The following is a 60,948-nucleotide window of genomic DNA, read 5'->3' as shown; positions in this document are numbered from 1 at the left end:
AACTGTACTACAGCATCGGCCTTCACTAATTTACATACCTCTACAATATTACTCAGTAATCTCTGACTGACGAAGGCGTATATCGTTAGCTCCTATGTGGAAAACTACCTTAGAGTACCGATTCATGCCTAAGACCCTAAGATAACCTGCTATGTCTGGCACCCTAGCTCCCGGAATACACCTAACCAGTGCTGTTGGAGCCCCTAAAGGCCTAGCTAATTTCACATGATTTAAGATGGAGTCTCCTATAACCAGAGCTCTTTCAGGTTTCTCAGAGGGTGCTTTGACAGAGTCGTCACCCATTCGACCAGCTGTGAGGGCTCTAATGGCGGAGTTGGAGGGTTACTAACACTGCCTAAAGCATCCAGATTTTCCCCTACCCAAACTATACTACTATTGCTAACGCTAATCCTCTCTAGTGTCTGGAAGCTTACCTCTAAAGCTGAAATCTTCTCCATCAGAGAGTAGTAAAAATTAATGCTAATTAGAAAAATTCTCACCTTTTTCTCAGTAAATAATCAAAGCAGGAATTATTTTGTACATTTGTACCTTCCAAGAACTCCTTCAGAAATCGTTCAGACATTCTTAAATTAATCCCGGGAATTCTATTCATAATATCTGTTCATACTGAGTCATGAACGCTGAACTTAAATGAGGCAAGTGAGGCCTGCAGTTCTTTGGATGTTGTTGTTGGGTCTTTTGTGACATCTTGGATAAGTCTTCCCTGCGCTCTTGGAGTAATTTTGGTCAGCCAGCGACTCCTGGGAAGGTTTACCACTGTTCCATGTTTTCGCTCTCAATTACTTTCTTTCTCATTTGTTCCTGAATTTCTTTGGATCTCGGCATGATGTGTAGCATTTGAGGATCTTTTGGTCTACTTCACTTTGTCAGTCAGGTCTTATTTAAGTGATTTCTTGATTGCTAACAGGTGCGGCAGTAATCAGGCCTTGGTGTGGCTAGAGAAATTGAACTCAGGTGTGATAAAACACAGTTATGTTTTAACAGGGGGGGCAAACACTTTTTCACACACGGCCATGTGGGTTTGGATTTTGTTTTCCCTTCATGATAAAAACCTTCATTTTAAAACTGCATGTTGTGTTTACTTGTGTTATCTTTGACTAATATTTAAATTTGTTTGATGATCTGAAACATTTGTGTGACAAACGTGCAAAAAAATTTAAATCAGGAAGGGGCCAACACTTTTTCACACCACTGTAGCAGAAATTTTAGGAATGGCTGAAATAACAATTTAGTACGTTAAAAACATTAGAAAGCACTTTCACAACATCTAGTCAAGTTAAGAACACTTCCAAGGGGGTAGAAGGTGTCAGTGTCGAAGTCTAGAGACAAGAGATGCCTACATGAATGTAAATACAGCTCTTATAAATTGGGGGAAAAATGTAAACCTCAGTAGCTCATGTTTGTGTTGCTTGAAAAAGTGCACACACTCAGGTTTAACATCACAGATAAATGCTGACTGCTGAGGCCTGCTGAGACACACACACACACACACACACACACACACACACACACACACACACACACACACACACACACACATCTGCATATGGTTTCTGTGTGTGTTGCACGTGGCAGGACATGAATTGTTTCCCAAACTGCACAATACTGTACTGCAGAATATGCACCATAGAGGGGGATTTGAGCCACATGTGGTTTTAAAACTGGTGCCTATATCAACCCAAATATAGTATAGTATAATATAGTATAGTATAGTATAGTATAGTATAGTATAGTATAGTATAGTATAATAATATAGTATTCTCTGTCTCTGTCTCTTTGCGTATGTGTGTTTATGTGTGTATGTGTGTGTTTATGTGTGTGTGTGTATGTATGTGTTTGATCTCCCTACAACAGACTTTGTGCAGCATAAATCATCAGTAGTGATAGTTACAATCCTGTTAAGATGGATGTGTTCTGCACTTTTTAACACATCCGGAATGTTGGAGCGTTTTTATAACGTCGCCTTCAAACATCTGGAATTGACACAACGCTTCATTTTGTGCGTGTGTGTGTGTGTGTGTGTGTGTGTGTGTGTGTGTGTGTGTGTGTGTGTGTGTGTGTATGTGTGTGTGTGTGTGTGTGTCAGTGCTGTGTTCAGTTTTACAGGGATGAACAGACACACTAATCACTAAGCTGAAAATATAAAATATGGCACCGGCCACCAATTTTCAAATTTTTTTTTTTGTTGGTACATGCAGTAGCCGTGTGTGTGTTTGTGTGTGTGTGTGTGTGTGTGTGTGTGTGTGTGTGTGTGTGTGTGTGTGTGTGTGTGTGTGTGTGTGTGTGTGTGTGTGTACCCTGCGGCTAGCCAGTTTTACTACAGTTTTACACAAAGTGCTGATCGCAGGTTTTCCTGCACACTTTTATTAGAGCTCCACAGGGAGGAGAAAATGGGCGGAGCTGTGTTTGGGGTGGGGCAGCAGTGGGCGGGGCTTGTTTAGAACAAACAAGCCAATCATTCATCTGTCCCGCATGATTGACAGGAGATGCTGTATTTAACTCACCTGAGCATGAGGTTGAGCAGGAAAAGCGGACGCACGCGCAAGGTGAGTTTACACTACATGTCCACATGAGAGAAAATTATTAACGGTATAAAATGACGAAAATAATTAGTAATGTGTCGTAAATAAAAGTTTTTAGTTTGCTCACTATGCTGGAAGGTTTTTATTTTATTTTTAATGCTCTCATACAAAATATTAAGGTATACTAAAACATTCCCTTGCTACAATAAACAGAAAGAGGGTTCCTTCTGGAAAGCCATCAGTGACAATGGAATCTTAAATTGCATTTAAAACTTAGTAAAGTTAATTTGAGGAGACCTTGAAGCCATGCCATGCTCTAACGATCCTTTCAGTACCATTTCTCCATCCTCTGTAATCTGTTTCTCCTTTCTCGCCCCTTTCCTCTCTTTCTCTCCTCATTTCTTCTTCACTTTCACATTTTAATAAATACATTTTGTAAGAGCTTTTCTTCATCATATTGGAGTTTTCTTTGTATTATAATTTTTTTCTCAGAACTTTGGAGTCTTTTAAAATAATAATGTATTAATTATTATTCTTATTAATAATGTTTTTATTGTTGATATTGGTAGTAATAGTAATAGCCACTTTTTCTAAAGAAAGTTTCTTTTCACCGCCTGTGTTTATGAATCTACTTTTCAGAAAAATACCGAATAATGACAGCAAAATCTGAAACATGTAAATTAAATGTAAATTACAATTATATATATATAAAATTGTACATTGTTCATAGCAACTGACACCAGTTTATTCAAGGTCTAACGTGTGTACAATTTTTATGTCATAAATTGGAAACATCAGACGAAAAAATAAATAAAAATAATAATACTAAGCCACTGGAAGTCTGTATTGATTTATTTTTTGTTGCCCCTTTTGTTGAATTTACAGATTAATTTTTCCTGCCCTCCTGCGATAGTCATAGCTTTTTAAACGCACTCGCACTGAAGGTACTTATTGCTTCTGTTCTGATGTGAATCAAAGGAGCAGCTAAAAGAACGTTTCTGTTTTCTTCTTGGGCTCATTAAAGAATCTAAAACATGCTAATGCTTTTGGCAATAGGTTAGTCTAAAAGGGTTAGTCTAGTGCTTCTTGAATGTAATTTCTGGTACATTATATTATAAGCTTGTGGTTTGCTTGTGCCATATAGCTGCACAGGTCCTCAGAATGACTATAATTAAGATGTTCGTGTGTGTATGTGTCCACACAGCCATCATGGTCCTGAGGCTCCTTTGTGTGTTGTGTTGCATCGTGCTGCTGCCACGTGAGTATTAATCACACTGATTTTTGAGTTCCTAAGCTTTTTGGGTTTAACCCATTCTATTAATAGAACTAATAATACATAAAATAAAATCAATTTGTGATTCATGCAATTGAACAAAATAATGTTAATGTTTCAGCTTAACTAGTCAGAACCCTGAATGTTCCCAGACTCTACTTTGTGGAGGTCTTGACATCATTACAATCAGTAATACAAAGCTTGCAACCTTTATTCACAGCCGACATGGGTGCATAAAAAGTGCATTTTCTTTTTACCTTCTTGTTGCTTTTAAAGATTTATCCCAAACAGTTTACTTACAGTTGTCTTGAACAATTTGTGTTACTGAAAGAATCTGGTTCTCCTTCCCATTTTAATCAAGTGAGTAGTAGATTTCCATTTAATTTATTAGCTCAGCTTCGAAAAAGAAAGTTGAACTTAAGTAAAAAAAACAACTTTATTTAATTAATACATTTTGTTACTTATATTAAAACATTTATTCATTTACTTCAGTGAGTTAAACCAACCTGACACCCTGCAGTCAAATCCTAACTTGTTATAATACGTAAGTTGCCTTATAAGGAGAAGGGCAGAGCTTAGTAGCCTTGTTTTTTTGGCTGGATTCACAGCCAATTTCTTGTTTCAGAAACATTGCTAATATTAACCTGAAATGAAGAAATGAGCAATACAGCAATGTTGTAAATTCTTATACACAGGGGATTAACTCAGATTTAGAAACACTTCAATCTAATCCTTAGGTTACTGTATTTGTGTCTGTTCTGTAACTTGCGTTACATTAAGGTGATTGTTGTGGTCCTCTAACCTGATGTTAGTGTCACATGATTTCTATGTTACTGTAACTGGATGTGTTACTGTAATATTATTGGTGTTACTGTAACATGTGTTACTATTACATGATTTTTACTGTAACCTAATGCATATTATTGTAATGTAACTTGCATGTTACTGTAATCTAATTGCTATGCAGGATGGTCGGACGCGAAGTCGCTGCACGACAACATCAAACCAGAAGGTAAACACCTTCTTATCAGACCTCTGCATCAAAACACTACAGTGTATTTATACAGTCTTCAGTAACTGAGGTGACGTCCATCCATGCTCATACATCCCTATGTTTATCTCTCCTTCAGTGGGTATAGATGCGGATCAGGCTAATGGTTTTCTCTCACGCACTCGGCGGAACGCGGACCCACGCTGGCACAGGCAGTATCCTGACTTCCAGTCTTACTATCGCTACTATAGCAGCATCGGTCACACAGAGGGGGTAAGCAGGGAACACTTCTAAGAAAAAAAAACTCCTACGAACTCACTGCATAGCAATTTCTGTTCTATAGCTAGCTAGCACAGCCAAGTGGTACTTTGATATCCCGTATTCTTGCAACAGACAGGACGTACAGGGAGAAATTTGCCGGTATCCCATCAGCTCCAAAGTTCAGCTCTTAATGTGAATCCACACACAAACAGTGGTAGTTTACTTTGACTGTGGAGACCAAGCAGCTACGCAGTGTTATAATTACTGTATCACTTAAACCACCTATTAAACATCATTTATGAGGCACTAAAACTGGCTAGCATGTTCTAGCTAATAAACATGGTTAAGTTATTGGAGTAGCTAAGCACAAACATATAGCTAAGTAATAGTAGCACTAAAATAACAGCTAGCTGGTTAGCCTTACAGCAAGAGGTTCCACCGAAGATAGCAAGATTTATTACTTTAAAAAAGTACATAAATTCAGGTGTTGAATAAATTGGTAAAAGAGCGAAAAAGGCTGTCTCTGAATTAGCTGTGTCCCTGCCTAGCTGTATGAGATCGACCGGATCCGAATGCTGTATCAGCAGATGAGACACCTGGAGCAAGTGCATGGTCCTGATGCTGCCACCTTCCAGAGCAAGCTGGGTGTGCCGATGCTGCCCAGATGTGACCCGTCCAAAGACAAACACTGCAAGCTGCCCCCTCCTCCTTCCTCTGTAAAAGGCCCTGCTCCTCCTCCTGTCATTAAGCAAACCCCTGCCCCACCCCCTGCTGTTGTAAAAGGCCCCGCCCCCTTGGTCCCCTCCCAGGCTGATGTTATTCACCTGTGTAACGCCAAAGATCCTCTGTGTAAGCCTCACATTGTGTACCTGCCAACAGGGGCAATACCTGTGCTCTGTGACCCCCGGTACCATCCCAGCTGTAAGCTACAAGGCCCACCACCTCCTCCACCTATGTCAGTTAAAGGCCCTGCCCCTGCACCACCTCCCGCACCTGTAGTCCATAAAGGAATGGAGTACGATTGTGACCCCTACTGGGACCCCGACTGTCTTATCGACAAACCTCCCCGCCCTATGAAGGGTAAATTTCTGCCCCCTCCACCTGTGCCTGAACCTGAAGAGGAGGAAGAAGAGGAGGAGGAGGAGGTGGAGACGCCGGCTCCACCCGCTCCCATCGTTAAGAAACCCGTCTACCCATTCTACGGTTCTCTGTATCCATATGACGTCCACTCCGAGCTGTACAACGCAGCTCGCTTTTCTTACCCTTCCCCCAACACCAAATAAATAAACAAGTGATCAGGATGTAGTTGTCCTGAGGTTATAATGCTTTTAGCTGAGGACGATGCATGTGTTCAGTCAGCGCATCGTCCAAATTTTTAAACATCATCAAAAATAAACGTGAAGCAATATTGTTAACTTGACGTGTGACTGTGTGGAAGTTACGCAAGCTGGTCTGTCCACTAGGGCGCCCCCTATTGGTCAAAGCAAAATATGAGCTCTAGTGTCAATCCAACACAAAGTGATGTACCGTCTTCACCTTTCCTCTGCCATCTTCTCTGTTTACACATTACGTGCTTATGTTTTGGCTTTGGCCAGCCCAGCGTGGGGAACTGCCACATAGTCACACCTCAAACATATCCCCAGCCTTAGGCTTTCACAATACAATCATCTACACATCTACAGAGTTTTCCATCGATTTTCACTCATTCTGACTCTACGTGTTTGTTTAATGTGCATGTTACACATCCATTGGAAAATAAAACCCAATTAAAACACACTCGCTGTTTGTTTCTCTTGTATTCTTTTAACAGCGTGTGTGTAGGAGACGTGGCGGTGTCCTGCAGGGTGTGTAGCGCTGCAGGTTGTCCTGCTCGTTAGTGTCCATATGTCAAGGCTGGGTTTGTAAAGGTAGTTTCCTGCAGTGGGTTTATTAGTGCAAAAAAAGCAGCTGCTTCCTTTTAGTGGAAGTTTTCCACTGATCCTGCATCTCTACAAACACACACACACACACACACAGCAGGACACGCAGGGTATAAACTTAGAAGTCATTGCCACGTAGCTCTTGCTCTCTCACACAAACACTCACACCTGGTGCAGAGACACTAATGAACACCATACCTACTGTGACAGACAACCCCCCCCAGGTCAGTGCTCTTCTTTATCGCCATCTGTCTCTCACTAAATAAACATATGTAAACAAAATCAGAACAGACAACATTCAAAAATCAGAATGACATTTATTAACAGAACACACACTACAGAGCAGAATACATCAGTGTGTGTGAGTCGGTGGTGGTGATGTCTGTTGTATCTTTATATAACTGAACAGAAGAAACTTTACACAATCCCCTATATGAAACCTGTGTGTGTTTGTGTGTGTGTGTTAGAAGAACAATCCCCTCATGCGCCGGCCGATCCCCTGTCTGTCGTACAGCACGTTGAACTTGTTGATGAACTGGTTCATGCTGTTGCAGGTTTTTGTGATGGTGCCGAGATACGCCATCAGACCCACATCGTTGCATTGCTGCATGAACACACAAAAAAAGGGGACAGACACACAAACAGATAAAAAAAAGAGACAAAAAAGGGCACCAACAGACATACAAACACACAGACACAAAAACAGAGACAGACACGCACACAAAAAGACAGACACGCACAGACATACAGACACACACAGCCAGACAGACCCACACACAGAGACATAAACGACAGAGACAGCACACACACACACACAGAGACACACAGACACATTATACAGTGAACAAAGAATATAATTGTGTTATTGAATCTACTTGTTTACTGTTAGCGACCAATCAGATTATCAGTTGATCAAAGAGAACTGTATAATCCAAGACGGATTAAAAACATGTTTATTTAAGGAGACATTTATCTAACGTTTATGTAAGTGTATGAAAGCAAACAGCATGTGGATGGTAAACAGTAAGATCAAGTCCTGTTGTGTTGTTGATTGCTTTCCTAGAGCATCAGGACAGTACAGAGTGGATTGGTATTGTCCCATACAACAAGGAGTATGGACACACACACACACCCTCTATGTCAGCACGAATATACACTTATGTCAGTAGGTGTGCTTCTGGATGACAGATGTGTGTGTGTGTGTGTGTGTGTGTCAGAGAGAGAGAGACTCACATCATAGAAGTCGGTCTTGAACTTAAGTGTGCTCAGTACAGGTAGCCGATGACACAGAGCGTTCGCCTCACGCAGGATCTCGTGGTTAAACGGAACTTCACCTACACAAACACACATCTGTAATTATGAAATGCACTAACCATACTGTATAGGAGTGTGTGGTGTACCGTCGTCTCACCGGCCTCCACTGCTTTCACGTACTCCAGTATCAGTTTCACTCGACTGTGCAGCATCTTTATGGCACTGTGCTGAGCTATGAGATGTTCAGCAACTGAGAGAGAGAGAGAGAGAGAGCTTTAGTACTAATACTACTAATAAAAAGGTATTCAATTGGGAAAAATATACTTTACATGTACAGTGGGGCTTGAAAGTTTGGACACCCCAGGTAGAAATTTGTATTACTGTGCATAAAGAAGCCAAGAAAAGATGGAAAAATCTCCAAAAAGGCATCAAATTACAGATTAGACATTCTTATAATAATGTCAAAAAGTGTTAGATTTTATTTCCATCATTTACACACAAAAAAAAGTGTCTGCAAAAGTTTGGGCACCCTGCAGAGTTAATACCTCTCACTGCCCCCTTTGGCAAGTATCACAGCTTGTAAACGCTTTTTGAAGCCAGCCAAGAGTCTTTCGATTCTTGTTTGAGGGATCTTCGCCCATTCTTCCTCACAAAAGTCTTCCAGTTCTTTGAGATTTCTGGGCTGTCTGTCACGCACGGCTCTTTTAAAGGTCTATCCATAGATTTTCAATTATGTTGAGGTCAGGAGATTGTGAAAGCCATGGCAAAACCTTCAGTTTACGCCTCTTGACGTAATCCACCGTGGATTTTGAGGTGTGTTTAGGATCATTATCCATTTGTAGAAGCCATCTTCTCTTTAACTTCAGCTTCTTCACTGATGGCATCAAGTTAGTGTCCAAAATTTGCTGGAATTTTATTGATTCCATTCAAAAGTTCTATTTTCACCTCATCGGTCCACAGACATCGTGGACGTTGGTTCCGGCATCAGGCTCGTCTGTATGTTCATTTGCGAGCTTCAAATGCTGATTTTTGAGGTGAGGACGTAGAAGAGGTTTTCTTCTGATGACTCTTCCATGAAGACCATATTTGTACAAGTATCTCTTTAGAGTTGAACGGTGTAGCACAACTCCAGTGTCTGGCAGCTCTTTCTGATGGGAACGTGCAGTCAGACGTGGGTTTTGACTTGCTTTTCTCACAATCCTGCGAGCTGTTTGGTCTGACATTTTTCTTGGTCTTCAAGATCTTGCTTTAACTTCCGCTGTTCCTGATGACTGCCATTTCTTAATCACATTCCGAACAGAGGACATTGGCGTCTGAAAACGCTTTGCTATCTTCTTATAGCCTTCTCCTGCTTTGTGAGTGTCAACTATTTTCAGTTTCCTAGACAATCAGCTTAGAGGAACCCATGGTGCTGATTGTTGGGGCAAGGTCAGATGAGTCTCGGCATTTAAAACCTTTGAGATTGACATCACCTGGTCTTTCTAGACGGTGATTGAGAACAATCCATGACACTGTCAGGTCTCAGCTTTCCAAAGGGGGCGGTGCATGCTATAACCTCTGCAGGGTGCCCAAACTTTTGCAGACGCCTTTTTTTTGTTTTCGGTTATTTTGAAAGTGTAAACGATGGAAACAAAATCTAACTTTTTTCGACATATTATAAGAATGTCTAATCTGTAATTTGATGCCTTTTGGAGATTTTCTTGGCTTCTTTATGCACATTAATACAAATTTTTACCTGGGGTGCCCAAACTTTCGAGCCCCACTGTATTTATAGGACACCATTCACAATATCAGATCCCTTTTTATTTAACAACTGGTTGAGCCACCTTTAGCAGCAACGACGGTTTCCTGTAACCAGTGATTGAAGTCAAACAGGCCCTAAGGCAACAAAGCAGCTACACATCCTGATGCACCCACCATCATGCTTCACAGGATGTGCTGATGATGTTTGTGTGCAGTGTCTTTCTTCCTCTAAACCACCACTAGACTGTTACCTGTGGAATTCTCTCCTGTTCCTGTCGACGTCATGCGTGCTACGTGATCCACTCCGATTCGCTCAGCCTCCTCTGTCGCCAAAGTGTACGGTAGCTCTGCGAACAACATGGTTGCCTAGCAACAAAACACCACCACAATTAGAATCAACATAAATAAAAAAAACAAAACATCAACAACTTCATGACATTCGTCCTCACCTCCCCGTTAATGATGTCAATCACTGACTCATACACACTCACGGGCAACTGGAGAGAAGGAGAGAGTAAATTTGGTTGTGTGGGTTTATTAGATAGTGTACAGTAACACACTGTATTTAGTGAGTGTATGTCTTACGTCCGTGTGTTTAGTCATTGGGTTGAGCTTCAGGAAGAGCGGACTTTCGATGATCTCACACACCTGCAACACACAAACAGGCACAGATGATCCCTTTTGCACTGGACCACGACGGGTGTTTTACATATCATAACAGTATATATACATACACACACATATTTACATATTCATAAGAGCACACTCCTCAGCTCCGCCCACCTGTTTATGAATGTGAATATCTGATTGATCAGGAAGACCACCAGTCGTGTACCAGCCGAGGAACTCCATGTCCTTAAACACCTGCTTGACTAAAACACACACAAACACTCAGTGTCCATATAGGAATCCCAAGGTTCTCTGAATTCCTCCAACCTACTGTGTATGTACTCACACTGCTCCTCCTTCGTGTAGTAATACTCCTTGTCAATGTGAATTCTGTCCTCCACTGTGTGAAACAGCAGCTCAAAGGAGTTCATCACTTCGATGTTACGGCCTTCCTGTTTCCCAATCAAAGCGCCGATCACTGGAAAAACACATACGCACATTATACAGGTTCCAAAGCATGATCTCAGCTCAGTTTCAAATCTTTCTCTCACTCTGTCTAACCTTGTATTACACGTCCCTCTTGTGATCGTAGTCTGATCCAGTGGTCTGAGATGTTCAGGATCACGAGAGGATGAAGTGCCACAGACACACTGCCAGTGACACCAGACGCCATCACGCCGGGGCTCGCTGTGGAACCGACACACACACACACACACACACACACACACACACACACACACACACACACACAGATTATATGACAGATCATGTATAAATGGCATAAAGTGTAAAAACAACTGAAATGTAGTGAACCTGTAAAGGAGATCAGCTGTGCTCGATGGAAGTGTTAGTTTATTATTTATTTATTAAATGACATTGAATTTCTGCTGTCAGGTGAAGTAAAACGTTAATAAGACCCATGTCTAGCTTCTAAACACTGGCTTTATTACTTTTATATGCAGTAAGCTGTATTATATCTAAACATTTCTCTGGTCATTTCTCCTCGTTCTGCTTTCAAAATACAGTAAGAAACACATTGACGTCTAAACAAAAACGACTTTATTTGGCTTTTGAGTAAGTGTCAAGCATAAAAAAACTTTACAAATTATTACCACTGTTATTGTTTTTGTTAACATTTCGTCTTAGCTGTGGACAAAAACACAAAATTTATTTTAGACGCTACGGACCAATCACCACATAGATTTTTACACAGAGGCGGGACAACAGCGACAACCATCCAATCAGAAACAAGCCAAAGTCTGCGTTAGCCAATCACCTCTAACAAGGCGTGTCTCCAGAGGCTAAATCTCCTCAGTCAGTCATTTTAATGTGCAGACAGCTCTGGTTTTAACACCTGGCTGTGTTTCTTACCTACACACATGTCACACAAACAAAGCACTACGAGTTGTGGTGCCGTGATGTTGTAAAACGACCGTGCAAACAACTTGGAGACAGAAACACTCACCGGCCGCGTCCACTTCCATCCCTCCACCATTACTCGCCGCCATCTTCGCTGGGTGCCGCACCACGCATGCGCGGTATTTAGTGTACTATTACAGGGTAGTAATAATGCGCATGCGTACCGTGTGTAGCTTATTGTGTGTAGGGCTTGTGGGAATTGTCTGCAATTCTCTGCTTATAAACATAAACACAGTTAAATCAGTAATGTTTAATACAAATATATATTTTATTAGTATACAAGTAATTATATTATCATTTATAATGGAGTATAATGGAATGGATGTGCAAAAACTACTGTAAGCTTTTTTAAGATAGATAGATACACATACACACACATAGATAGATAGATAGATAGATAGATAGATAGATAGATAGATAGATAGATACACACACATAGATAAATATATACACACACAGATAGATAGATAGATAGATAGATACACACACATAGATAAATATATACACACACAGATAGATAGATAGATAGATAGATAGATAGATAGATAGATAGATAGATAGATAGATAGATAGATAGATAAAAATACACACACACACACACACACATATAGATGGATGGATGGTTGGATACAACTTTATTATCACTGCATAAATCGGCATTAGAATATATAAATAATATAAAGCAAAAATACGCTTTAATATGTCAATCATATCAGCTTAGAAGTTTTACAAATGTCAAACATTCTTTGCATTAACATTAAAAGTATTGGATCTGATCAGCATTATGCAATTACTGTCTGTAATGAAAGCTTATTTCTTAGCCTTTTGTAAGCCAAATCAGTCACATCTGCTGACATAATAAAGATTTCAGTTAATCTTTTCTGTGTTGGGGAAAAAGCGCATACCTTTACCTCATACCTTTACCTCATGCCTTTACCTCATACCTTTACCTCATACCTTTACCTCATGCCTTTGACTCCTTTCAAAGCTACATAAACATCTCACAGTTTAATCATTTGATTGGTGATCATTTAAAGTGTCAGTTTTTATTGTTTCTAAAACCTACAGGTAATTTTGTATGAATGTGTGTGTGTGTGTGTGTGTGTGTGTGTGTGTGTGTGTGTGTGTGTGTGTGTGTGTGATTTAAGAGACAGTAACAAGTGTTTTTGTTTTGTTTTTAAAAAAACCTTTAATAAAAATTTACTGCAGAGTGTCTCGTTGGGCCTTATTGTTCATCAGTCTGCTAAGAGAGAATGACAAGAAGTCTGTTAGAAATTGAAGCAATAGCAAAAAAAAAAAAAAGTGAGATGGTCTGAGATTAAGCAAGAAATGAATGAGTGTGTGTGTGTGATATAGGGAAAAGAATAGATTACCTGCAGAGGGCAGTGTGGAATACTGAAGGTTCTCTCTGTACTTTAGTGGCTCTAAACTCTGCTCTGTACCTATACATATATACAAAGTAAAAAAAAAACACCCTTAAAGAACAAATACCACACAGCTTGGTGTGTGTGTGTGTGTGTGTGTGTGTGGGTCTGACCTGCATGTCTGTTTGTTTGTGTGTTTGTCACAGGAAATCTTGTTAGAGCTGCCAGTCGAAACAGAAAACTCTCCTCTTCTTTCTAAGCACACAGAATCTTTTTACATTAGTATAAAACACCCATTTATGCAGATGTTCATTTTAGATGTTGAACATACTGATGATGTGATAAAGCTTTCTCATGTCAGTATGCTGTGTGTGCTGCTATTATACATAGCATGCTGTATGTGTGTGTGTGTGTGTGTGTGTGTGTGTGTGTACTCACCTGAAGCTCCTGACTAATCGTTCGTATTTGGTGTTGCAGGTCCACCCTGTCACACACACACTCCGCCTCACAAACAGAGAGAAAATGCTGCTTCTGCTGCTCAACTCTGAACACACACAGATACACCATAGAGTTAGATTTAGAGGGGTATTAAGAGTGCACATTTGATTTAAAATAAGTGTTTTGACTGCTTTTAATTTTGTGTGTGTTTTTATTTGCGCACGCCTGTGTGTGTACCTTCTGTAGAACTCGGCTGAGTGTGGTTTTCTAGCCCAGTGGTTGAGTTCCCGTTGTAGAGATTTCACACACTCTGCTGTCTTCTGCCATCTCTCTCTCAAATCTGTGTTCACACACACACACACACACACACACACACACACACACACACACACACACACACACACACACACACACTTCATAAAAAACCTTCTCAAACACTTAGGATTTTTAGAGATTCTATATGATGCATATGAGCAATGCCTACGTGAATGTTGTTGTGGTGGGCGGAGCTGCGTTGCCGTGACGACTGTTTGAAGGTGAGAGCAGTAATTCATTATGATAGTGGAAAGAGTGTCACTTGATACACACACACTGTCACGTAGTGCCTTCATCAGCTGCTCCTGTAAAGACAGAAACACTGGAATATTTGCAGAAAGGCAGAAATACATATTCAGAAATAGGCAGATGAGGGAAAAAGTTGCCACCATTTATTGTATTGCTGCCTCACCTTCTGTCCGTCATTTACTGCTGTCTTGTCAGACGGTACTGAAATGAGCGATCGCAGTTGAACATTACACGTGAGGGCGTGGCCAATCAGAAACTCTGCATGGCTTTGGAGGAGCTCAGAGGATCTTTCGAGGTCTGACAGGAGTTCCTGCTGGAGGCTCTGGCCGATCACAGGGCAGAACAGGTAAGTATATAAAACTTGTGCATTTGTGTATCTGTGTAAGTGTGTGTATGTACCTGGGTGTCTGTGTGTGAGAACTGTATAGTCATCATCTCTCTCAGTGTTGTGTTATAGAAGTGTTGAGCAGTTAAGTGGTGCTGGAGATCTGACAGTAGGAGGCGTTGTTTTCCCTCAATCACCGCAACACTGATGGAACAAACAGCAAGGGCAATGATGCAAAATAAAGATGTTAATGACCAAAGCTAAAAAGATGGACAGACTATAAAAGAAGGCCATAACTAAATGCCAATATGGGATAAGAGGTGGGGCTAAAGGAGGGGTGGAGTTAATGTCAGGGACAGATGACAGGCAGGGGTGGGGTTACAGGAACACATGACCTCTCACCTGTCCCTTAGTTCCTTCTGCCTGGTAATCACTGCTACAGTAATCTTCATGTTCAGGTAGCCTAGATGATTGATGGCTGCAGTAGCTAATGCTTCCTGTTCAGCCCAAATCTGTAAAGAGAAAGAAATATATCCATCATCAATATCCAGGTATACTCCTCACACACACACACACACACACACACACACACACACACACACACACACACACACACACACACACACACATGCACGCACACACACCTGTTTGCGATGCTCCAGCTGCTCTCTGAGCATCTGCAGCTGATGGTGGGCGTGGCTATCCTTCTGCTGCATCTGATTGGTCCAATTAAGCTCCACGTTGTTAAGAAATGTGCAGCTGTGTTCCTCAGAATGGGCGGAGCTTGTAGTGAGCATGTTCACAACACATTCTCGCCACAACATCCTGACACTTTCTGAACAACTACAAAACAATTTCTGCAACACACACACACTTTACATTTTATTTAGACCCTTTAAGGGTAGAGGATTAAGTCAGACAAACCAGCACCCACCTTCCACAGGTCACACACAGCATCAGCCACTTTTCTGTCTTGCTGTAGTTCAAATTCGTGTCTCTGCATCCAGTGTTTTAAGTTCAGCTCTGCCATCGCCTGAGGGTCAGATAGTGACATCATCACTCAGACAGGTTTATTATCTTCACAGAGATTAATTACGTCATACGTAGAAAGTGCTAGTCATGGCCGATTACAGATACGATCATAATGTAGCGCTTGTACGCAGGTGCGTTACCATGGCAACCTGCTGGGCGTCTTGATGATCGTGAGATTGGATCGTGCGACTCTCTTTGTTTTGAGCCTTTACCATCTTCCTCAACCTCACGTCGATCTTCTTACATTGATCACTGACCAGCTGCAGAGTGTGATCTGTGACCTCTGAACACACACACACACACACACACACACACACACACACACACACACACACACGACACACACACACACACCTTGAGTTCATAAAGTAGATTTATTACGCAGTGTGTCACAATTTGACAAGTGTGTTGAACGCAGTGGTTGTTACAGTCCGATGCGTACGTTCAGTGCAGCGCTGGAGCTCATTACTCATCAGACTCTGCAGCTCACTGATCAGCTTCTCCATGTGATCAAACTCCAGCTGTCCATCAGCTGTCAGCTCCTCCACTGCATGGCTAGTGAGCTGAATTATAAGCTCCGCCTCCTGCCTCATTAAAGCAGTCCTGATTCGTAGCCACCCAGATAACTCCTCCCACCACTGCTGCCTATCTGTTAATGCCTGGTGGGAGAAAAGAGAGAGAACCAGTTAATGATCAAGTCTAGTCTCAGTGTTGTCTGTATATATGGCCATGTGTCTGTATATTTAGAATGTCTGTGCCCTGATCGGTTGCTTTCTGTCTGGCTAACATTTCTAAGCGCCTCACTGTGACAGCTCTGTGTGTCTATCAGTCTACTAGATGCTTAAATTTACACAGATCTAGAATATCTGCCTTGTTATTTATGCAACCTATTACAAACACATGCACATCTGTGTAGATAATAGTGTAATTAAAGTGTGTGTGTGTGTGTGTGTGTGTGTCATTCTCCAAACCTGAATGATATTGGAACGAATGACTTTCAGCTGCTTTTCCACCAGCAGCAGGCAGTTGATGAGCGTCCGTGCCACTTCCTGTGTGAGATCACTTGGCTTGCTTCTATGGGAATGTTGACAAAGCCGCTCCAACTGTTTAGCAAAACGCAAAGCCTAGACACACACACACACACACACACACACAGTGTAACACACTGTTATTTGTCAACAAATGTGATAGTTTTCACAGTCACATTTCAATCAGTTCCCTGTAGACTTTGGGGTTTGTGTCCAGTTACCGTGTGTAGTGTGTGTTCCAGTTTCTCTCTTCCTGCCATTTTTACTTCTTCTATGGAACAGATTGGCTCTGCCCCCATCTTGGACCTCAGTAGTCCAGAAGACAATTCCTTTTTCAGCTTCTCTAATTCCTGCCGAAAGTTAACATGGGTAAACTTGGGTAGATTTTCTCTTTGTTTTTTTATACATGCATACACAAAGCAACAACAACAACAAAAAACACAGTATACTTTGTGTGTACATTTTGAGAAGAATGACAAATTGTTAAATGGTTGCAGTTTTCTCACACACACACACACACACACACACACACACACACACACACACACACACACACACACACACACACACACACAATATGAACCACGTTATGCCTAAAGTCCTCACACACACAAACAGATACACACCCTCTGCTGTTGTAGGTGATCATCTGTGCTGAATAGAGATTGTACAATCTGGAGAAAAATCTGGAATAATAATAGTAATAATAATAGATGAGTTTATAGTAAAGGGGTATAACTTGTGAAAGTAATATACTTTGTGTGTGTGTGTGTGTGTGTGTGTGTGTGTGTGTGTGTAACCTACTCCCCACTGTTCTTTCTGTAACTGAGCCATTTGTTGATGGAGGTTCTGGAGCGTCACATACAGCAGACCGAGTCTCCTTTCATCACTAACACACACACACACACACACACACACACACACACACACACACACACACACACACACACACACACACACACACACAAACTGTTTGCTGATAGTTTACAAAATGTGTTTCTTTTTATTTGTTATATTAAAATAATATAATTTAATTTAATTTAAAAAATGTTACAAAAAATGTTACAAATAAATGTTTTTACAAAATAAAATCATTTTAGTCAGAAAAAACTAATTAGGTAATAAAATTCTCACAGTATCTCTGAAAATCAGTTATATATATATATATATATATATATATATATATATATATATATATATATATATATATATATATAGTTATATAAGTGTAATACATATACAAACATACAAGTGTTATAATTTGTCAGAATGATCATTAAATGTTAATTTATTATTCAAAATAAAATTTTCAAATGTGTCCACTTGTTAAATTGTACTCACTCTGGGTAGGAGAGTGTGTGTGCATAGTGTTGTGCTCTCCTGAATGTGAGGTTCGCATGTGTATTGTGGACAGGACCAAATAGAACACTCTCATCCTCATCGCCGCTCTCATCCGGCCAATCAGAAGACGAGGAGGCGGAGTCGTGGGGTGAGGGATCTGAGGCTCCATCTGCCAGTGGCTAAGAATCAGATAATCCAAATGAGGCACTAGCAGTCTCTCTCTCTCTGTCTGTCTCTCTCTCTCTCTCTCTCTCTCACACACACACACACACACAGACAAACATCACAAAATTAGTTTAATTAGTTCATTTTACCAATTAACAGGAGGAAAAAAAAATCTAACACAATCATTATAGTTAGCCTAGTAGTTAAGGTGTTGGACTACTGACCGGAAGGTCATGAATTTAAACCCCAGGTCCATCAAGCTGCCACTGCTGAGCCCAAAATTAGATTTGTTATTATTCTTGTTACTGAAATAAGTTGTTTTAATAAATTAAACAGGAAAAGAACATGTCTCTGTAAGATTTTTTTCCGGTGAAAATGACCTACAACCTAAAATTATGCTTTTGGAAATGTTTCCATAGCAAAAGTTCTCTGAACTCAAAACTTTAGTATAAGTGAATTGAGCTGTTTTAGATAACCTGTGCATTCACCTAGCATTTTGATCTAAATTATCTAGATTATTTTTAAATATTTTTTTTATTTAATGCTGCTCATGTTTATCTTTATTTTGACCCAATAAATCATGTATACAGTTTTATATATATAATACTGGTTCTTGCATAAAACTGCCGATCAAGCAACAAACTGAACCAGCGCCAGAGAGTTAACACATAAAATCACTTTCACTGATCTTACTCTGTATCTCTGGTTAATGGGATAAACCACCCGAGCCTTGAGCGCAAACGCACTGACGTCATTGTTTATAGGACTGACCGTGCGGCTCACCTGAGACACAAACAGAGAGAGAGAGAGAGAAAGAAACGGTTAATGAAATAACAAAATGCAATTATTTTCTATTTATTCAGAAACTTCTGTCTGGTCTGTGTGTGTGTACACAAACTCTTTCAGCAGGCTCTGTGTTTCTTCCCATGGCGTCCTGCTCGGTTTCATGGTCTCCCTCACCCACATCTATAAGGCTCCACGGGTCACCTTTAGACTGCACACAACGCTAAGTTTACCTCACGGAAACTTTAAAACACACCTTTGTCAACTGTAATGTGGTAGAATATTGATGTGTTACTGTTATAGTTTAAATACGACGTACTTCCTGCTGTACTATATACGAATATAACGCTATTAAACTGCGTTCTGTTGTTTTATTCACCATGCAGAGATAAATCGAGAAATTATGGGGTGTCCTGGTGTGATGCGTTTCTGGAAGGAAAGTACTACGTAAACACGGATAATATTAATATAATATTAAAACACATTTACACTGTTAATTTGTAATTTACAAGATAACATAAAACACATGAGCTTCATGTAAAAATGCAAGCTCGGCTCTCCTTCTTTGAACAGAAGAATGGAAAAATGATGGATTATTATTCAGTGATCATCATTTCTATTGTTTTAATGTCAATTTCTGTAAAGTTTGATCTAAGTTTGACATTAATACACATATTTCAATTTGTTTCTGTGCACACTACAGCACTACAGTATAGCAGAACTAACGCTTTTGGTGCCTTTTGTTAAACACATCACGACACCAGACCATCCTTTCACCATGAATTAGTCCTAGCTCTGAAATGATGGTTAATTATAATCAAAGCTCTTAAATTGAGAGGGAGAGAGAAAGAGAGAGAGAGAGACCTTTGCAGACAAACAGTAGGGTTTAAAAAGGATTGTGTGTATAAATACGGCAGCGATCATTCCCAGCAGCAGTCCTGAACACACACTTCCCAATAGCAGACCCGAGTGTAGAGACACACACCCCGCTTGCTGAAGCAACACATCACCTGAACACTCCATCCTACACACACACACACACACACACACACACACACACACACACACACACACACACACACACACACACACACACACACACACACTTCACTCCAACACTGATTCCACGTTTATATAGCAGAGCATCAGATGATGAGACCAAATAATATAGTATCATTTAAATCATTTTAATAACTGCTTCCTGAAACAAACAGACAATAAGACTAATGATCTATAGCGTTGGTCATTAAACAGTGAACTGTGGTATGGATGCAGAACCAGATTGAATAAAAAAAAAAAGGAGCACAGATCATCAGCGACACCGGATTTCCATTGCCGTGGAAGCCAGTGACGTCACAAGTGTCTGTTACGTCACAAAACCGACGTTTCCAAAGGAAAGTTTTCTTTTACACCACCAACTAAAATATTAGCACCTGAATTATTAAGGCTACAAAAAAACTAACAACCTGTAATGTGTTTTCCTTTGAAAAAGAATAAAAAAAACTCTTAATAAGCGAGGAAAACATGCTTCATCATGCGCGCGCACAGGAAACATTAAAACAAAAGTGACTCTTTTGACACGCGCCATACAAAGTTTTCGTTTCTATGGTAACTTAGTAACGAGCTTTCGCGGATAAAAATACTTTGATGGTTAAAATGGCGCTCCGCACATGCGCAGAAGGTTTGTTCTGGTACGTACACTTTTACTGGATGTTTTTAAGAATTAAAAATCCATCTAAACAGCACAACCGAACAAGTAAACACGTGTTATCTTCATTACGCATATCTTCACACCTCTAATGCGTCGGTTTGTAGTCCGACATCATTAAAGCAACCCGCACACAGACGTTAGGAATCTCTCCACTTTCTTCAGCGCACAGAAACACAAGTTAATGTTGACCAATAGCAACTGCGCTCTTTCTCACAGAATAGCCAATCAGATCCAGGTGGGCGGAGCCACAAGTCAGAATTCCTAAAGTTTGGAGTTTTGGGAAACTTCAAAATGTCCGGACTCCGCCTATTTTCCCCAAAACTAAACAACATGGAGCAGAAAAAGCGGAAGTGCGTTTAAACGCCTGATTTTTACGTCCAGAGTGTTTTTTATTTCTTAAATCCCCGCACGTTTTTTTCCATCTAACGGAATATGAGCGAATTGCTTGTGACGTGAAGGTTTATGGCGCTTTATGACTTTTAGTCCTGGATGTTAAATGCGTTTTTTTCACGCAGCTTTCTCTTTCTGCGTCTCTTACATCTTACTTTGTTCGGCGCGTGCCCGCTACCGTCATGCGCGCGTGCTTGCTCTGAAACCGGAGGATAACGGCACGGTCCTCGTGCGGAACACGAGCGGTCAGGTAGCGCGTGCATCTTGGGACTTAATTACAAATGCATACATGTTCACTTTGATATGATGGTGTTGAGGTGTTTACATGTTAATGACTCATCATATCAGTGCAGATATCTATCTGTCTGAGTGTCTGGGGTTAAAGGGAAAGTCCACCCTGAAACACATCGGATAGGTTTGTACAGAATTATGCGCGATGTGAGTAGTGATCACGGTGCACGTTCTGTTTGGTGCTGTGTTTTTGTTATTCCTGTAGGAAGTTAGGGGATGTGTGTCGCTATGACGTCACAGAGGGTATTGCTGGTGCAGCTCCAGTGCCAATCAACAGAAGGGGGAAAAAAATCTAACACAATCATTATAGTTAGCCTAGTGGTTAAGGTGTTGGACTACTGACCGGAAGGTCATGAGTTTAAACCCCAAGTCCATCAAGCTGCCATCTCTGAGCCCCTGAGCACGGCCCCAATTGCTCAGTTGTATAGACTGAAATACATAAGTCACTCTGGATAAGGGTGTCTGCTATAAATGCTTGAAATGTAAATGTATTTGGAAGCATTGATATGGAGACAAGGAGGTGAGAGTGAAACACTGGACAGGCTAAAGGATTAAAGCGCTGCTGCATCACCCTCTTTAGGTACAGATGAATTTGCATCGCTATCAGAGGGTAGTCGATTGACGTAGTAAACTTGGCCAAAGAGAAAATGACCAGCAGGGTTTATTAAAAAAACTAAATAAAATCTCTTGTAGAATTGAGTCTTTCATTTCAATTATAAAAAGGATTTTACATTTCTTTTTTGTGCAGTGCGTTGTTGGACTTGATCAGACGAATCAGGTCGAGTATTTGGACCTTAATGCAGGTAAAACACACTGTTAAACATTCAAAATGAATTTTCTTTTTACTCCGAGACATGCTGCAATGGCCGATCTGCATTAATGGAAGATTTATTTTGCTTTGTCCTGCAAAACAGGAAGCACTTCTTTTGTAAGTCAGTGGAATGAGGAAGCCATTCTCTGCTCTGCGGCCCCTGAGGGCCCCTGGGGACACAGCCTGTACTCGCTGATTGACCAACTGAGAGAGACGGTGCTTAGGCGAAACTACCGGAGGGAGCCACGACACACACTGCCTCAGGTGAGACCTGTTTACCTGTCACCAGTCTCACTAAAGCACATCAGAGTCATGTGACATGTATCTCAGTGTGATTGATATCTGCTTCCTGGTGCAGATGGGGTCTGCTGTAAAGTCGTCAGAATTTGGTGTCCATTTCCAGAAATGTGCTCAGGTACCACCATCTGTTCCCACTTTTGGAATATCTCCCATAGTGTCATTTTTTTTTTTTTGCACTGGTGCTATTTCTTTCTTTCAGTTCTCCGTCTCTTTCTCCACGTCTCCTCTCTTGCTCATGCTAATGTTCTCTCTCATGTGTTGGTCTTTCTTTCTTAGATGTCTAACTGTTGTTTATGAGACCTTGTTAAAAAGTTGCAGTATCTATGTCCATGTTTAACTGACCGACTACATCATGATAACATATAAAGCTGTGTGTTTGTGTGTCAGGTGGTAACAGGAAGTGAGTTTCCACAGGTTAGTGTTTACCTGGTGGTTAAAAACCTCGAGGGTGAAAGAGACCTATCACAACTCAGTATACGTGACACCATCTCTGACATCATCAGTCTGCAGAGCAATGGGAAAGTGCTGGACAGAGAGTACCAAAGCTTCAACACAGACACACTGCCTGGTACACACACACACACACACACACACACACACACACACACACACACACACACACACACACACTGCCTGGTATACAAACACACACATACACACACTCTGCCTGGTATACACACACACACACACACACACACACACACTGCCAGGTACACACACGCATGCACACACAAACCTTAAGCATGGACAAACTGCTCGGTACACACACATTACCAAATCTTCAACACATCAGCATGGTCACACTGTCCAGTTCTTTGCACACACTTAGCAGAGATCTATTTATTATTTCTATTCATTTTTAAAGGTTTCATTTTATTGTGTGTGTGTGTGTGTGTGTGTGTGTGTGTGTGTGTGTGTGTGTGTGTGTGTGTGTTCAGCTGGCTCCAGTTATGCTGTATCATACACAATGAGTGTAAAAGGTAGCACACATGAAGATCTGTTTTTGCCAGCATTCCTCACCTTCTCCAGCACATCTCAGGTACACACACACACACACACACACACACACACACACACACACACACACACACACACACACACACACACACACACACACACACACATACACACAGGGATCCCTGCTGAAGTCACTATATATATTAAACTCTCTACCAGTTTTCAACATGTTGATTAAGAATGTCAATGTCTCTCTGTCTCTCTCACTTTCTCTCTCTCTCTCTCTCTCTCTCTCTCTCTCTCTCTCTCTCTCTCTCTCTCTCTCTCTCTCTCTCTCTCTCTCTCTCTCTCTCTCTCTCTCTCTACCTAACCTATATATTCACTCCCATTGACTCACAGATAATTTGTGATGGATTGTGTTGTTATTTCTACAGAATGATATCAGTTTCTTCAGGCCTGTGGTGGCCAATTTCACTTTGAGGATCAACACTACAGAAGAGGTGAAAATGCAGGTGCACAGACTCGTGATTCTGCTCTTTAACATGGACGCTGAATAAGAACGATATCCTCCTGGTTGTGTGTACGTGTTGTCCGCAGGTGTGTGTGAATCACGCCGTACACTTTGCAGGATTCTGTTTGGGTTTTTTCATCTCCACATTGCTGCTGACGTTCACACTCCTCACTGTCAGCTGCTTCTATAAGAAGTGCTTAATACGTGTACCTCAGCATAGGGTGAGACTCACACACACACACACACACACACACGACACACCCACACACACACACACACACAGACACAGACACACCCACACACACACACACACACACCCCCACACACATACACACCCCCACACACATACACACCCACACATACACACCCACACACATACACACACACACACCCCCCCCCACACACATACACACACACACACACACACACACACACACACACACACGCACACATACACGCACACATACACACACACGCACACACACCCACACACACACCCTCACACACGCACCCATACACACACAGCCACACATACACACACAGCCACACATACACACACACACACACACCCACACATACACACACACCCACATACACCCACACACACACCCACGCACACACACACACACACCCACACATACACCCATACCCACATACACACACACACACACACACACCCACACACACATACACACACATACATATACACACACACACACACACACACACACACACACACACACACACACACACAGATATACACACACACATATACACACACACATACACACACACACATACACACACCCACTTTTTTAACTTGTGTTGCTAAATATTCTGCTATTAACATATTACTTTTAAGAAAAAGCTCGTGGTGATGGCACATGAACAATGTAAAAACACACACACACACACACACACACACACACACACACACACACACACATACACTCTCACACATGCACACAAGCAAGATAGTGGCAATTTGCACTCAATATGTTTTAGAAGAGGTGGAGCTTCAGTGTAGCGGCCGAGTCAGAGGAAGCTGTTAGTAACACCAGTGACACGGCCAGTGAGGATGCTGTGTTTGAAGATAAAATCATTGACATCATGGCACTGGAGGATCCACAAGACATATCATCTTCTCTGGACAAGTAAAAAAAAACAAGACTTTTATATAAATACGGATCAAATTATTGACACACTCCACATATTTTACATGTCTTCCTATCCTTCAGTTTAGAGATGTCCTGTCTGTTGCGAGCTGCCGTGATGCTGGAGTGTGTGCGTGTACAGATGCTGAAAGGTGTGTTCAGGGTGTTAACCACCGGAGTGAGCGGGTCCCGTAACGATGTAAGCGTGGTGGACCTCTTCAGTCATGTGACCGACATGCAGGAGGACCAGAAGTCACAACTTAACACACACTCTACAACTGAATCACACTCTGATAGACAGGTGACACACAAAGTTTCATTCATCCGGTGGTTTGTTTAAACCCGCTCTGGTGACATGATGCGTCTGGTCATGTGTGCGTGTAGAATCTGGAGCAGCGGCGTTTGGAGGCGTTACAGAGAAGAGAAGCGCTCCATGCCATCATCAGTGAGGAAATAGAGGAAGCAGCCATGTATGGAGGAACACACATGGCCAATCAGCTGCTGCGCAGATACTACATCTGTCAGGTATCACTGAGATGCTTGACATGTTAACCAGGAAGTCCAAACTAAACTAATTCTACACCAGGAATTCCACTGTTTGCTCATGAACCAACGAACAGATCAGCATCTCGCTAATTAATACCCGTGTGAGTGATTGAAAACGCTCCTCCCACAGGATCAGCTGGAGTCGGTGCTCGACCTGTTCATAGCCGATCAGAGAGCAGCGCTGAGTGAGCAACAGGCACAGCGGCGCTTTCTGCTGCAGGGTTTGCGAGATCTACGCCGTTCGATGTGCGACATGTTCGGCGCTTTCACGCGCCACATCGACAGCTGGTTCAACCACATCCGCAGGTACACAATACTCTCTGTCTCTCTCTCTCTCACTCTAGAAGTTGTAGATACTCCATCTGTCTTCTGTTTTAATTGAATTGGATCAAGTTCATTTCAAGGACATTTTTATTGCTGTTAGGTTTGGAGTCATTCTCGTGTGTGTGTGTGTGTTTAGGGAGGGTGTTCTATCTGATCAGCACTGTGTGCAGCAGTTGGAGCATGCTCAGTCGGAGCTCCAGCGTGTCCAAAAGGGTTTTGAGGAAAAGCTGGTTCGAGAGTGTAGCTCGGCTCACTGTGACATCATCAAAACCAGACGAGCGCGCATCTCTGAGACGGTACGCGTTAGAGCATATACACATTAGCTGTCATAGAATCATCGCTTTACAATTCATGTTCTGTGTGTGTTTGTGTGTGTGTGTGTTTAGCTATGTGAGCAGAAACGTGAGCAGCAGGATTTGGTGTGTGGGAGTGTGTGTGACGGACCGCTAGAGGACTACCTGATGCGCTGGCAGACTCTACTCTGTGCTCATAACACACACCTCTCGGAACTGATTACTCACCTGGACCAAGAGGCAGCAGCGCACATACGGCGGGTACGCACACACACACACACACACACACACAGAGATTATATACCACATCTTTCAGTCATATAATACTATTATACTCTTATTTCCTTTCATTGTGTGTATGTGTGTATGTGCAGGTCCTAGTGTGTGTGTTGCGAGATACCGTCGCTGATCTGAAGCACGTGGAGTGTGAAACAATCGCGTCGCTGCAGGAGGCAGGCGTCCCACGTTGGCTCCTCCTTCAGATGAGGGCGGGGTTGGTAGTAGGCGGGATCTTGGCTGACACTGAGGCGGAGCTTGGCGTTCGGAAGAGAGAGGCAGCTAAAATGCTGCGAACGACACGTGGCAGAATTCAGACAATCAGAGAACAGGAGCTGCAGCTGCAGAGAGAGAGGAGAGAGAGAATGCACACATACTGCAGGTGTGTGTGTGTGTGTGTGTGTGTGTGTGTGTGCAGGATTTTAATTATGCAGTGTTAGTTATACGTGTGTGTGTGTATGTGTGTGTGTGTGTGTGTGTGTGTGAACCTCACTAATTCTTTCTCAGGAGTGTGTGGGAGAGTCAGTGCTCTCTGTCAGAGAGTGATCTGCTGCGTTTGCAGTTGGAGTATGTGAAGAGTGTGTGTCATCTGGATCGGTGCCTGGTGTTGCCCCACGTACAGTCACGAGAGAAGGGGTGCATCACTCCGAACAATCAGAGCACAGAACACACTCCAGATCACGCCTGTGGTGACTCCTGCCCGATCTTCACACATGCACAAGTGAGATTTCATTCGTTTCTTTCAACATGTGTGTGTGTGTGTGTGTGTGTGTGTGTGTGTGTGTGTGTGTGTGTGTGTGTGTGTGAGCGTTTTGGAAATTCACTCTCTGGCCTTTGGTTTTCCACAGGTTTGTGCATGCAGCAATGATATGTGTGTGTGCGAGGACGAGATGAGGACGTGCGAGGACAGAATGTCAATGCAGGTCGCGGCTGTGCAGTGGGACAAAGTGGAGAGGAGGAACCGAGTTCTGGAAACACACTCCGCTCTGCTGACACTACAAACATTACTGATGCAGATAGTCCGGCATGCACCTGTGGGGGAAGAGCTGGCACACGCCATACACACACACAGCCTGGTGAGTATAGCTGTTGGGTGGGTTGGAACTATAACACACACACACACACACACACACACACACACACACACAGACTGTCAGGTCATAGCATTCTCCTCTGTGTACAGGCATTAGAGGAGGCGGAGCTACTACTGCAGAAGGAGCAGTCTGAATGGGAGAGGTCCATGGATGGTCAGAATAAACTCTTGACTCCTGATGAGGAAGAATTGTTCCAAGTAAACACAGAGTGCACCATCACTGAGTGCCTGCGGGAGGCGCTTTGCAAGAGAGAGCAGCTCACACACAGCCTCGCTGAGAGGTAAGATCACGCAGAGGAGGAGAGAACGGAAGGAGTTAAGGTGTGTGTGTGTTAAATACTTTCTAAAAAAAGAAGTCCCAACAATGTGTGTGTGTATGTGTGCGCAGACTGACGATGGAGGTCAGGAGGCAACAGGTGATGGAGGATCTGAGGGAACAGCAGGAGCTGAAAAGGTTTTACACACATTTTGACCAGGTAATGGTGTGTGTGTGTGTGTAGGGTTTTTGTTTCTCAGTATTAGTTACACTCAGGTGTGTGTGTGTGTGTGTGTGTGTGTGTGTGCGTGCATGTAGGATCTCCTCCTTGTTGCCTTACTTGTCAAACTCAGTGGTGTTCCGGAACCAGTTCTCCAGCAACTCTTGTGCCTCCTGTTGCCTACACAGCCTGAAGGAGAACTACAATCACTGATACAAACACTCGCACCTAAAGAAGGGTAACACACACATACATACACACACACACACACACACACACACACACGTTTTATATATTTTGTGTATTGTGTGTAGACAGCTATTAGGACCCTGCTGCCATCTGGTGGACAGACTGAGGAATGACATAATCAACAAGCACATGGCAGCTGGATCTCGCCCACACACTGACAGGTGAGGAAGGTGGCTCCTTCACTCCATGTTCCCTATTCGTCTAGTGGTCCTGTGTGGTCCTGTCAATGCATCATTAACATCACACAAGTAACACTTAAATTTCACATAGTGAGTATTTAAGCGTGCTTTCACACCTATAGTTCGGTTCATTTGGTCCGGACCAAAGCAAAAAATCATACATTGTAGCTTTTTAGCAGTTTTGGTTCCTTTTCACACCACACTGATCGTTCTGTTCCGCACCAGTTGAAATGAACCAAAATGCAGTCATGTGATAACATCCACATCACTCATTGGCCACATGTCTTTGAGTGTATTTCCTAAACTGCTTCTCGATTGGTCAGAATAAACGTGCGGGGAATTTCAACGAAACTCCGGAAGTAAACAAAAAGAGGAAAATACAGCATACAGTACACTATGGAGAGACGACTGCGCGCTGCAATTGTTCGTGGTTGTAATCTACTACATCGCTTGTATACAGCAATCTATGCAAAGTCTTAATTTTCAGAATGAAGCGTGGATGCGGCTTGAAAATATCATTTTAATGCACTGCAAACGGCAAAGACGCATCGCAAGACACTTCAGGAGGCGGCGAGCATTACTTTTGCGAAACTGTGACATGCTCATCTTCCAAAAATATTGCCAACGTCCCACTACAGCAGCTGGTTTAGTCCAAAATGCGCAATACTTTTTGCAGTTAGATCTATTCGATCTCGGACCGTGTTCTCACCACAAACGAACCGTACCATAGTTCGTTTGAAAGCGTACCGAGACCACCTCTTCAAGGAGGTCTCGGTACGCTTGTTTGGTCTGCTTTTGGTGCGCACCAGAGTTCGATTGCTGCATTCTCACCTGCCCAAACGAACCGCACCAAACGAGCAATCGAACTCTGGTACGATTCAACCGAACTAAACAAGGCAGGTGTGAAAGCACCCTAAAACTAAGCCTGGAACTATAAAAGACATCAGATAGTATTTGTGTGCACAGCGTTCGTTGTTTTATTGTAGTTGTTGTCGCATGCACTGTTCTCCTCAGAATGTTGAAGAAGAAGCAGAAGCTAGTGGAGAAACTCTTCTCCAGATCTCAGGCAGACCAATTAGGACACGACCCGCTGGCAGCAAGCAGCCTGCCCAACTCCGAGGTCGCTACGCAAAAGGAAGAAGCATCTCCGGTGGTGCTAGAGAACACACCGGATAGGGTGGAGTGTACAAGCCATGCTGGTGAAGTGGAAGCGGACGCTGTAGGTGATGTGGTGGAAGAAAAACTGTTTACTGTCCACAATGCGCATCCACAACAGGCTGCGGATTCATCACACATGTCACACAGTCACAAGAAAAGAAGGAAGTTTAAGTTTAAAAAGGGAGCAGTGGCTCCTGAAGAGCAGACATGATGAAATAGATCAAAAATGGCGATTATGGAGAACTAAAAGGTCAGTTAGGGAGACAAACGTAGGGAGGGGAAGGGAGAGAGGCAGCAATCCTCCCGCTGCTCCGTCTCCTGTCTCTCATATACAGATTGTTGATTAGGTTGAATTATACAAGGGGGAAAAAAACAACTAAGACGGATCATTAAAATTTTCATTTTTCCAAAATTTTTCCCCCCTTTTCCACATAACAGACGTTTACATTCTCCACAAGACACATTAATAACCGGATTTACACAAATGAACCAGTTTAAATATTTACACATGCAGGATTATTAACACCCGGATGATCAGAGACTCGTTTTATGGTTTGTGACGTCGTTCTTGAGCCCCTGGTTTGTCCTGAGCAGTTAAACTACTTTTCTTCAGGGAAAAAATAAATCCTCCAGCTCCTGCACATTATCTGTTTTCTTACTTTCCAACACGTATGATTTTGAGATCCATCTTTTTCCCCATTCAAGACACCTGAGGGAACTTGTACACCGCTAAACATTCACTGATGCTCAAGAAATAAACACATTAAGATCCGAAGGGGGGGGTAAACTTTTGTACAGGATGAGAGATATAAAATCATTGTTATTTTGTCTTCTGGGAAACATGTACTGTATCTTAGTAAATAGGTTTTGGAGCATTAATAATCAAGCGTGTGTAAACATTTAATCCGGTTTGTTTGTAAATTCGGTTATTATCATTTTGTGGATTCTGTGTAAGCATCTGTTATGTGAAATACTTTTATTTAAGGCGGAAAAATAAGTTTTAATCCCTTTATTTTCATGCTAATGTTATGAGCTCAACTCTAAATAAAATGTAAATGTTTAGCTAAATGACACCGGGTTCGATTCAATGGACATTGTCTCAATGCAGCTTTACAGAACATAAGAAATATTGTACAAGAAGTCCAAAAACGTGTTTGTGTTTATCCCTAATGAACAAGCCAGAGGTGACTGAGGCGACTTTGGTGAGGAAAAACTCTCTTAAGCCCTATTCGGACGGGATTAGTTTACATGGGGACGTGGAGTAATGCAATTTTACCTCAGGAATTCTGTAATATTAATCGGCCAATTCGCACGGGACAAGACATCTCGGTAAAACTAGCAGAAGTGGGAGGGGTAACTCGCTTTATGCACTACAGTAACCTCCTTGTCGTCATGTGCGTATGACGTTGCTTCCTGTTTCAAGCGCCTCCATGCTTGCAAAACGCGCCAAAAACTACTTTTAAACCGGAAATGTCGGAATTTTACCGTACATATTTACAGCGGGTGGATTCGGACGGGATTAGTATTACCTGAGGTAATTTTTCCGGACCTTTTTTCAGAAGGTAAAAGTCGCCGTAATCTTTACTGACATTGTCCGTAATGATTACCGAGATGGCACATTCGGACGGGACTAAAATCACAGAGAAGCTCTGGTAAAAATTACTTTACCCCCACGTCCCCACGTGAAACTAATCCCATCCGAATAGGGCTTTAGATGGTAAAGGAAGAAACCTTGAGAGGAACGAGACTCAAAAATTAACCTCATCCTCATTTGGGTGATACTGGAGGGTGTGATTATAAACTGTTATAAACAACAGAGAGTGTCATTATGAATAATGTTCTTTACAGTCAGATACAGTCTGATGTGTACTGTTGTGTACTGATGAGGAGGTTGTCGTGCTCAAACACCACATAGAGATGGAATCTTTCCTTAGAATGTCTGAATCCTCATGAAGCTCGAGCTGGTATGTCTCTAGATGCCTCAGGATCCTCACAGAGTTGGTCTCTTTTTAATGAAGGTCTGAAATCCTCATAAAGTGGAACACAGCTGGAGCTGGTACATCTCAAGATGCCTCAGGACTCTCACAGGAGAGTGTGTCTGAGCCTCAAACACTCAGGAAGACTATTCTAAAGTTTAGGAGCTAAATACGCAATCTCTCTACTGGCTTTAGTAGACTTTGATATTCTGGGAACTACCAATAGTCCAGATTTTTGGAAGCGTGTCCATTTAAAGCCACCGTACGTACGGTTAAAGTGCTCATGAGATGGCACAGGATCACAGATCTGATCTGATTCTGCACATATTTTCTTTGGATACAGGAAGACAGGAATGGTGAAAGCCACTGCAGGTCCTAGATATCTACAGACTTCCAGAACCTCAAAGTGGTTAAAAGAAGCACAAAAAGAAAATCCATCCACCCACTCACCCGTCCATCCATCCACCCACTCACCCGTCCACCCATCCACCCACCCACTCATCCATCCATCCACTCACCCATACATCCAATACGCACCCATCCATCCACCCACCCACTCATTCATCCACCCACCCACTCATTCATCCATCCACCCACTCACCCATCCATCCATCCACCCACTCACCCATCCATCCACTCACCCATACATCCAATACGCACCCACTCACCCACCCACTCACCCTTCCATCCACCCACTCACCCACCCACTCACTCACCCATCCATTCACCCACCCATCCACTCACCCATCCATCCACCCACTCACCCTTCCATCCACCCACTCACCCACCCACTCACTCACCCACCCATCCACTCACCCATCCATCCATCCACCCACTCACCCACCCACTCACCCTTCCATCCACCCACTCACCCACCCACTCACTCACCCATCCATGCACCCACCCATCCACTCACCCACCCATCCATCCATCTAGTATAGCAGTAGATCAAGTTTTCAGAGAAAAACTAATTCTGATTTCATTTCATTTGTTTTCTTTATTATTGCTCAGTACAGTAATTATTTTGCTAATGATAAAATGTATTCATGAGAGAGAACAAAGTGATTTTCCAAAACGAATCATATTCTTAACTCAGGACTATGTAACTAAATGATTATAAAACAATGCTTTTGTGTGTACAATCAAAACATGCTCTGAAAGGTTTACAGAAACACTCAAAGAACACCTTAAAGCTTCATACATTAAACATACAAATAAAAAAAAAAATCAGTTTAGTGCTGTGTGCATGGCTGTGGTCGCTCAGAGAAATTCAAGTCTTCAGCATCACTGGCACCGATATGCACAAGAGAACATGATCCGTTCACACTGCGTACGATTCGTAAGAGTCATAACAGTGTTTTTTTTTTTTTTATTACAGAAAGACATTACCTGGGCTCTGAAATAGAAAATTAAACCAGAGAGTCTGTTTTTTCCCCCCACATCAGATAAGTTCTGTTTTGGTTTTTATCATCTTCAGGACACATAACGACGGCATCATAACTTTAGCACGGTGTCAATAAAATTAAAGTAAAGTTTCTTCCAGATACAAGTGAGAACAATTGCAAGTGATTCAAGTGATTTCGAAAAATAAAGAACAACAAAACTTAAAAAACAAAACAAAAAAAACAAACAAAAAAAACCTTCAGTGTTGAGAAATTGAACTGCACCAGAAATGGGGAAAAAACGAACCCATTACACTCCCTGAAAGGCCCAGACTAACCTTCTACATTTCCTTCCTAATAATTTCTCTACAGAGTCTAAATAATAAATCATATTTAATGAATTCTATACTTTTAATATGAAGAACTCGACGATGAGCCGGGAGATGAAGGGCTTATCGGATATCGGTATCGATATAAACTCACCACCTGGTTTAATAGGAACAGCTGAACACCTGCACAGTCATGAAGTTCCCTAATCAGCCAGTCAGGTGGCAAAAATAAAATCACCTTCACATCAAATATCGGAATGAAGAAAAAGTCTCTTTGTTGGTAAGAGGGTTCGGAGGAAAATGTAAAAAAGAAGGTCCGAGCATAGAGGAGATGACCAAAAGAACTCAGCATGCACTAAACCTTGAGGTGGAGGAGCTACAACAGCAGAAGACCTCATCGAGTTCCACTCCTGTTCGCCAAAGAACAAGAATCTGAGGCTGTCATAGGCATCTCGCCTAGTGGTGATTGCTTCGTGATCTGAAACCTAATACGGTCTTGTGCTGTTGTAGACCGTTCTCCTCAATGTTTGATGCTTTGATCATGCTGAGATGCTTTTCTGTCCACCACGGTTGGAAACAGCTATTGTTTGAGTTACTATAGTTTTCCTGTCAGCTCAGACCTCTGATTTCTCTCATCGACAAGGTGTTTCAGCTTGTAGACACACGAACCGGCCCACGTGGTCATCTGATACTAACAGAGATCAGACATTTTCACTATTTTGGTGTTTGATGTAACCATGAACCAGTCTCTGTATGATACTATATATCGTCCTGCTGCCACCTGATTGGCCGATTACAGGAGATAACTGCACAAAGGTGTTCTTAATAAAGTGGACAGTGAGACACTCAGATGGATTCATTCCACTAGACCTGATTCAAAACATTAAAAAAAAAAACCTTATTAATAAACTTGTTCTTTTATACATCTTTATACATCTTTTTTTTCTGCTCACAGTCATATCTGCTGTCTGGTTTTCTGGTTGTTGCTAACCTGAAGCATTTTTGAGTTAGCACCAACAAACTCGCACTGAGAGAAAATAACGAGAGCACCTGTAGAGTCGAGAAGTGTTTGAGTGTGTTACAGCATGTGTACAGGTCTGGGAAAAGTGCCGAGTGTCGAGTGAAACATCAGCTCACGGAGATGTGTGAACGCTCCTGTATCCAGCTCGCCGTCGGAAGAATTCAAAATCCTTCTGTTCACAACGTGGAGGAAAAAACCCACACGTTCTACATTCTGTCTAAACACATTGGAATTAAAGCAGGAAGCCTTTCTGTCCATTCAGTCACTTTGGGAAAGCGATAAAAAAAGAAGGACAAAAAAAAAAACAGGTTCCTCTTCCATCTGATTACATTAAGGAGAAGGTCAAAGGCTTGTCTTCTGTCCAAGAGAAGGAGAGAAAAGGTCACCTTTCAGTTCAATCCCAATAGGGAGATGATGGAAGGAATAGCTTCAATGGCCAATCACAATGCAGTAAACAGACGTCACAGTGAAAAAAAAAAGCTTCTATTGGTGTAACAAAACCTTCTATTGGTGTAATGACTTTGACAGAGAGAAAGCAAAGATCTGATTACAGTAGCGTGAAAGCTAAGACAATCCACTCGTGGATTGAATATGAAACAATTTCATCCAATCAGAGGAGCGACAGAAACCATGAGCTGTGCTTCCCATCCAAACACAGTAGAGAGTCAGGGTTGCATAGTTAGTTGACTAATACAAGTCTTCTTAATTGGACGTTTTCACTTTCAAATCAACGTTAAGGTTAAACGAAGAGCAGTGTGTTTGTGCAGGGACTGTATTTTAAATCCCGCCCACTCCTGATGGAATTCCTCCCCGTCCTACATTTTTTATTATCATCATCATTCATTATTTTTGTGTGCCCATGTCATCATTTCGAATGGAGTTAATATTTCCAACAATTCTAACGTTAAATTATTCGATTCCATGAAAGCATGCTGAACAATTCTACCCACTTCTGCAGTCAAACGTTCACACAACGTTATAAAAACCTTGACATAAACGTTGCAATATTTCATTCCGTCCATCCATTTTCTGTAGTGCTTCTCCTGCACAGGGTTGAAGGGAACCTGGAGTCTATGGCAAGTGGGCACCCTGGACAGTGTGCCAACTCATCGCAGGGCACAATCATACACACATACACCTACACACACACACTATGGACAATTTCAGAGATGCCAATTGACCTACAAAGCACATTTCATGAGTACCAAACCGTGACCAAACACCTTAATCAGCGTGCCTTTTCTTTATTTAGCTAACCTTTTGTCTGCTCTGTGTTCTAGATTTAAAGATCTAATGATTGTAAAATATCATTATTTGATACACAGATGTATTATTTGGCACATTTATTGCACTGATTTGCGTAGCCTAAGTAAACACAGAGGCTATGAGTGTCGTTATCTGAAGTGCACTTTGATGCATCCTTTACTAGTTCACTAGTTTACTTACTAGTTTCTGAATCAGTTGTCGCATTAACTACAAAAAAAATAGTTAAAAATGAAGACGTGCAAACCCCTAGACTGCACTTATTCCTGTATAAGCTATAAGCTCCAATTGCTCTTTCTTCTGTGCACTCAAAATTGTGGAGAAAAGGGTTTTCATTATTTCTCTTCTTTTTCTTTTTCTTTTTTTTTTGAGAAGAATTGAATGTTAAAAAAATGAGAAGGTAACCCCGGTTTCCGAGAACTCAATAAAGGGAATCATCATCATTACTGTGCGTAAATGAAACACCACACGGGTACAGGGGCGGGGCCTAAATTTTCCGGAAAACTTCAAAGAGAACGGCAACAGAGTGCATGCGGTAGAAGAGGCTCATAGGAAGGGCGAAATTCAGCACCGTGCTCCAGATGGGGAATCCGAACGATTCTTCCTCTAAACCGTTATCGAACTGTGGCCGGCACCCAAATGCAGGTAGGATCCAAAGCTATATACCAAACACACACACACACACACACACACACACACATAGAGAGAGAAATCCAGCACAGAAAATTAAGCTCTTATTTCAAATTCTAAAGCAATTTTGAACACAGGCATTAATGAAGATCCTTACTGAGATGTTGCACATAAACAGGAAGATGGCGATGTTCTTCAGGACCTGCCTCTGTCTGTTAGGAGTCTCTGGCATCCCGGGTCTGTGAGAATGTGTCATGTTCTCCTTGTTCCTGCCGTAGGTATGTTTTTCGTTCTCACAGTGTTTATCTGGTGACTCGTACGCATGGTTAATGATGCCGTCATACACAGCAAAGATTTTCTCATTTCCTTGGCTGGGGCTGAGGATGGAGTTATGTGGGGCGCGAAGGCCAGGCCCACGTCCTTCGGGCTCACGTCGTCTCCTGTACAGCGACTCGATGACAAACAGATTTTGCACGCACTTCTCCAGCACTAACAGTATGGCGTATCCTAAATTGGCCCATCGGTAGATGGGGGATATTGTTGCCCCACCAACGGCGATGACACTGCACCAGCAGACAAGCCAGGAGCCTATGGAAGAACCAAGGAGCAGCTTCGAATCGAGCGTCCTGGCCGGATTTGGTGCCGTGTCCATGGGCCAATCCTCGAGGCGATAGATGACCAACCCAACAGCACCAGCAACACTCATGCATGCCAAAATGATGATTCCGAACCAGTAGAACATGGAGATGGCTGCATGGCGTGCCTCCAATGACTCTTCCACATGGATAATGTAGATGACGAGCACCGTGATGGCACTGGCAAGCGCCAAGAGCCCGAAGGCCGGGCCGAGCAGCAGGAAAGGTCTGTCCCCTGAACCTGTTAGCAACGGCAGCGATGATGCAGGTTTTTGATTGGAGCGTTGGTCGAGGGTGCGGCCAACGTTTTTCCACATGACGAAGAGCAGCACCGAGACGAAGATGTGGTACTCAATGTTGAAAGGACAGAGATAATACAGACTGCTGCTGAACATCGAACACGCACTGGTCGTACAGTTACAGGAAGGCTGATCCTCTGGGGAGAGGGATAGAAAGAAAGTCAGACAGAGGCTTAAAATAAAGACAGGAGGAAAAGATAGATCTACATGTTTAGATAACAACATGATTAGATAATAAAAGAAAGGTTAGCATTCTCTAAGTGTGTCTTAAATTTACCCCAGAAAGTAAAGTTGAAGTTTCCGATTGCTGATAATCGTCTCTTATGGTCATTGAGAGCGTGTTCGGCTTCAGTCATCACTCCGTTACTCCAAATCAGCAGGTTAGTGAACACAGCATGAATCACACCAAACCTAACACACATTTACATTCACCTCCAGGAGTTAGGATACATCTGAGCAGATGACGGTAAAGAGTCTCAACAGTGGTAGCTTGGCCATGCTGAGATCTGAACTGACAATTATTGTACTTGAAAATGTACTAGTGAATATACCAGGGATAAGAGGGCGCAGAAATTTACCTCTCAAACGTCTCGTAACGCTTTACGACATCTTTAACGTGAAACCAGAGAAAATGTACCTGCACAATAAGAAAGAAAAACATCAACAATTGTCAGAAAACACACACACACACACACACACACACACATTCACACAAAGGTATCTATTCCTTATCATATGGAGAAACCATAAAACATAACATTGTTGGTTGCTTGGGTGTTAACAAACAGCATTAGTGACAACAACTGAAAAACTCATGAGAGCTCATTAAAAAGCAAACGGTCTTGAATGTGCTTATAGTGTTCTATAAAACATGCATGAGGCAGTTCAGTTGAGTTTCATGCCAGAACAGGCATTATATAAATTGAGATGAGAGTGCTGAGAGCATGGGCGTCCGAACCATTATATGTGGCTGGGACAGGACCCACTCACTTTTTATTTGCTTCCGACGCCCATGTCTCCTCATGAGAGAAGACTGGACTATATTATAAATGTAAGTCACTCTGGATCAGGGTGTCTGCTAAATGCTGTAAATGTAAAATGTAAAAAACAATGTCTATATCAGTAGGATAACTTAATCGATCTTACTATCTCTATTAAACTAACATTAGATAGTGGCATTTCAATACACTACACATGAAAACACTTATTTGCTACCAAAGCATTTTTTGTCAGAAGTTGGAAGAAACAAGAGAACCAGGAGAACCAACACAAACTCGGGTCTGAACCCGGCGACTCTAGCACTGTCAGATGGCAGTGCCACGCCAGACAAAAAGTCCATTCTTATCATTTTCCTACATGCATTACTTGACAACTCAAAGTTTGTTTTTTTTTTTGTTTTTTTTTTTAAACTTACAAATTTCAACCTGAAATTCAAGTTCAAATTAAAAACTCCCACATGGTTCGATTCTCCCAACCGGGGGCATTGCAATGAGTCATAATGAAGTTTAACAGGATCAGCAGTGACAGAGGGCCTTTTCTTTAAGCCACAAAGCACTCATTTATTCCCCGCAGACCCCTCACGATATAAGACCCTCTGATTCAGAGCTCAATTACAGCACTGAGCACCGAGTGAATTACAACTCCATATTTTAGTTCAAACTTTCGACATGTGATCCTACAGAAAGCTTTCAGGCTAAATGCACACAGAGATGAGAAAAGATACACGCTCGCTGTCAAATCGATTTACACAGCCTACATGTAACCTACAATCATGAATGCACTGTATTCAGAGTCTTAAGTTCAACTGAATCACTAGGTTTTTTATTTTAAGACCTGTCTTTTGTCTGTGATGCAGATATTTTCAATATTTGTACCATTAACTCAGCACACCAACATCTGCAGAGTGCAAAAACCTGAAACTAATAGCTTTATACTGATTGCTTGAAATGTACCTCAGGTTTTCCCTTAATATCACTACGACTTTCTTTACTAGTCACATATGAACACACTATGAGGCCCGGGCCGTCTGTCCCCTCACCTGTGACATCGTGTGAAGTGCATGTACGACCGGATAGACACCAAGCACAGGAGACACACACTCCTGGTAACCGACAAAGTTCCCAACACGAAAAGCATCTGTGATGAGTGATAGAACAGCGAGCAGAGTCAGACCACCTGTAGTAAAAAAACCAAACAAAACCCATAAATATCATAAATAGTGATGAATTAACACTAACATTGAACACTAACATTCTTATTTCCTCAAATATTGTAGATTCCGTAAATGTCCTCAGCTTGCGATTGTGTCTTAAAGCCACACTTTAATGTCATCATTAAATTCTCATCAAACTCTAAAGATGGGGGCGAAGTCATCCTAGAAAATAACGCTCGTATTCCTCGCAGTATAAAGCTGATCTTTAGTCAAATTTATATTGATTTGCATTGGACATTCCCTTGAACGCTTTTCCCATCAAGTGCCTGATCGGGAAAATTACCCACAATCCTCCATGTTGTCACTAATTCCTCGGCTAAGCAAACCATGCCGTGACTAAAGTACATGGACTGACAACCTTAGTGTTAATAATGTTTCAGATTTGTGTTCTTTTAACCACAGTGATAATCTCTTACCTCTGGTCCAGGTAATGCTCCTTGTACGTTCAAGGGTAGAGTTGTTATGTATGTGCTCTCTCTCTCTCTCTCTCATATATACTTTATATTGTGTGTGTATATATATATATATATATATATATATATATATATATATATATATATATATATATATATATATATATATATTGTTACTATAAAGGGTATGTAATAAATGTAAAGAATGTAATATTTTTCACCTGGAACTACAAATTTACGGCCTTATAAAATATAAAGATTTAAGCTAGATTTAAGGTATGTAATTGGCTTTTAAGGACCAGTAATACACACTAATATTTAGCAGGTACAACACATGCACATGTACAAACAGCAGGTAGACCTACAAAATATGTACCCTTGAGACTACCACCATGGAAACTGAGTTTGCTATGTTTCTTTTTAATAGCGCACAGTCCTGGGTTATAGGTTTGACGTCAGATATCTGTCTGACTTTTTGTCTGTCTGTCTCTCTTTGGCTTTTGTTTTTTTTTGGTTTTCATTGTCTTTCCTTTAGGATTGTGCGTAATGCGCAGCTGGGTACCTCGAATCCAGCTGTTGGCCGCGTCCGCGTCTCTCTCAGGAGGAACATTGCGCTTGCGATCCAGGCGCGCCACGTAGCAGATCATCCACAGCAGCTGCATGAGCATGAGCGTGGAGAGGAAAGCCAGCACCGTCTCCTCGGTCACGGTGGGTCCCTGGTACGCGAGCGCGAGCATGAGCGCGAGTCCCACGAGCAGCAGGTTGATGCCGTATTGCGCGCTCAGCACCTCGCCGTTCTTTTGCGGGTATTTCCGGCTAAGGCTGCCGCGCAGCGTGGCCAAAATCTTCATCTCGCGCGCCGAGGAAGCGGAGGATGAGGAGGAAGACGAGGCTGAAGATGAAGAAGACGAGCTGGGACAGTACTTGTTAACAAACTTCACATCGGTTCCGCTGTGCTCCACCATTTTGCTCAGCAATCCAACAGGACAACAGTTTTAAATGATATGGGATGTCTGCTCAGGTGTTAGTGAGAGCGCGGTTCCAGCATCCGGTTCGTGTTCGCTGTAATCTACCTATATACCCCTCTGTAAATCTGCAGATTAGGAGCTGGAGGTCAGGTTTCAGTCCTCTTTAGCGGCTCTGGGGTACCGGTGATGCCAGATATTCATCCAACACCATCCCTTCATCCCTCCACCCTTCTTTGGCTTGGAAAAGCTGCTTAAAATGCACTGGAATCCGATTTAAAGCGCGTTATGCAGAAGATGGACCGCGTGCCAAAAAAAAAAAAAGATCATACAACGAAGATTATCGGCCGTGCGTAAAATGCGCGTATTTTAACTATCCACTTGGCGCAGAGCGTGAGATTCTCTTGCAAAATGTAAGAACATAGGTGCTTTTTTAGCGGTGCTCGCTTGCACTCTTCACCTCTGTGTGCAGCTCTGTGTGGGTCCAGTGGAAATGAACTGAGGCTTATTTAGCTTTTCTTTCTTCCAAGGGTTTGATGGGAAAGAAAGGGGGAAGCTGGGTTTCGCGTTTCACTGGTCAATGGTCAGTCCGACAATGGCCCTTTATGGAATCGCCTTTGTGTGACACGCAACGCCGACATGGCTCAGGTAACCTTCCAAAAAAAACAAAAAAAAACCAAATATAAAAAAAATCCTTTTCTTCATATCCCTTAGCTTGTTTATTTAATTAAACAAACACAGACCGGAACAAAAGTCAAGAAAGAAGAAGGACCAAATACCCACACCATCATAAAACACCATGAACCCAGTTTGACAGTTATATCTGATGCCTAAGAAAAATTATATATAACTGTGTGAGACATTACAGGGCTAATTAATGTGAAACGGATACAGGAGAACACTTTAACAAAAGGCTCCATTATGACAACCATGATCAAGAACTTTCTGACCCTAGAGAGTCTCTTTCTTTCTTTTTTCTCTCACACATACGCACACAAACACAAAGGATGGATCAAATGTGGGCGCGTAAATCCTACATAAACGCAATGAATGCTGCCAATCAGCAGCGCACGGAACAGAGGTATAATGGCCACAACTATACTTTAATAAAGTCCCTGCTCAATCATGCAGTTATATCCAATCAACATGCCATGCGGGAGCAGAACAATATATAAAGGCATACAGACACAGTTCAAGAGAATTTGACAATGTAAAGCATGTCGAACTTTCAGGCAGATGCTATATATGAGGAGAAGAGTGTGTGCGCCAGGACAGATTGGAAACACGTTGCCGCTTTAACATTGACATGTTTAGAGCATGTCCAAAAAGGTGTCTAGCACCCTATTGACATTTAATGCAATTGATTAAATGTATTCTTTGGAACCGGGTATGAGAGGACATTCTCCTCTATAACAGTAGGAGGATCTGCCCATTTCTAACCACAAGGGCCACACAGGCGCTTGTACATTTCTCATCCTTTCATAACTACTGCCTACCCTTAGGCACATACAACCCCTGGAACTAATCTGGATATTATTAAACTAATATGGCATCCTTCCTACCTTCTCCCACACCACCCCAATGCTACGCTTCCTACACAGCACCACCAGACTGGGAACTCAGACTCCAGACATCATCATGGAGCTGCTTGCTTTTTTTTACCCTGGTTATGGCCATGTATCGTGGACTAGGTTTGTACTGTAGTAGAAAAAATTGAAGTGAAACCGAACTGTTGGTTGCACAATTTCGCTCGACTATAAACTGTTGTAGTAAGGACGTTATTTACATTGACATTATTTCCTGTCCAGTGTCACCACCAGGTTGCCTTCTGAGTCTGGTTCCTCTCTAGGTTTCTTCCTCATATCGTCTCAGGGAGTTTTTTTCTCAATAACGTCACCTCAGGCTTGATCATTATAGATAAATAGTAATTTAATCTATATCGATCTATATCTTAATTTAATCTATCTATGCTTTTGTAAAACTGCTTTGAGACAATGTCTATTGCTAAAAGTGCTATACAAATAAACTGAACTGAATCAAAATGTTAGCAAACATCCAGGATTAATCTGGGGGTGCTGGCTGAGATTATAGTCTGAGGAATTCTAGGATATTTCTGCATCTCACATCCGGATTGTAATATTTTTGCCCATTCTTCTTGGCACAATCACTCATGCGCTGTGATCTGAGATCTAATGTCACTTAATTAGGTGTTTCATAGCAAGCTGCTTGTAAACTATCAAATAATGATGAGATATCTAACGTGATCGTTTGTTAATAGGTTGCCAGGTATTTTACATGGATCTCTATATAAAAAAATACATATTTAATTGGATTTTATTCTGCCTAAAAAAATTGACATATTTAATATAACTCAAAAACTTTTTTTTTTGGACAATCTATTTGTAGCAACACATCAATCAAGAGAATTAAAATGCTAATAATTATACAGAACCCAAATATGATTGAAATGGATTTTTAATTCAGGAAATTCATTTGCGTAATTTTGTTACACTGAGATATTTATGTGGACAAGTACGTATAAAATTAAGTCACATACTGAAACATAAAAAAAAAAATGGAGAAAAACATTGTACACTGTAGGAAGATCAGCGTCACGATCTGTCTGAAAACGGAAAGCCCGTTTGTTCCATAGGACAACAGTGACAGTATCATCTGATATGCACACACACACACAAAGATGTCGTAACAGAAGCCAAAAACACAAGATTAGAAATGTGATCGTCTGTGTGCGTCTTCTTGCTTTTATCCAAGGAGTGAGATTATCATCACGACTCCCATAAACTGGGTGAAGAGAATCACAGGAGTGAAGAAAGACCACACGGGCCACAGTGCAATGTTAAAACTGTAAAACACACACACACACACACACACACACACACACAAAGTTAGGTCAGTCTGTACTTTCTCAGAGCTGCTGCTGTAATCATAAAGGCTCATGTGCTCATCCCAGGTCTCTAGCACAGGTTTCACTTTAACGTACAGCTTGAAAGGACAAAGTACTTGTTACCATAGCAACATAGTCAAGCTTTATACTAAACATCAATGAGAAATGAAACACGATTTTCTTGCTAAATGTGAATTTAACAAAGTGAATGAAGTGTAAGTGCACACACTGACCTGAGGGAGGCAGCGATGAACGCGGCGGTGGTGATTGGTGGAATGGCAGGGTATTCCTGATCATAATGTTGAATGCCTTTGAACCACTCCAGATACACAATGCAGAATGAGGCAAGGCTCAGACACACACCCAGCAGCGCCAGGCCTACGTTAAACCACCATCTGTAACACACACCCACACACCCACATACACTTTTTATTAGTTTTAGTAATAAAGGTATTAGTAAGCTACACAGGTGGATTATTAGTACAGTAGTACCTCGAGATACGAGTTTAATCCGTTCCGTGACCTTGCTCGTATCTCAAAGCAATTTTCCCCACTTAAATTAATTGAAATCCCATTAATCCGTTCCAGCTCCCAAATTCCACTCCAGATGTTTTATGTGGTTTGAATATGAAAAATGTACAGTACCTGTATTTATATATGACAAATATTGTATAAAAACATACAGTAATAAAAGAGAGTGTTAAAAAATAAACTGGTTTTACTATAAAGTGGATTATTTACCTTGTAGATCAGACGACTTAGCTAACAGAAGATGTGCATGGAGGTTGAGGGAGGAGTAAACAGGAGTTAGGAGGAATTTTGTCTCGTACGTACACTTTCACTTTCGTTCACTTACTCGCTACTGTACACTCTTAATGCTACTTTACACTTAAATGGAACTTAACTAAACTTCACTATATATAACTTAAATAAATAAACTCCAATACCCTGGTCTGTGGTTCTACGATTTCCCGTTTTAATTCAATAGACATCATCTTTTTCTTCACAGCACTGTCCTTTAAAAAGCGAGCTACACAAACACTAACTGAGTGAGACATGGGAAGCTGAGGCGGGGGAAACAGAGCACACGTGGTTGTTGTGGGCCTTTGTTCGGTGGCGTCGGCTCGGATGTTTGTATCTCAAAAATTTGTTCGTATCTCAAGGCAAAGATTTGGTTGAATCACAGCTCGTATCTCAAAAAATTCGTATGTCAATGCACTCGTATCTCGAGGTATCACGGTATTCATAATAGTAGCATTCATAGTAATAATCATTTTAAGGTTTAATCATTTTAAGGTGCCTTATAGTTTCTGCTCACAGATTTTAATTAAGAAAAAAAAAAGGAAACACACACAAACACACACACACACAAAACGGTGAAACTTAATCTCTGAAACTGTACTGCAGTGGGCAACACTGATCACACTGGGTAATAAAGATACTCAGTAGACTGAAACCATGCTGGATATCAGCCAGCTACAAAGCAGTAAGTAAGAAACACACACAGACACACACAAATTGCATTGTTCTTAGCATATAAATGTGGTATAAAACAATAAAAGTCTTTGGTACTTTTATTATATTCCTTATTCATGTTAGATGTCCTGAAAAAATACCTTATAATATCTTCGCTTTCCAGGATGACTGTAAAAAATTCAAGGTAGTAGGTCAAACCGATGGAAGCCAAAATCCAGAAGACAGAGTGGCGATTAAAACGTGGGAGTGGTTTTGAGTCTGCTTTCTCTTTACCTGCATTACAGCCGAGAAACAAATGAGACACGACCGAGAAACAAATGAGACACAACCAAGAAACAAATGAGACATGACCAAGAAACAAATGAGACACAGCAAAACAAGAGAAAGAAATGAGACACAGAAGAGAAAGAAATGAGACACAGCAGAGAAACAAGAGAAGTAAATGAGACACAGCAGAGACACAAATGAGACACAGCAGAGACAGAAATGAGACACAACAGAGAAAGACACAGCAGAGAAAGAAATGAGACACAACAGAGAAAGAAATGAGACACAGCAGAGAAAGAAATGAGACACAGCAGAGAAAGAAATGAGACACAGCAGAGACAGAAATGAGACACAGCAGAGAAAGAAATGAGACACAGCAGAGAAAGAAATGAGACACAGCAGAGAAAGAAATGAGACACAGCAGAGACAGAAATGAGACACAGCAGAGAAACAAGAGAAGTAAATGAGACACAGCAGAAACACAAATGAGACACAGCAGAGACAGAAATGAGACACAGCAGAGAAAGACACAGCAGAGACAGAAATGAGACACAGCAGAGAAACAAGAGAAGTAAATGAGACAAAGCAGAGAAAGAAATGAGACACAGCAGAGACAGAAATGAGACACAGCAGAGACAGAAATGAGACACAGCAGACAAACAAGAGAAGTAAATGAGACACAGCAGAGACAGAAATGAGACACAGCAGACAAACAAGAGAAGTAAATGAGACACAGCAGAGACAGAAATGAGACACAGCAGACAAACAAGAGAAGTAAATGAGACACAGCAGAGACACAGCAGAGACACAGCAGAGACACAGCACCACCCTAAAGGTGTGATGCAGAATTAAACACACTTCTGTGTTATTACAGAACACCTTAAAATATCATTATGATACCGACATCCTGGGGAAAAGATGTCTATGTTTATTACGAGCTGAAATCTGAAATCTGTTCAAGCATTTTTTTATCCCTTACTAAAGTTTCTGCACCGTTTATCACTCAGATGTTATTTATTATTATTCAGTAATCATTTTTACTGTTGTGTGTGTTTTTTTATTTAATTAAAGCAATATAAAACAGATTACTTCAGATTTGTTTAATACAAAGTCTCAACTCCTTCATGGTCAAGTTCATGTTTAAAGAAAAAAATGTTGTTGTTTTTACGTCATTTTAAGGATCAGGATCTTTTAATGGCTTTTAGAGATTTCTAAGCACTTACTCTTTTCTTCCTCTTCCGACGCTGGCTGTAAAAGAAGCTCTGCATCTCTTTTAAACCTATTACGAAGTTGAGCTAATTCACTCTCAGATAATCCGCCTGCCATTGTTTTTACTGGGTTTTGTCGTCGGGGAAATATGACGTAACGTAAACGCGACGGATGGTTGTGGGAAGTGTAGTGAATAGAAGATGATCGCTATTAGTTACAATAAGCACGTTGTTTTATTTATTATCCCATTAGTTATGATCGAGGAGAGAGCACTAGTTATTGTAAAGACAAATAAGAAACAGAATAATTCAAATGAAATAAATAATACATGTAATAAATTGTAATTATTACTGCAACAACTACAAGTACGATTGTTATTAATAATAAGCTGATGAGATTTGTGTGATATTGTGAATACATGGTCTACAAAAGTAGGAAAAAAAAGGCATATCCACAAATACGATCCCATCGGTCGGTGGAAATAAAGTCATGGCTGCTTCTGGAACAGGTTCATGGATCTTTATTGATGAGTCAAATCATTCATTCATTTTCTACTGCTTATCCGAACTTCTCGGGTCACGAAGAGCCTGTGCCTATCTCAGGCGTCATCGGGCATCAAGGCAGGATACACCCTGGACGGAGTGCCAACCCACCGCAGGGCACACACACTCTCATTCACTCACACACACACTATGGACAATTTTCCAGAGATGCCAATCAACCTACCATGCATGTCTTTGGACCGGGGGAGGAAACCGGAGTACCCGGAGGAAACCCCAGAGGCACGGGGAGAACATGCAAACTCCACACACACAAGGCGGAGGCGGGAATAGAACCTGACTCAAATCAAGTGATTTATAATTATCGTGCCATTACAAAGCTTGTATAAATGAAAATGCTGTTTCTAAATGACCACGCTGTAGTTGAGGTAGTAGGTGTTGCAAAAAGAAGTCTAGAAAAGTCCAAGCTCTACATGATGTCCTGGATGAGGGCCTGAATGAGCGGTAGTAAGAATCTCAGCCGAGTCATCGCTGTTACGAAGTGATGCATCCAGAGTCAAAGACAACAATGCAGCAATGACAAAATAAAGAACTTAAATCTGTGGAATCATCATCAACACACCTTAATTTAGTTGAGCAGCATTTTACCTGTGGCAGAGGAGACTTAAATGAGAAACCCTTTGAAACAAACTAAAACCGGGATGTGGTAGTCTAGTGGTTAAGATGTTGGGCTACCAATCAGAAGGTTGTGAGTTTGATTCCTATGTCCACCAAGCTGCCACTGCTGAGCCCCTGAGCAAGGCCCTTAACCCTCAATTGCTCAGTTGTGTAAAAACGAGATGCAATGTGGATAAAGGTGTCTGCTAAATGCTGTATAGGAAACGGAAAGATGTTGGGATACAAGCTGTAAAAGCATCAGAAAAAAACACTATAAGTGTTTGTTGATGTCAGTGGTCCAAATATTAAGCGTAATTTACTTCAAAACTATCTTTTCCATTAATTTTGCTCACCTAAAAACAAGTCGTTAACGTAGCTAGATGTAAATATCAGGGAATGAAAGCTAAATGTCTGATTTACTGCCTTACATTTTAATATCAAACCTAAATGTTTACAAGTTGGAGCAAAAACAACAGATTTGGCCTTGTTGTTCCAGTACCTTGTGAGAGGACTGACATAGAAAATGTACAGTAAATACAGTGGGCAGTAAGAACTCAGGACATGTGTAGACATGCAGTGGTGGTTATATAGCAGAGTAACCTGACTGCTTCAGGGAACAAGAGGTTGCAGAGTCTGGTGGTGGTGGTGGTAGCATGGATGCTCCGGTACTTTCTGCGAGATGGCACAAAGAGAGTGGAGAGGTCATCTACAATGTTTCTGCCACTTGGTAGGGGGCATCAACGAAGGCAGAGAGAGAGACCGGTGTTCACACAATCCGCTCTAGGGTCATGAGCTTTCCTCTGAAACCAGGTTGCCAGAATACAGTAGTAAAAGACCAGCAGCCAGGCAGCAGAAACGAAACACTTCCTATCTCTGTTTGCCAGAGGAAACTGATGGGTTGTTGCCAGCGCACCTGTTACACCAACACACACAGCTGTCAGAGGAACAGACACACCTGCGTGGGTTCATAAGGTCAGGTGTTGGACCAGAAGCCAGGTGAGTGGTGGATTTCTGTAGCTCACCTGAACACAAGACGTATTAGTGTCTAATAGTCCAGGCTGCCAAGAGAGAGAACTCAATCTCCTCTGAGAGAGAGAGAGAGAGAGAGAGAGAGAGAGAGAGAGTGAGAGAGAGAGAAAGAGAGAGAGAGAGAGAGAGAGAGAGAGGGAACAAGCTAGAATGTTAGAAAGAATTTGTAATACATGAAAATGAATGTTGTCGTCCGTCCATCCGTCCGTCCCCCCCCTCCCGCCCCAAATAATCAGTTGAACCAAAGCATGTGTCGGGGGAAGTAAAATGACCTGTCTGTGATAAAGATCTCTCACAGGCGCAGTACTGTTGGAGATGTTGCCCGCCCAGCTCTTTCTTTCTCCAGGGAGAGAGGGAGAGTATGGTGTCAGGTTCGGCTGAGTATTGCGTTCACTCAGCTTCTTCAGGGGCAACAATGGCTCGCTCGCTTGTTAGCGTTGCATTTTTTGAAGGCATTTTTTGTTGGTGTCACAAAAGGTACAAAAACAACATCGGACGTCTTGTTTACTGTCACGGATGTAAACTCTGGAAGAGTAAGCTTTGCTAAAGTGAACACACAAAAGCTTGGTAAATTTGAATCCCAAACGCCAAACGATAAGGTCATAAAGGATACTTCCAGCAGCTGACCAATCTGGGCTCTCACAGTGAAAGTGCACAGTCATTGGACCAGGTATACCTTATCCCGTAAAACCAGGCCACTTATAATTAGGCCAGGCATGTCACGTACATTTATACAGTATTCTTACCCCACACTTAACATTATAGTAAACAAGCTAACAAGTGTTACAGTAAGCCGGTTAACAGAAAGAACTAGCGTTGTAGTAAACAGCCTACTGACAAATTAGCATTCTAATAAACGGCTAAATTGAATTAGTATCACTCTAAAGCCAAGCAACAACAAACTAGCATTATGCAAGCTAGTAATGAACTAAAATAAAAAAAAAAAAGGATAACAACAAACTAGCATTATGCTGTAGAGATTAATAAGCATTGTATTAGCCAGGATAGGTCTTCGGCTTTAAGCTAAACAGGCCTTTAAGTTGCGAGGTGCCGCCTCCATGGATCAGACTTGTTTGTCATCCTACAGATGCTTGATCGGATTGAGATCTGGGGAATTTCTGAAGCGCTCTCATTGACACGAAGCCATAAAGGAGTGTGCTTGGTCTGCGACAATGTTTACGTAGGTGATACGTTTCTAAGTGACATCCACAAGAATGCAAGGACCCAAGGACCCCAGCAGAACCTTGCCCAGAGCATCAACATGCCTGACACACACACACACACACACACTCCGTGTAACATATAATGTAAAAGGAATTCATCAGAGCAGGTCACCTTCACCCATTGCTTCCTGATCTGTGTCTGATGCTCAGCATGAGCAATCTAACCTGTCTATACAGATACACAACCCTATAAACAGTTGGACAAGTAGGATTGGACCAGATAAGCCTTGGGCACAATGTTGCTGGTTCACTGGTTATCATTCCCTGGACCATTTTTGATAGGTACCAACTACTATATACGAGTAACAGGACACAAGACCTGCTGGTTTGGAGTTCCTATGACCCAATCATCTAAGATTTAGATCCTAAGCCTTGCCCTATTTTTGTCTGTAAACTGATTGTTTACATGCTACCTAATATGTTCTATCCCTCGACGGATGTAACGTGAATGTTGATCGCCTCTCAGTGGTTTTAAGGTTATCGGTGTATGAAATAAAGCATCAGGTGAAAGGATGTTAATGTGATTAAAGGCAACGACATGAGCTAATTTGGTCATTAAAATAAGTGTCACATTCACTGCAGCCAGACAACATACTGTATCTGTTCAGGAAGAACGTTTATTTAAAGAAAAACAGACACGGATGGGACATAAAACTGGATGAGGAGATGTTTCTTCTGGTGACTGTCTGCGGCTTCATTTACAAACCGAAGCTGTTTGCGTTATTTAACAAGTCTGACTTTTTCTTTCAGGATCTTAAACTTGGGGTTTTTTAGCTTCTTGTTGAACAGAGAATACAGCTCCTCCTCCGATTTGTGATTGTCCTCTGCACTGAAGGAATAATACGCCGATAAAACCTGCAACACACACACACACACACACACACACACACACACACACACACACGCACGCACGCACGCACGCATACGAGATTATTCCAACTGCTTGCATGTAAAAAGTTTATTGAAAAACAACTCCAGCAACCAATAATTTAAATTTCATTCTTATTCTCAGTCCAACACAGGATGTGCGGGTGGATGTGTGTGGATGTGCGGGTGGATGTGTGTGCGTCAGTACAGGAGGCGCAGTGTGCGTCACCTTTTTTCTGAGTTTCTTGAGTGCGATGCCTTCTTCTGGAGCCTGACGGAGAATCGCCTTTATCGTTCCTTTCCAGTTGAACGTCCCTACACACACAAACACAGACACACAGACACACACACAACCTTTTGATGCACCACAGTTAAAAATATACTAGCAGTAAAACAGTGAAATAAAACAGAAAATGAGCCGGATGATCTACTGCTTCTGCTGAGATTCTGCACTAGACAACCAGTGCCCACTCAGTTATCCCATAGCGCAACGGGACTGGAACGGAAAAAGTTGAATTTAAGTGCTACGGGTATTAAAACTTAGTACCTTGTGGTTAAACCTTACTTGTTTGACAGCCCCTGAGTACAGTGAAGGTCTAGATTGTTAGTATGACATCACAGGTCACATGACAATGCCAGCAGTGCCTGTGTGTGTGACAAGGGAGAGAGACGGAGTAATACCGTCTCTCCGACCCTGAGGAACGCACAGCTGGGTTTCCTCTGTCAGACTCTCGGCTGTGGAGTCGTTAAAATTCTAAACAGTGCACTAGTTTGTGGTCATTTCCGAGAGCAAGATTGAATAAAACGAGGCGCGCAAAAGGACTAGAATACGAAGTACCCATAACACATGCAGTGAAAATGGGAAAGTAGCTGCGTGGTTTGGACCCCAATGATGTATGAGCTTGTTACTCGCACTACATGTACACTATAAAACTGTAGAATAGTGCACAAGTATGTTATTTGGGACTCGTCTAGAGTGTTCCGTATATTAGTCTACTATGTAGTGCACATGTTCCGATTATTACAAATGAACCGAAGAGCTCCGGAATTCTGGGAATCAGGATGTCCGCTCATCACATCGCCATCCAGGAACATTTACGACATTTAGAACCATCTTTATAAAGATATAATTCTATACAGTGGATGCAACTCACTACTGGAGAGAAGAGAGCTATTTGAAGAGACACAGCCATCCTACAGTGTAGCTGTCTACCTTTAGCGTTAGACTTGTCTTGTGCTTCCTGCTCATCCTCTGCTTCCTCCAGTTCCTCCACATTTTGGCTCTCTGACGAGTGGAGGGGGAAAAAACAAAAAACAAAACAAAAACGTTAACAAATCGGTCACATTTAAAAGGGCAACACGTTCAACGAAGGTGAGTAAAATGAAAACTTTGGGCAGTTACAGACATCGTATCTAAATAATCCTTACCTTCACACTCTTCCGCTTTCCTTTTCTTCATTTTCGCCGAGCTTTTTCCGTCCACATCCTCTTCTTCCTCTGCATGCTTCCTCTTCTTCTTCTGAGGCTCTTCTACACCATTCTCTCCGTTCTGCTCGTCCTTCGTTCGCTTCTTTTTACCGTTCTTCTGACGCTCTTCTTTTCTCTCCCTCTTGTTCTTTTTCTTCTTCTCGGGTTTCACTTGTTCTTCCTGCGTGTCCTGCTCTGGCGGCGACGTGTGTACAGGATGTTCGGCTCCGTTATCCTGCTGGAGGACAGATATAATCAGCATCTCGGTCATGTATAGGTGTATGTCAAGATTGCGTGTGTGTGTGATACTTACTGGACTTTCAGAAGAGGAGAAGATCTCCCAAACTTGATCTTGCAGACTGGAGTCGTAAATCTTCAGACTGTTCTTTATCCAGTTCTGTAATGGCGTGTCTGTTCATCAACGTCTTTATTTACTAATACTTGTCCATTGACTTGATTTCATATACAAATAGTAAGAGATGAAGATTCTTACCTGAAACTTGGCTTTCTTACGTGGGACGTTGTCGTAAGTGGCGACCTGCTGCAGCACGGAGCGCAGTCTTGCACTCACACCTGGCTTATCCAGCACCGCCTGGACTCTCTACACACACCCACACACACAACATACAGTTACACTCACATGCAATTAGAGTAGTACATCATATCAACTGGGGCTCGATCCCCGTCCCAGATTCACTGTTTGCTATCAGGACACTGAGGTTCATCTTTTGTGCAGCACTCTGCTACAATCAACAGATATACAGGTATATACAGGTCTCTATGGGATGTAAATATGATCACGGCCGACGTACCTGAATCCACTGTTGCTGTTTTACGTCGCCTTTATTTGCTTTGGCCTCGTAGTTCTTCCCTCCATATTTCTGATCCTCACTGATACACTTAACATGGCTTTTATAGTCTTCTCCCCTGCAGGTAGAACGTTAATGAGGACGATCCTAAGCATCCGTGGTGCACTGATTATGGTGTTTCTAATGAATAAGGTGTATTTGGGATGATGTTAGTGTGCATGTGGCTTAGATAGTGAAGTTTAGGGTGAGTGAAGTTACCAGAAATCTTTTCCGCAGTCGATGCAGGACAGAACTTGGCATCCCCGGCACATAGAGGTGTGTTTTTGGATCTGGGCTTTTTTCAGCGACTCTCCACACGCGTTACAAGTGAAAAACACCATTGTGGATCAACAAACACAGAACCTCACACACACAACACAGAACCTCACACACACACACAACACACAGAACCTCACACACACACACAACACACAGAACCTCACACACACAACACACAGAACCTCACACACACAACACACAGAACCTCACACACACAACACACAGAACCTCACACACACAACACACAGAACCTCACACACACAACACACAGAACCTCACACACACAACACACAGAACCTCACACACACAACACACAGAACCTCACACACACAACACACAGAACCTCACACACACACAGAACCTCACACACACACAACACACAGAACCTCACACACACACAACACACAGAACCTCACACACACACAACACACAGAACCTCACACACACAACACACAGAACCTCACACACACAACACACAGAACCTCACACACACAACACACAGAACCTCACACACACAACACACAGAACCTCACACACAACACACAACCTCACACACACTTCTTATCACTACTGTCTCATTGATTGTTGTCAAACTGGCCAGACTTGAACGCAGATCGCACGAATTCCTACCGCTTCTTTTACAGTCTTTTAAGTACTATTACATTAAAACGGACTAATATTTAAAGGAATCACTTAAAAAAAACTTTCACTCATGATTTCAAAACCACGCCGACAGGGCAACGCATCACTATTTACCTTCCGTAAAGAAACACCAACCTACTTAAGGTTCCACAGTGCAAAATATCAATTATATAATTCTTTGTAAAATAACAAGTGTTAATTTTTTTTCGAAACTACGCCGAATACACGTTTATTACATAAAACTATTTTACGGACGCATTTCACAGCCGTGTGTTGGATTACTCCCAACAATACATACATTTGAAGAAAAGAAAGTGCCGTCTGTGCAATGCGTCTCCATTTACCTTCCGTGTAGAAACAAACGCCTACTTATTGTTTCCATCGGAGAAAATACTACAGTCTGAAACAACAACGATGATCAGACGCTTAACACACGTTTGTTTTTATTTACACGTGCACTGTACAAAACGTACACGTACAAAAGCCGTGGATTAAGTTATTGCTCATAATACGTTAAAAAACGGCGCCATCAGAAGTAGGAAGTGACGTTTCACATCAACCCAGTGACTGTTCAGCCGAAGAAAAGGTAAAGAATCAAAACAAACCGAAAATCAATTATTCTGCGTTAATTATCTCATATCGCAGACTTGTTTGTTTAGGGCTTAATAACATTGCATTGGCTTATATCTTAGGTTTAACAGGAAGCTTTGGAGTCTGAATTAGCATTTGTTGCTAAAGCCAAACATCCAACTTTGTCTTGGCTGGTCACTGCAATCCTGTTAGTCTAAGTGTAGTGTTAGACTTAACTTTTATTACATAATACAAAAATAAGAATAACTTTTGTAATAATAATCTTTAAAATGTATTTATTTGTTTTAAACAATTATTTTGGATGACTGGCACAAATCAGATTGACATATATCCAGGCCATAATGAAGGAAATCAGTAGATTATTATTATTATTATTATTATTATTATTGCTGTTATTATTATTAATATAGGTTATTATTATTATTATTATTATTGTTGTTGTTGTTGTTGTTATTATTATTATTGTTATTATCTTTGTTAGTTATTTTTGTTATTACTATTACTGTTATTATTATTATTAATATAAATATAATAGTAATAATAATAATGATAATTATTATCATTATTATTATGATTCTTAATTTTATTATTTCTTAAAATAATTTATTCTTAATTTATTTATTCTTAAAATAATAATAATAATAATAATAATAATTATTATTATTATTATTATTATTATTATTATTATTACGAAGCACTGACTGTGCAGTTAGGAGTGAAGAATAATATAAAGATTATGTGAGCAGAATACTGTATAATGAATGGTCATTAATTGTGTACTGTATGTATGTGGTGTGTGTCTCCTGCAGGGTGTGTGTGTGAGATGGAAGGACTATACACACACAGTGTGTATCTGCTGCAGGAACTGCAGGAACAGAGGATTCAGGGGCTACTGTGTGACTGCACCGTGGTGGTGAAGGGTGTGTGCTTCAAAGCACACAAGAACGTCCTTGCTGCCTTCAGCCCCCACTTCAGGTGTGTATGTGTGTGAATTCTAAACATTTGTTACTACATTTTTAGTCTAAATCACTTTAAGCCCATGGTTTAAGTTAACCAACTTTTAATAAAGCACTCATTAGCTGTTTAACGTGTTTGTGTGTGTGTGTGTGTGTGTGTGTGTGTGTGTGTGTGTGTTTTCAGAGCTCTGTTCCAGAACGCTCCAGCAGCTAAAAACGATGTGTTTCACCTGTCTATTCAGGATGTAGGGGGCATCGGACAGATCCTGGACTACATGTACACTTCCCACCTGGAGCTTAACCCAGACAACGTGCACACACTGCTGCACATTGCACAGAACCTACAGGTACAACAGGTCACTTTGTAGCACAGTGTATGAAAGCAATGATGTGCACTATTTAGCACAAAAATATTTATTGAACATTTACTATAAAATTAACACTAATACTAGCATTACTGGTGCTATTTTGAAACACTTCTTTATAGTATGCAACCATTAAATGTATGTCATCTTGTTTTTTTTTCAGGTGTCTAACATCATTAACATGTGCACTGTGTACTTGAAGCCTGTGACTCCGCCCCTTTCACTAGCCGATTGTGTTCTGGGGAGCCCTTTACCTGCAGAGCCTGACTTCCAAAGCACCGCCTCCAATGACATCACCAATCCCAATGATCAATACAGACGACTCCAACAGACAAGTGGGATGTCAATTGCTCCGCCAACTGGTAACCTGGAAACAGCCAGTAGTCTTCCGGCTCATGGTTACAAGCTAAGGAACTTTTACAGCAGGCAGTATTTTAAAAAAGTAGCAGAGGAGCAGAGTAATAATAATAATAATAATATTAGTAGTAATAATAATATTAAACAAGGTGCAAATCCGAGCCTTCCAAAACCACCCACGAATACAGACAACCAATCACTGCATTCAGCACCGTCTACAACAACCAGTCAGATACGAACAGACACAGGAAATCCTGCTCTGTCCCAGTCCACCGTTCCTGTGATGTCACAGACTTTAACATGCTATGCAAATGCTACCATTCCCCCTTCTTCCTTGTCATCATGTTCTAATACACCTGTGTTTCCTGTGAGGGAGGTAAAAACCACCCCTGTGTCTCGCACTGTGTGCCCTAAAAAGGCCGTTTACCTGAAGAAGTTTAATTACCATGTTTTAGATGAGGGTGTGGGACCTGAGGGTTTAATTGACAGCTGCAGTTCAGAAAGAGACCAGCAGGTGGGAACAGAACACAGGCCAGAACTTGTAAGTGTAGACACGCCCACTGAGGAACCAGTAGAAGCGCCAGAACCCAGGATGATACCTATTCCTGACCCACCACAAGAGCCAGAGCAGACAAGTCCTCAAAATCAGAGGACAGAAGGGTCAAATGTTGCCGAAAGGAGTAACAAGTGCTGCTGTGAAGTGTGTGGGAAAACATTCAAACACCCCAGTAATCTAGAGCTACACAAACGCTCACACACTGGTGAGACACAAACACAGCTCTGATACACTCGTGCTCTTTAATAAAACCAACGAAGCCACACCACCTGATATTTTGAAATATATGAGGTGTGATGATATACTGTGATACTGCGTGCGTGTGTGTGTGTGTGTGTGTGTGTGTGTGTTTCAGGTGAGAAGCCATTCCAGTGTAATATGTGTGGAAAGAAGTTTTCCCAGGTGTGTAGCGGTTTAAACCTGCAGTTTCCATATCCCACAAGCTGTGAAAAAAATGTATACTTAATCTGAGTGTGTGTCTGTGTGTGTGTGTGTGTAGGCGGGAAACCTGCAGACTCATCTCCGTCGCCATTCAGGAGAGAAACCCTATATCTGTGAGCTCTGTGGGAAAAGGTAACAGAGTGTGTTTGTGTGTCTAATGTATTCAAATTCAACTTCAATGCAGTGCCACAAATGTGTGTGTGTGTGTGTGTGTGTGTGTGTGTGTGTGTGTGTGTGTGTGTGTGTGTGTGTGTGTGTGTGTGTGTGTAGTTTTGCTGCATCAGGTGATGTTCAGAGGCACATCGTCATCCACTCAGGAGCACGACCTCACCAGTGTGAAATCTGTGGACGAGGTACCTACACACACGTATTTACACACACACACACACACACACACACACACACACACACACACACACACACACACAATTGACGTCAAACACAATCATAATATCAAGGCTTTATCAGTAAAATGACTGCTTTTAAAATCAGCTAAGAGTCCTAAGGTGTTCCGTTCACTTATATCACAAAAATCTTGCAACAATTACAATTTTCATTTAGCAAGGAATGATACACTACTAAATTCATGTTATCACGTTCATTATAGAAGCTATACCTAATCCATTTTTCTCCATTTAAGTCAGAAAATGGAATCCATTTTTAACGCTTGGCAATTTAAGTGATTGGTGATCTTTAGTTGTAATCTGAAGACCACCAGACACACAATTGTTTGGACAGCCAGTTAGTTTTGTTTCATCTCTTGGTGCCAGAGACAGAGAAGAGTCTTTATTCATGTTATCTTTGTACCCTATAAGTATTGCTTTGCGAGGCTCATCGTGAAGCATCTCAAGCCCGTTCAATCCTGAAAGCCCATGTACATTTACATTTACAGCGTTTTGCCAGACGTCCTTATCCAGATTGATGTACAAAAGTGCTTTCAAGTCTCTATCATTGAATAAATTAACTCTAGTTCACTGGGTTACAGACTTTTTTTTTTTAAAATACACACAAACAACAAGCAGGGGATTAAGGAATTAATGCACAAATTTACTTTCAAAACAAATAAATAAATGGTTTATTATTATTATTATTATTATTACTATTATTATTATTATTATTATTATTATTATTATTATTATTATTATTACTAGTAGTATTAACAACAACAATAATAATAATAATAATAAATATTGTTATCAAAATAATTCTCCTCGATGAGCCAGGCATTTTAAAATGTCACATCTCTAAGGGCCTTTTTACACCTGGTCACTTCATGTGTTTTCTCTGATCCGATAGCTATCTGATTTGTTAAAACTGTTCCATTTACATTAGGCCACATAAATACGTCTCGGCGAATCGGATATCGATCCGATCTTTCTACTCCTGCCCAAAATGCAAATATATTTCACCTCATTTCCGGGGTAATTGAAATGGAACACGCTTTGGTGTATGTGGTTGCTACAAAAAAACTGTTTGCTGCATTTTCGCTGGCAGCAGCAGTGCATTTTAAAACCCAACGAGACACCTGGATGAAAGATCGGAGTCAGGGCTTGTGGGAAAACATGTTTGTTTCTGGCGCGATGCACGACTCGCGAGTCACCTGCGAGTGACGTACTTCCGTTTGAGAGGAGTTTAGCGCTGACGTATATGGCTTGAACAACCACATGCATTTACACCTGTCCAGTTTCATCTGAAATGCGTCCCAGACCTCCTCCTGAAGCGGTTTGAGTGATCGGATTTATATCCGTCTCGAAACCGTTTCAGAGGGCATTTACACCTGGTCTTTTTACGATCGGATAGCTATCGGATCACAGAAAACTCATGAAGTGACCGGGTGTAAAAAGCCCCTATATTGTCCATAATGTGGTAATTTAGTAATTCCACATATTCAGGTTCATGTATGTGATCTCAAGAAAAAATACTCGAAACGCAAAACTCCTCAGTCAGTTAAGGTTTTTGATGCCACATTTCTATGTTAGTAGAAAGTGATTTCACTTATTTTGGAGTTAATAAAGTGCTGCTAGTAAGTGGCTAAGTGGAACAACAAAGGATGTCTGTTACCTATTACAGCCTTGTTGTGTTTACACTCAACCATAATGTAATTCATTTTTTTTTTACTTCTGTTTTACTTCCTGATATTGTATTTAGGCTTCAAAAGAAATATTGTGTTTATTTTTGAGGATTATCTTAATGAATAAATTGCATAAGAATCATATGCTTTTTTTTTTTGGGTCATAAAGCATATTTTCTGCTATAATCCAAAAGCCAAAAGAAAAAAAATCCAACTGGCTTTTTTTTTGTCAACGGAACCAGGGTCATGCTAACTTCTGTGTTGGCCTCCAAAAATATTGAAATACTTTTTCTGAAATACTGAAATACTGAAAATGAAGTTCTTCCCAGTCAGATAGGCTTTTTGGTATATGTCTATGTACCAGTGGTTTTGTGGTATCATTTTGTGGGTAGTTGTATGCAGTGGTGTAGTCTAGTTTTTTGTAGTGAGTATACTGTGATTTGTTCAGTTTTATCACCAACACTTTCATTGCAGAATATTATGAACTGAATGAACTGGTAGTTTACAAAGCTTTCCAAATACATTTGTACTCGGGCTGTGGGTGAAATGTCACCCGGCGCTGCTGTAGCTTTAGGTGCAGGCTTCCGAAAACACACTCAGAGTTTAGTTTGAGTCTGCTTTCGTTTTATATCTTCTTTTACATTAGTTAGTTAATTTCAAATTTGTGCCAAAAAAGACCGTTAAGCAACTGATTTTCCTCCTTGGTAGGTGACGTCAGATCAGGTCACAGCCCACGGAAGCCCCGATGATCCAAAAACGTTAGTGATTCGCAATCGCGACCACAGTCCGTGTTCGCAACACAGACGGGGTGAATTTATGGATGAAAGTTCTGTCACAAAACGATATCATTACATATCCTCACACATTTTAAGTGGGTATACGGAAATCCTTGGCCTTTCCTAGTGGGTATACGGTGTATACCTGCGTATCACGTAGACTACACCAGTGGTTGTATGTGATGCCTTGCAACCCTTAACACAGTAATACAATATGTGGAGTGGCAAGAACACACGCCTCCCAAGAATTCTGAGCAATTTGAGGTATGATGTCTTTGAGTCAAACAGTGCAAAACTAGTTAGAAGCCAAATATACCCTATGGAGAGAGTGAATATAAAAAAATGCTTCTGAAAAAAAAAAAGTGTATTCTGAAACCATACACAAAAAAATATGGGATCAATTCCTGATTCTCTGGACTATGCAGAACACATGGACATGTCAATCATGTCTGTACTGTAAAGGATATGACCTTACCTAGAGAGCAGGTATAAAGAGATAACAGAACAGGACCCAGCATTGAGCCTTGCAGGACACCAGTTTAAAATATGCATGGCGCAGATGCATGGCGC

General features: G+C 41.5%; 8 protein-coding genes across 17 annotated transcripts in view; 3 read left to right on the top strand and 5 right to left on the bottom strand.

Moving 5' to 3' along the window:
• Positions 1-3,466: 3,466 nt before the first annotated feature.
• LOC113659087 (extensin-like) lies at positions 3,467-6,844 on the top strand. Its single transcript, XM_047800734.1, has 5 exons — positions 3,467-3,487; positions 3,748-3,801; positions 4,784-4,828; positions 4,947-5,080; positions 5,617-6,844. Exons 2-5 carry the CDS (start codon positions 3,753-3,755, stop codon positions 6,349-6,351), a joined length of 963 nt encoding a protein of 320 aa, XP_047656690.1. The 5' UTR covers positions 3,467-3,487; positions 3,748-3,752; the 3' UTR covers positions 6,352-6,844.
• Positions 6,845-7,284: 440 nt separating this feature from the next.
• On the bottom strand, positions 7,285-12,216 carry cops6 (COP9 signalosome subunit 6). The gene is made up of 10 exons (XM_027171662.2): positions 12,059-12,216; positions 11,155-11,280; positions 10,940-11,071; positions 10,768-10,856; positions 10,570-10,632; positions 10,434-10,481; positions 10,236-10,350; positions 8,399-8,491; positions 8,221-8,321; positions 7,285-7,591 (listed from the first exon to the last, which is right to left on the bottom strand). The coding sequence occupies exons 1-10, from the start codon at positions 12,099-12,101 to the stop codon at positions 7,451-7,453; spliced, it is 951 nt and encodes a 316-aa protein (XP_027027463.1). The 5' UTR covers positions 12,102-12,216; the 3' UTR covers positions 7,285-7,450.
• Positions 12,217-13,192: 976 nt separating this feature from the next.
• LOC113659182 (ellis-van Creveld syndrome protein) lies at positions 13,193-20,984 on the bottom strand. 6 transcript variants are annotated; one of them, XM_027171820.2, is made up of 22 exons: positions 20,847-20,984; positions 19,917-20,076; positions 19,168-19,263; positions 18,963-19,052; positions 18,105-18,283; positions 17,568-17,652; positions 17,390-17,449; positions 16,985-17,113; positions 16,707-16,859; positions 16,178-16,394; positions 15,876-16,018; positions 15,638-15,736; positions 15,348-15,560; positions 15,106-15,215; positions 14,778-14,907; positions 14,542-14,700; positions 14,299-14,434; positions 14,052-14,154; positions 13,815-13,920; positions 13,550-13,631; positions 13,386-13,454; positions 13,193-13,255 (listed from the first exon to the last, which is right to left on the bottom strand). In XM_027171820.2, the coding sequence occupies exons 2-22, from the start codon at positions 20,073-20,075 to the stop codon at positions 13,248-13,250; spliced, it is 2,526 nt and encodes an 841-aa protein (XP_027027621.2). In that variant the 5' UTR covers position 20,076; positions 20,847-20,984; the 3' UTR covers positions 13,193-13,247. The 6 variants fall into 6 exon arrangements, with proteins under 6 accessions (XP_027027621.2, XP_027027623.2, XP_027027622.2 ...); XM_027171822.2 differs by having other exon boundaries at positions 13,193-13,252; XM_027171821.2 differs by having other exon boundaries at positions 20,752-20,907.
• Positions 20,985-21,087: 103 nt separating this feature from the next.
• On the top strand, positions 21,088-30,842 carry LOC113659181 (limbin). Of its 2 annotated transcripts, none has more exons than XM_047800731.1 (22): positions 21,088-21,403; positions 22,193-22,247; positions 22,359-22,519; positions 22,614-22,670; positions 22,943-23,123; positions 23,494-23,594; positions 23,947-24,012; positions 24,110-24,244; positions 25,032-25,177; positions 25,262-25,478; positions 25,562-25,702; positions 25,854-26,029; positions 26,184-26,343; positions 26,434-26,601; positions 26,715-26,998; positions 27,124-27,337; positions 27,465-27,692; positions 27,800-27,990; positions 28,098-28,185; positions 28,284-28,423; positions 28,500-28,595; positions 29,628-30,842. In XM_047800731.1, the coding sequence occupies exons 1-22, from the start codon at positions 21,260-21,262 to the stop codon at positions 29,980-29,982; spliced, it is 3,504 nt and encodes a 1,167-aa protein (XP_047656687.1). In that variant the 5' UTR covers positions 21,088-21,259; the 3' UTR covers positions 29,983-30,842. The 2 variants fall into 2 exon arrangements, with proteins under 2 accessions (XP_047656687.1, XP_027027620.2); XM_027171819.2 differs by having other exon boundaries at positions 21,089-21,403; positions 25,029-25,177.
• Positions 30,843-33,187: 2,345 nt separating this feature from the next.
• On the bottom strand, positions 33,188-42,688 carry otop1 (otopetrin 1). The gene is given in 7 exon segments (XM_027171918.2): positions 33,188-36,400; positions 36,530-37,443; positions 37,584-37,717; positions 37,885-37,943; positions 39,345-39,481; positions 40,494-40,904; positions 40,907-42,688. Coding segments are annotated over 7 exon segments (1,899 nt in total). The 5' UTR covers positions 40,980-42,688; the 3' UTR covers positions 33,188-36,229.
• A 667-nt stretch (positions 42,689-43,355) lies between these two features.
• On the bottom strand, positions 43,356-46,921 carry tmem128 (transmembrane protein 128). The gene is made up of 4 exons (XM_027171680.2): positions 46,768-46,921; positions 45,418-45,550; positions 44,035-44,196; positions 43,356-43,759 (listed from the first exon to the last, which is right to left on the bottom strand). Exons 1-4 carry the CDS (start codon positions 46,868-46,870, stop codon positions 43,660-43,662), a joined length of 498 nt encoding a protein of 165 aa, XP_027027481.1. The 5' UTR covers positions 46,871-46,921; the 3' UTR covers positions 43,356-43,659.
• A 3,840-nt stretch (positions 46,922-50,761) lies between these two features.
• On the bottom strand, positions 50,762-54,640 carry lyar (Ly1 antibody reactive homolog (mouse)). Of its 3 annotated transcripts, XM_047800856.1 has the most exons (9): positions 54,083-54,640; positions 53,564-53,707; positions 53,309-53,423; positions 52,990-53,097; positions 52,810-52,893; positions 52,458-52,734; positions 52,243-52,314; positions 51,259-51,344; positions 50,762-51,017 (listed from the first exon to the last, which is right to left on the bottom strand). In XM_047800856.1, exons 2-9 carry the CDS (start codon positions 53,683-53,685, stop codon positions 50,883-50,885), a joined length of 999 nt encoding a protein of 332 aa, XP_047656812.1. In that variant the 5' UTR covers positions 53,686-53,707; positions 54,083-54,640; the 3' UTR covers positions 50,762-50,882. The 3 variants fall into 3 exon arrangements, with proteins under 3 accessions (XP_047656812.1, XP_027027705.1, XP_027027704.1); XM_027171904.2 differs by lacking the exon at positions 54,083-54,640 and having other exon boundaries at positions 52,458-52,731; positions 53,564-53,818; XM_027171903.2 differs by lacking the exon at positions 54,083-54,640 and having other exon boundaries at positions 53,564-53,815.
• Positions 54,641-54,700: 60 nt separating this feature from the next.
• Positions 54,701-60,948, top strand: part of zbtb49 (zinc finger and BTB domain containing 49) — an 11,009-nt gene continuing 4,761 nt past the window's right edge. The window contains exons 1-7 of one of the 2 annotated variants that reach the window (XM_027171901.2): positions 54,701-54,851; positions 55,666-55,831; positions 55,997-56,159; positions 56,341-57,295; positions 57,446-57,492; positions 57,590-57,663; positions 57,802-57,884. In XM_027171901.2, coding sequence (XP_027027702.1) covers positions 55,680-55,831; positions 55,997-56,159; positions 56,341-57,295; positions 57,446-57,492; positions 57,590-57,663; positions 57,802-57,884 — 1,474 coding nt within the window. In that variant the 5' untranslated portion in view covers positions 54,701-54,851; positions 55,666-55,679. Of the gene's footprint in view, positions 54,852-55,665; positions 55,832-55,996; positions 56,160-56,340; positions 57,296-57,445; positions 57,493-57,589; positions 57,664-57,801; positions 57,885-60,948 lie in introns of those variants that run through there. The other variant, XM_027171902.2, reaches the window with a different exon arrangement.

The sequence above is a fragment of the Tachysurus fulvidraco genome, chromosome 15 (genome assembly GCF_022655615.1).
Source record: "Tachysurus fulvidraco isolate hzauxx_2018 chromosome 15, HZAU_PFXX_2.0, whole genome shotgun sequence".
In the NCBI taxonomy this organism is placed as follows: domain Eukaryota; kingdom Metazoa; phylum Chordata; class Actinopteri; order Siluriformes; family Bagridae; genus Tachysurus; species Tachysurus fulvidraco.
This window is presented reverse-complemented; position numbering and strand designations above follow the sequence as displayed.

Coding starts and splice junctions, on each gene's coding strand:
- LOC113659181 (XM_027171819.2), top strand. CDS start 21,260: ATGCGTTTTTTTCACGCAGCTTTCTCTTTCTGCGTCTCTTACATCTTA. Junction 22,671..22,942: donor ATTTCCAGAAATGTGCTCAG/GTACCACCATCT, acceptor TTTGTGTGTCAG/GTGGTAACAGGAAGTGAGTT. Junction 26,602..26,714: donor CAGCAGCGCACATACGGCGG/GTACGCACACAC, acceptor GTGTATGTGCAG/GTCCTAGTGTGTGTGTTGCG.
- cops6 (XM_027171662.2), bottom strand. CDS start 12,101: ATGGCGGCGAGTAATGGTGGAGGGATGGAAGTGGACGCGGCCG. Junction 11,281..12,058: donor GATGGAAGTGGACGCGGCCG/GTGAGTGTTTCT, acceptor TCGGTTCCACAG/CGAGCCCCGGCGTGATGGCG. Junction 7,592..8,220: donor TCAAGACCGACTTCTATGAT/GTGAGTCTCTCT, acceptor GTGTTCATGCAG/CAATGCAACGATGTGGGTCT.
- LOC113659087 (XM_047800734.1), top strand. CDS start 3,753: ATGGTCCTGAGGCTCCTTTGTGTGTTGTGTTGCATCGTGCTGCTGCCA. Junction 3,802..4,783: donor TTGCATCGTGCTGCTGCCAC/GTGAGTATTAAT, acceptor ATTGCTATGCAG/GATGGTCGGACGCGAAGTCG. Junction 4,829..4,946: donor CGACAACATCAAACCAGAAG/GTAAACACCTTC, acceptor TCTCTCCTTCAG/TGGGTATAGATGCGGATCAG.
- lyar (XM_047800856.1), bottom strand. CDS start 53,685: ATGGTGTTTTTCACTTGTAACGCGTGTGGAGAGTCGCTGAAAAAAGCC. Junction 53,098..53,308: donor AACAGCAACAGTGGATTCAG/GTACGTCGGCCG, acceptor GGGTGTGTGTAG/AGAGTCCAGGCGGTGCTGGA. Junction 52,315..52,457: donor GAAAGCGGAAGAGTGTGAAG/GTAAGGATTATT, acceptor TCCACTCGTCAG/AGAGCCAAAATGTGGAGGAA.
- tmem128 (XM_027171680.2), bottom strand. CDS start 46,870: ATGGCAGGCGGATTATCTGAGAGTGAATTAGCTCAACTTCGTAATAGG. Junction 44,197..45,417: donor GAAAGCGAAGATATTATAAG/GTATTTTTTCAG, acceptor TGTGTGTTACAG/ATGGTGGTTTAACGTAGGCC. Junction 43,760..44,034: donor TTCATCGCTGCCTCCCTCAG/GTCAGTGTGTGC, acceptor TGTGTTTTACAG/TTTTAACATTGCACTGTGGC.
- LOC113659182 (XM_027171820.2), bottom strand. CDS start 20,075: ATGGAGTGTTCAGGTGATGTGTTGCTTCAGCAAGCGGGGTGTGTGTCT. Junction 14,908..15,105: donor CAGAAGGAACTAAGGGACAG/GTGAGAGGTCAT, acceptor TTGTTCCATCAG/TGTTGCGGTGATTGAGGGAA. Junction 14,701..14,777: donor TCTCACACACAGACACCCAG/GTACATACACAC, acceptor GTGATCGGCCAG/AGCCTCCAGCAGGAACTCCT.